This window comes from Mytilus galloprovincialis, chromosome 7 (genome assembly GCF_965363235.1).
Source record: "Mytilus galloprovincialis chromosome 7, xbMytGall1.hap1.1, whole genome shotgun sequence".
Classification (NCBI taxonomy): Eukaryota; Metazoa; Mollusca; class Bivalvia; order Mytilida; family Mytilidae; genus Mytilus; species Mytilus galloprovincialis.
Genome location: NC_134844.1, coordinates 70,735,772 through 70,807,860, shown reverse-complemented (window position 1 = coordinate 70,807,860; position 72,089 = coordinate 70,735,772). Strand labels below are relative to the sequence as shown.

At 32.4% G+C, this 72,089-nt stretch overlaps 1 protein-coding gene and 2 long non-coding RNA genes across 5 annotated transcripts; 1 reads left to right on the top strand and 2 right to left on the bottom strand.

Moving 5' to 3' along the window:
• Window positions 1–28,152: 28,152 nt before the first annotated feature.
• On the top strand, window positions 28,153–34,035 carry LOC143083584 (uncharacterized). The gene is made up of 2 exons (XR_012980793.1): window positions 28,153–28,362; window positions 29,350–34,035. It is a non-coding gene; the product is annotated as an uncharacterized LOC143083584 (long non-coding RNA).
• Window positions 34,036–40,509: 6,474 nt separating this feature from the next.
• Window positions 40,510–63,296, bottom strand: LOC143083585 (WD repeat-containing protein 76-like). 3 transcript variants are annotated; one of them, XM_076259845.1, is made up of 15 exons: window positions 63,118–63,296; window positions 61,569–61,751; window positions 61,014–61,094; window positions 58,177–58,253; window positions 54,388–54,505; window positions 50,721–50,813; window positions 50,302–50,450; window positions 49,809–49,962; window positions 48,771–48,935; window positions 47,799–47,929; window positions 46,647–46,748; window positions 45,904–46,056; window positions 45,352–45,402; window positions 44,900–45,002; window positions 40,510–44,309 (listed from the first exon to the last, which is right to left on the bottom strand). In XM_076259845.1, exons 1-15 carry the CDS (start codon window positions 63,199–63,201, stop codon window positions 44,160–44,162), a joined length of 1,794 nt encoding a protein of 597 aa, XP_076115960.1. In that variant the 5' UTR covers window positions 63,202–63,296; the 3' UTR covers window positions 40,510–44,159. The 3 variants fall into 3 exon arrangements, with proteins under 3 accessions (XP_076115960.1, XP_076115961.1, XP_076115962.1); XM_076259846.1 differs by having other exon boundaries at window positions 47,799–47,915; window positions 48,772–48,935; XM_076259847.1 differs by lacking the exon at window positions 50,721–50,813 and having other exon boundaries at window positions 63,118–63,295.
• Window positions 63,297–65,301: 2,005 nt separating this feature from the next.
• Window positions 65,302–69,362, bottom strand: LOC143083582 (uncharacterized). Its single transcript, XR_012980789.1, has 3 exons — window positions 69,246–69,362; window positions 67,066–67,264; window positions 65,302–65,685 (listed from the first exon to the last, which is right to left on the bottom strand). It is a non-coding gene; the product is annotated as an uncharacterized LOC143083582 (long non-coding RNA).
• Between the last annotated feature and the right edge of the window lie 2,727 nt (window positions 69,363–72,089).

Sequence of the window (72,089 nt, the reverse complement as noted above, 5' to 3'; positions counted from 1 at the left end):
AAAATAAAAATATTTCAAACTTGATAACAAATCTCTATTTATTTGGCTAATGGGAAATGAAGATAAAAACATTTTGATAATAATTTTTCAATTACTAGAGGTTTTAAATATAAACAGAAATACAATTTTAAATTAGATTTCTCTATATTAAGATATACAAATGATATGTATGATCAAATATACATTTACATTAGTTATTTCTTTTACATTTGATAGATTATTAGTGTTCTATGAGGTGTGCTGTCCAATACAGGGACCAGAATAACAGACAATTGGTCATATTATATTATATATTTTTATTATTATTACAAATTGCCTACTTCATTTGCTTTAATATTTTATATCAATCAATTAAATCAAAATCAATCATATTATGTACTGTGTTTAACCTTTTTTTAATTTACTTTACGTTATGTCTGAAAATTATATTGTAATTATTCTGCTCATTTTAGGCGCGGTGATTGGCAAATAAAATATTTGTTTGTTTGTTTGTTTGTTCCTTTGGGTGTCGCTAAACGGCGGAAATAGAAAACGGAACGGAAACAGAAAGGAAACGGAAACAGAAAGAATTAACATCTTTTCTTTTTGGTTATTTTATCTACATAGTCATGTTTTATCATTTATCACACATGGTCACAAGATCACCCCCCCCCCCCCCCCCCCCCGAGAAATGAATTTAAAATGAAAGATTTTAAAGTATAAAGTATTGAAATAACTACCAAGAGATATTGAGACTATATTTTTGAAATATTTGAGAAGGTCATGTCATTGTGTATGTCGTTCATGAGATTCAGGATAGTCTGTTCGACTTTTCTTTAAAAAAAGATTGAGATCAATGTCAATAAGATAGCAACCCAACAACACAAAAAAATCTCTTTAGACCCATACAAGATTGACATCGGCATCAATTCTATAAATAGGTTGTGAAGTAATAAACGTTTGGGGAAATCCTTTGCATTATTTTTCTTCTTTGATTCTTTTTTAATTGCCTTGAATGGACACTGATATCCGATATGGAAACCAGGAAACTACAATAGAAACTTGTATAAACTTTATCACCCTTTTATACTACTCAAGTATTTGTATAGTAAATCCTTGCAATACTGATGTTTCCTGTTTGGTATTTACATGGGAAAAGCATTATATCTCCTAGAATGTAAGTCAATTAATACGAATTAATGTGCAAAATCAGCCTGCATAGATATATACGATTTGCACAGTGCCCTCGCTCGCCAAATTGGTCATAGTCATGTCCTAAGGTTTTCAAAAGCAAATTGTTCATGCTGCTTTCATTCCTCTCAAGTAGCCGTGATTTGTTTCATAATATTACAATTGGAATAGTGTCACCTATTCAGTATGCTGTTTTACTATAGTAGAAAACATAGAAAGATAGGCGAAAAATATCGAAGGGTTATTCAAACTCAGAAGTAAAAAACAAACCATCAACGCCATGCCTAAAAAAGAAAAAAAACCAAAAGACAAACAATTGTACACAAAACACAACAAATAAACTAAAGGCTGAGCAACACGAACCCTACTAAAAACTTGGGGTGATCTCAGCTGCTCAGGAAGAACCCGTTAATCATGTATTTATTTTCATTCACACAAATGGAATATTGAAATTTGAAAGTTACTTTTTATTTCTACTGGTAGTCTTTAATGATTTTAGTGCTATGTCAAGACAACTGAAAACTCAGTGTGCACTGTTCTTTTTTTATGACGGAAATGATACTTTATTTCACACTACGTATCGGATCGTTTGGATGTTTCTTCTGGCCATACACCTGAATTTCCAAGATATCACTGATATCGTTTACTAACTAACACCTGAACAAGAACAATTCTTTGAGATACCCCAAAATCAACTGCCTGTTGGACCTGTGTGGTGGTGTTCAATTTACCACGACTCTTTGCTTGCGGAAGCATAGAAATGAGTAAATCCAACATTTAAGTTTGATTTAATATATAGTTTTCAAAATATGAAATAAATATATCTGTAAGGTGTCCTTAACGATTTTTTGGCGCAATCCTTGGGGACAGCACATAGTTGCAACTGCGACATTTACGTAAACATATAAAAGGAAGATGTGGAATGATTGCCAATGAGACAACTCTCCACATGAGACAAAAAAGACACAGAAATCAACAACTATAGGTCACCGTACGGCCTTCAACAATCAGCAAAGCCCATACCGCATAGTCAGCTATAAAAGGCCCCGAAATGACAGTGTAAAACAATTCAAACGAGAAAACTAACGGCCTTAATTATGTACAAAAAAGCAAATATGTAACACATAAATAAACAACAACCATAAAGTACAGGCTCCTGACTTGGGACAGGCACATACACACAGAATATGGTGGGGTTAAACATGTTAACCTGGGACAGTGGTATACCACTACAACATAAGAACAAACTATAAATATTAGTTGAAAAGGCTTAACTCATCAGATGGACACAAATACAAGTAGACGTGACCGGATACTTATACATCCCAACAACAAATAGACACTAGGTACATATATAAGAGTTCTCGCAGTTATCTGACAGCATGTTCAAAGCCACTAACAACTAACAAAAAATCATGCATCTGAGACGTAAAGCATTGATGATACTATAATAATATAGACAGTAACGCAATATGTTGAAGCATACTATATGTTGCAGCATCTTGCAGTGAATGCATGTTTGAAATACTTAATAAGCGGAAAGCCCACAAGTTTCCTGTTGTCTATTCTTCAGGTATCAAGCTGGTATTGATGATTGTTGAAAAAATTGTAAATAATATGACAGCTGCTAATGCATTTTATATTTTTTTTACATTCTATGGCATATTTTTTCTGGCCATCCGATACTTTTTATGTATTCAATCCATATTCAAATTTTGTTCTCGCCCAAACTTAAGTTATTATGTCATGTCTTTCCATTTTGGAAGTAACGTTTAATTTAATAGTACATATTATGTTGATACAATTATTAAGTATAGTGTTTATATATCTCAACTTACACGATTCGCTCGTGTACGTAACAATGATTTAGATTTTAACGAGAGACATTTATGTATTACTGAAAAAGTATTACACCAGGGTTTTCGATATCACAACCTAGTCAAAACATTTACTAACTTTTATCATAGGTATAAGGACATCATTCGTAAATATAGCTCAACATGCGGACTTCTCATACGTTCAGGTATTTCACATCCATTTTTTTATTGAAATATTCTTTATAAAGCACAAAAATGTCAGTATTCACCTCAGAAGCTAACAAAACCTTTACATAGACTTATTAAGAGATATAGTTACGATACTGTTGTTATGTCATTAAAGATTGCATGTGTTGGCGTTAATATTGATTCACTTATAGGGTCTTTGCAGAGAAACTAAATACATTTATTTAAAAACCAGTTGTTGGCATGACACGGGTTATGTTCTTCTGATATATTTATGATGGTATGATACTAAACACCTAACGGGAAAGATTGTGCCTGATATTCATATGATGTAGACATAATATTTCAATCAGTGTAATTAAATTCTGGAGCTGGCATGTCAGTTAACTGCTAGTAGCCTGTTGTTATTTATGTATTATTGTCATTTTGTTTATTTTCTTTGGTTACATCTTCTGCCATCAGACTCGGACTTTTTTTGAACTGAATTATTGTGCGTATTTTTATGCGTTTACTTTTCTACATTGGCTACAGGTAAAGGGGAGGGTTGAGATCTTATAAACATGTTTAACCCGCCACATTTTTGCGCCTGTCCCAAGTCAGGAGCCTCTGGCCTTTGTTAGTCTTGTATTATTTTTAATTTTAGTTTCTTGTGTACAATTTGGAGTTTAGTATGGCTTTCATTATCACTGAACTAGTACATAAATTTGTTTAGGGGCCAGCTGAAGGACGCCTCCGGTGCAGGAATTTCTCGCTGCATTAAAGACCTGTTGGTGACCTTCTGCTGTTGTCTGTTCTATGGTCGGATTGTTGTCTCTTTGACACATTCCCCATTTCCATTCTAAATTTGTTCATTCAATGTTTTGCTCTTTCATGGTCGTTTTCTGCTGGTACTAAGACCTGCTTTAGTCTTTAGTGGTATACTTTGAGTTAAAATTTAAAAAAAGGAGTAATAAGCATATTACACGGACAAAACTAACAAAAAAACTTCTTATCATAATCTAAGCCCCAATATTCAAATATTTTCTAACATTTATGTAACTTTAACACATATTTGAAAACACAGCGGACGTATTTTAGAACCAAGACGGGCATGTCTAACAGAAACATGCATTTCGTCTTAGATGCATGAATTTTTTTATTACTGTGGATTCATTTATTTTTCGTGGGTATCAATTTTCGTGGATAGAGAAAAAAAGACGTTTCGTGGTATACGTAAATTCGTGGATCGCTGATTACAACAACAAAAAATTAGATACGTAATTCGTGGATTTCTTTTTGATTTAGGAGATCATATAACCTCCTTGGTTCAATCAATAATAAAACAAAACAAAAAAGAAGGAATTCACTGAAAAAGTTTTGAATTGTCAAAATCATCGCTTGGTCATTCTAGGTTAAAGTGTTCATTGATAACTTCGATAAAATAACGGACAGAGACAACTAATTATTTGTTTGTTTAACAATTTATAAATTCTTGTCTGAATTCTATAAGGCATTCAAAACTTTATGATTGAAAGCTCATTTCCCTAATCACGATATAATAAACAATGATATAAGTATAAGGTGTGAAAATAAATGTTCCTGTCATAAACAATATTCCCTACTGGCAATATCCCCGTACGTAATCCTATTGCTTTTTAATCACTGGTAAACCAAACTATGACACGGTAATTAACAACTTGCAGTTATTTTCCATGAACAGTTTTAATTAATTTTTAAAAGTAAATTATCACTGATATTCAATATATTTATTATAGATTTAATGAAAATACTTGTATCTTCTTTCAATAAAAAACGTGTTATGTTACAATGTTTATCGCTAGTCAACACTAAAATTAAAACTGCATGACATAATCGGAAATAAACATCCGACTCCATACACATTTCTCGGGATATTTCTTCGTTGAATTCTTAAATTCGTGGTTCGCCGTGACCCACGTAGCATATGTATATACTGTTGTCCCCCGCTTAACACGGGTAGGTGGAAGAAGGCCTACACTTTTTCCTTGACCTGGCCCATAGTTCTTTAGCCTGTCTTTCGGGCATCTGCCACATGGTTGTGCTCGTTCTGTGTTTTGACAATAGTTAGACCATCAGAATCCGTGGTGACTCTGGCTTTACAAGATTTTATGGTACATAAGTAAGAAATGTTGTAATGTTTCTTGGCACTGATGACCTTTTGTTATGTATGGCCGACGATGATTAAAAAATTTACTCCTCGGCTCCTTTCAGTGTGCAATATGTCCATCATGTTATAATGAAGTTCCAGAACAATATCAATCAGAACTAACTTATAATAAATGACCAACATTTAAAACCAGATTTTACCAATGGTATAGTACATGTACAAGTATTAACTTGCATGTAAATTTAATTAGTAGCAAATATAAAATCGGCGCAAATGAAGAAATGAAATCGGCGCGAATGAAAATTTTGAAAATCGGCGCAAATGTCATACGCCCCTTTCTCCATAACGTATGATGTGAAGCCTTTTTTAAGTTGTGCATTTCATTTGGTCTGTCACGAACTGTTTTCGATAAATTGGTTAAAATGGCTTCCTTTAATGGCTCTATGGACATGATACAAATGTAATCTTGGACATATTTTTGGTATTTCTGGTAGAAGATATTTCATGCATCAATAGTACAATGTCTTTGATGGGTATTAATTTAGAATTTGTTGTACCTGTCAAATGTGGAAAGATTTTATTAAATTTTTCAACTTTTTTTTCTGGTGCTCCTATGTGCCGTTTTTCAGATTTAGTTGGCAATAAAGATGTGTAGTTATGGTAACTGCATACCCTCGGGATTCTTTATTCTGACATTACTTGAACTTCCATTTTTTTCAGCACCGGCCTTCTCGGGCTACTTGCATTGGGTGTTGAGGTCATCAAACTGCAAATGTAATCATATTTTTAAATGCAAAGCTGAAAGGTGTTTATCATACACATATATTTCATAATAAAAATAATGACTCGCCTAAATAGTCATATATATATACATCTTACAATCGATATCATACCATGTAACACATATAGTTGGTTTTAGTTTCTGGGATGCACAATGCATTACAAATATTGAACACGACTTATAAACCCCAAAAAATGGGATTCACATAACGTCTTGTTAACTTTTTAACCCTTTATGCATAGAAAGAATAGTAGTCAGTTCTTTAGAAAGATGTTTAGTCGAACATTTTGAAGACCATGCTGTGTATCGTTCTTTATATATGGAGTTTTGTGTAATTTAGGTATCCAGTTTAATGAAGGTAAATTTTCTTCGTTTTCTTTGATGTTGATACCAAAAGAAAGGACAGATTTATGGTTTTGTAAAATTTCGTCCTTGGTAAATGATGTTAAAGCATATGTAGGGTTACCAGTAGTTTTATTTATTCCAAACTGTTGTGAGACATTGCAAATAATGTTTTCTACATATGAAGACAATATTATTAGATGCTTTATCACCTGGAACAACGACATATTTGTCATGCAAAGAGGTTAAAGCATCCACAACATCCGGATTCTTGAAAGGGTTAGTAACACTTGTACTCATATTACATCGTAATTTTTGTATGCGCTTCTGAATGCATGATCGAATAGCTTTGATCCACTCAGACAAAGTGTCCAGTTCTGGTTCGTCTGGTTCGCGCTGTACCCATTTTCTTGCATAGTCCTCAACTGCATCCATCAGTTACTTGAAATTCTTTTTCCAGTTGATGGGCTGGGGGTTTCTATATTGTGGTCCCTTGGCTAACAACTCTCTTAGTTGTTCATTGGTAACGATGCCAAGGTCACCAGTAATAACATGACCAGCTGGACTATAATTGTATTGTGACGATGCACATGAGCAATCCGGAGGCTTGGATTTCTATCTTTGATGTTAAAGGCCTCTAAAACTCTCTTGTTGTTGAAAATCTTGGATGCAATAGACTTGGTGTAAGTATAAGAAATAACAGGTGTAGCTTTATTTTTAAAGTTTTCAGGTATGGTTTTTTGTAGATTTTTGATGGAAAATATTGCTAATATTTACAGCATCTAAACCTTTCTTGGCGAATTCTACCTTAAAAAAATAACGTTTTTCCTCATTATTGGATGTAGTCGATACAGACTTTAATAGTCTATGGTTGCAATGTCCATGATTATTGCAACTAGTCTATACAAAACAGAACGAGAATCAGTAACGGAAGTATTTTGAGCTTCCTGAAATAGTAAAGAAATTTTTGACAATGGAATTGAGTATAATTTAGTTCTGATATGATGAATTCCTAAAGGTTTTTGAACAGACGTTAACAGACTATCAATTGTAACGGTGTGTAGAGCAGGTGGTATATATTTTCTGTGACCATGACTTCTATTTCGTCGAGCAGAAGTTTTAAACAATTGTAATGTATTGACGGTACTACACCTGGGACTAGACAAAATACCTACACCATCAATTTTGACATTGCATTCATGGGGAATGGATGTTCCCAAATCTCTTATCCAAAAGTCTTCTCTTTGTAAACGATATGGTGTACTCTATGTGGGGTCATTAGTTGGATGATATATTTTCTCTATAATCCGGACTTTCATTGAAACAATAGAATGGTCAGGCTGCTTGAAATGTTTATAGAGAAATTTGTTGTTATTAGGATCATTTACATTAGACCGATGATCATTCATTCTAAAATTGAGTCTTTGTCGAGTTTCCCCGACGTAGATCAATCCACAAAGAGTACATTCAATACCGTACACAATATTGGAAGCAATGCAATTCAAATCCTCATGACTATGTGTATTGTAAATTTTGGTGGTTAAATTACTTTGAAAGTTGGTATCAGTTATTATTATATCACAGGTTTTACAATTTTTACGGTTACATTTGGAAATAGAGTAATATTGATGGGTGTCATTGAAATCTAAAATATCTGAAAGTTGAATAGTACAGGGCCGAATATATTCAAACTTGTCTGAATTTTTATAGTAAAATAAGGATTCAGAAGACTGAATACTCAAACTATAGAATGAGTAAAACGTAAATTGCAGTAGTACAATTGAAGTGAAGAGTTGAAGAAATAAGAATAATTATTATCTATAAATGTGCTAAATATTATCAAATAGGATGGTGTTTTAAAATCTTCACTTGAAATATGACCTACTTATGATAATATCTTCGTCAATTGGTAACTGGTGAATAGTTCTGTCAATGACCATCATTCCACATCTTCTTGTACATATATACTTAAACACAGATCTAAAATCTTTAAAAATAATTCCCTGCTTTATCTTCCAATATTTAAAATATAATACTTCTGCTACTGAAGATGTCCTTCTCTTTTCTTCAGAGGATTATGATGTCTGGCCTTATCTTTACACTTTGATAATGTTATCAAAACTGCAGTACGTTATAAAAACTCGCATATGTATGTCCCATACAACTATACTCTAGACTGATCATCCATTTCGATCGTTTAATCTTGTATATAAGGCTCCATTCGGAATTAAAGTTCCATGAATATATCCCCAGAACAAGAAATTAAAGAAACAACAGACACGGTTTCCTCCGCATTATTTTAAAAATTATATCTCGAATTTGACATACACAGTCATCTCAGTACCAAAATCCATGACAAACGAGACGATGTTAATTGTGAAATTATAAATTTCCCCCACCTTAGTAGCAATAAACAAACTTCACCTGCATATGGAATATACATTTCCCAACTTATTCGATATTCAAGAGCTTGCAGCTCCTACTCAGACTTTGTAAAACGTCACCAGCGACTCGTCCTTTTCCAAAAAAAAATTCATCGGAAGGTACCAAGACCTTCTTGATAAATATTCCGTATCAACTTCACAAATAATACATGATGGTCTCAATTTATAGATTCTGCGTACTGACGTTGTTTATTACTTAACAACGTGTTATATTGTTCTTACGTTAGTCTTTGTATATTTATTAATATTAATTTTACTGTTTGGATTGTTTTCTATGATATCCTTCTGATGTGGCTTGGGACTTATGCAACCCGTGGTTGTATTATCTTTCATTTTTGTTGGTGTGTTTTGTATATGCGACTTTTTGTGTTTCTTTGGTTCTTATAGCGTGACTCTGTACTTTGAAAGATCCCGTCATTATGGTATTCTTCTATGAAATGTTATGATCAATTATACTGTTGTGAGTAAATGATATTTGATTTTTACTTTATTTATACACATGCATGCATCAGAAGTCTTTCAGTTTTTTATATAATACCCATTTGAAATATTATGTGGAAATGCAGAGAAGGTTGAAATCCATAATGATTACCAAGTCAGATATATGACAGTTGTTGCCCAAATGTTTGATGTGTTAGGGCTTATGATTTTGCCATTTGTTTACCCCCAAAACCATAGTCAGGTGATGATTGTGGGGATATTGTAAAATCCCGACTACTGAAAAATAAATAAAAGATAATAAAAATAATTAAGATTCTGAAGATTGACCGGTCATTTCAGTTGCAATCGAAAAAGTTTTCTGGTAAAGCGGTTGCAGACAAAAAAAGATTAGTAACCAACTTCGCGAATAATACATGATGGCCTTGATGTATAGATTTAGCGTACTGACGTTGTTATATTGTTCTTTCGTTTGTCTTTGTTCTATTATAAATGTTATTTTTATTGTTTGGATTGTTTTCTGTGATATCCATTTGACGTGGCTCGGTACTTATACATCCCGTCAATGTGTTTGTATATTATCTTTCATTTTTGCTGGTGTGTTTTTGTATATGCGACTTTTTGTGTTTTTTTTTTTTGGTTCTTATAACGTGACTCGGTAGTTTAAAAGATCCCGTCATTATGTTATTCTATTAAATGCCATTATGTTATAGTTCTATTTTAAGTTAGAAAATACGTTGAACGACAAACGTCAAAATTATTTTAATCGAGTAGCGGTATTATAACCATTTTCGGATTCTTAGAAATTCTACAGAACTTCTGCACAGTCTGTTTTTGAAATTAATTCTAACGTACTTTTGATTTTTAACCCTGCATGCCAACATCCCCCTTGTGAAATTATAAAATTGTTTGGTGTAAACATGGCATGACAATAGTTATCAAAGGTACCAGGATTATCATTTAGTACGCCAGACGCGCGTTTCGTCTACATAAAACTCATCAGTGACGCTCATATCAAAATATTTATAAAGCCACAAGTGCAAAGTTTAAGAGCATTGAGGATCCAAAATTCAAAAAAATGTTGTGCCAAATACTGCTAGGGTAACCTATGACTGGGATAAGAAAATCCTTATTTTTTGGAACAAATTATGTTTTTAATTTGATAGATGCTTGTGTGTTCTTTTGAATAATTGTATTTAAGATTGTAACAGTGATGACTGCTGTACCCATATTTTGACTATTTTATTTATTATACTAGTATACCCCCGCTTTAAAAAAAAAAATGGGGTATACTGTTTAAACTCTGTCTGTCCATCCATCAATCCTTCCGTCAGTACGTCCGTTCCATGAATATATTTTGTCGCATTTCTATCAGGAACTACAATACAAGGATTTCTGATATTTGGTTTGAGGGTTTGTATAAATCGGCTGTATGATTTTGATAGCGAAGTTGAAAATTTTCGTCACATTTTTCTCAGGAACTACTCTACAAGGATTTCTGAAATTTGGTTTATAAGTCAGCTATACTGTGTTTTAGATTCATCACTCAACAAATTCATGTTTACAGAACACTTGCATATTTTTACAGTATTAATATTATTCACTTGCGGCGGGGGTATCATCAGTGAGCAGTAGCTTGCAAATTCACTTGTGTCTATTTTGTTCACGTATCGTTGTAACTATAACGGAATTTGATGAGACTGTCGTAAAAGTGAGTTGTTAAGCGCTATAAATAAACTCATCATAGATACCAGGACTTACCAGGTTCAATCCACCCTTTTCTACATTTAAAAATGCCTGTACAAAGTCAGGAACATGACAGTTGTTGCCTATTCGTTTGAAGTGTTTTGTCATTTGATTTTGCTATGTGATTAGGAATTTTCCTCGGAGTTCAGTATTTTGTGATTTTACTTTTTGTAATGGCTAAAAGCAAGGCATGTAGTTAACATGTAAACAAGTTGTACACATATTTCCTTTAACATGCAATTACATAAAAAAAAATATATTTATAGATACCATTACAATAGACTTAATCAACCGTCAACTTCGAACAACACGTATCAACTGCATGAACTGAGTGATGTAATTTACGGGAAAAAGCTTCATACAACATGTAGGTTCTGAATATCTACAATACTTTCAATATTTATGATAATTGATACTGTTGTGAGTAAATGATATTTGATTTTTACTTTATTTATATGCATGCATCAGAAGTCTTTCAAATACCCATTTGAAATATTATGCGGAAATGCAGAGAAGGTTGAATTCCATAATGATAAGATTACCAAGTCAGAAATTTGAAAGTTGTTGCCAAACTGTTTGATGTGTTAGGGCTTATGATTTTGCCATTTTTTACCCCCAAAAAATAGCCAGGTGATGATTGAGGGGATATTGTAAAATTCTGACTACAGAGATAATATAAAAAAAATGTAGATTCCGAAAATTGACAGGTCATTTCAAAAAGCACACGTTAAATAATAGAACATAGCGATAATTACTTAATTATGGTATAGATATGAAAATGAAGATCGTGTAAACTTTTTTTTTGTAAAGCGGTTTCAGACAAAAAGATTGATAACATGTCACCCAAGCTTACCCCATCTCTCTCGTAGGTTGGTTCCCTCCGTAAAAAATATAAACAGTAGAATTTACTTCGGTGCTTACTAATACCATAACATTAAAACAGCTGTTAATCACTAAAGTTTGCAATTTGCATTTAGAAGATGGCAGTCCCTATATTTAATTACAAAATAGTAAAGATCATTTATCTTTAAAGTCACATTTGTCTTTTGAGTATAAAAATAGACAGATGTAGAACAACCTTACCCAATACTCTCTTTAAATACGTATGTCTGAAGCAAATATCAGCTTTTGTTAAAACAAAACAAAAAGAGTAAAAAGCATATTACACGGAAAAACTAACAAAAGTGTGAACTTCTTATCATAATCTAAGCCCCAATACTTATATATTTTCTAACAATCATGTTACTTCAACACATTTTTTAAAACACAGCGGACGTATTTTAGAATCAAGACGGGTATGTGTAACAGATGTAATAATACCACCATTGATTTTCCCCGAAAAGTCTTTGTTAAATTTGCACTATTCAAAAAAATGTGCAGAATTTATCTTTGTTTCAAATAAAGAAAACTTGGCAAAAATTCACATAACATTTCATTGCATAAAAGAAAATAACCATCATTGGAAGTTAACCAATCAAATTTCTCCCCTTATTTTATCTGTGTACAAGGTTTAGTCACCATGTAACCTCAAGATTACAAAATTTTCTCTAGACATGCCAAGCCATATGTTTATGACACAGAAATGTTTTTACTGCAATAAAATGTAGGATGGATTAATTCCCTACAACTGTCATATTTTTTTTAAACCTACTTTCATACAACCAGATGTGACGTATCATGATTTGGTGGTATTACACCTAACAGAAACATGCATTAAGTCTAAGATGCATGATTTTTTTATGAGTTGTTAGAGGCTTCGAACTAGTTGTCATTTAACTGCGAGTACTCTCAGATCTGTACCTAACAACTTGTTGGGATGTACAACTACCCATCCACGTCCACTTGTTGGTTTTTTTTTTATCTATCTGAGGAGTTAAGCCTTTTATAACTGTTTTTTTATAGTTCGTTCTTATGTTGTACTGTTCAAGGTAAGGGAGATGTTTGGGATCCCGCTATCATGTTCAACCCTCCACATTCTGTATGCATGTGCCTGTCCCTAGTCAAGAGCCTGTTATTCAGTGGTTGTCGTGTGTATATGTGTTACATATTTGTGTTTCGTTCATTTTTTTTTTTTTTTTTGTACTTAAATTGGGCCGTAGTTTTCGTTTGAATTGTTTTACATTGTCATTTCGGGATCTTTCCTAGCTGACTATGCGGTATGGGCTTTCCTCATTGTTAAAGGCCATACGGTGACCTAAAGTTGTTAATATCTGTGTCATTTTGGTCTATTGTGGAGAGTTGTCTCATAGGTAATCATACCACATCTTCTTTTTTTATGTTGTAATTATTGAAAAGTATTAAACACTAAATATTGACGATATTAAAACTTTAGTCGCAAAAGTTACCAGCCATACACATATTAATGACTCTTTGTATTTGGCTTACGCCATGGTACCTTGACTGCAAATTAGTTCGCAAAAGTTACCAGCCATACACATATTAATGACTCTTTGTATTTGGCTTACGCCATGGTACCTTGACTGCAAATTAACTCATGGTACCTAGACTTCAAAACCATGCCATGTTTCATTTCTAGCCTGGGAAGAATATTTGCTTGAGCATTGTCTGAAGACTTTTTCTTTTGGCAGCATTATACAAATCAACATTTGCAATAATTCAGGGGGTTTCTTCTTCGCTTCTTCAATCACCTATTTAATAATAAGCTCTTCTAGCGACTCTTGATCTTTCTCCATAAGGTATGATGTGAAGCCTTTTAAATTGCGCATTTCTTTTGGTCTGTCACGAACTGTGTTCGATAAATTGGTTAAAACTGCTACCTTTAACGGCTCTATGGACAAAATAATCTTGGACATAAGTTGGTATTTCTTATAGAAGACATTTCATACCTCAACAGTACAGTGTCTTTGGTGGGTATTCATTTAGAATTTGTTGTACCTGTCAAATGTTGAATAATTTTATCAAATTTTCAACTTAAAAATTACCTTGAGAATACTTGGTCAATATCCTCGTGAGTATGGCCAACCATTGAAAATGACACCTTCACTTTTTCAAAAATTCCCAAGTTCAACCAGGAGGCATAAAAAAAACTAATACAAATCTGTAAATAGATGAAAAGGAATTTTGATATTTATTAAATGTGTAATATGAGATATGAAATGAATCTAAAAAATAGTCTTATCTCATGACTAATGTATATCATGGTTTAACTAATATACGGTCTGATGATGGACTTATTTATATGCATTCATTTGACATTTGTGGTCAACGATTAGGGTCATAAAACAACACTTGGCTATATATCAAAGTAATATGTCGAAGAAAATATAATAGAATTGTTAGACACAGGTCAAAATTAAATTAAACCCTGAATAAGAAAATATATCGGCAGTATGATAACAACAATAGTTAGAGGTGGATGTACATGATGTACTAGTAATTAGGAGGGGCATGATTAAGAACGAATATGCGTTTATCTAATATTTGCATACCTATTTTTATTTTGTCCTGCACAAGTGTCTTTTTGGAGATATAAGCTTGATGGTAGTGACTCTATCACATGCAGGTGTGTATCAGAACACTTACGGTTAAGTTGCTACCATGGGACCATTGGCAGGTATAAAAAAAAAAAAAAAAAAAAAAAAAAAAAACATATATGTCAACGCCATGTACAATGACACCCTAAATTTTCTTTCAGCTTCCTTATTCCAGAACATACTTTCCTACATATAAAAAATATGGAGGCATGGTCTTATTTTGATTCATAGCGTCAATTATGATGGACATGTATCTTCCTCGGTTTTTATTTTGGTCTTTGAACAATGTTTATAGTATTTGCTCCTTTCATCTCTACAAGTAAAATTGACATCATCGTTACATGTGTAATAAGACAACAAAACAAAAAGTTCTTTAAATACAAGTCTAGCTATTTATGAAAACATATTGAGCACCCTTTAAATTATAGAATGAGTAAAACGTAAATTGTAGTAAAGAGTTGAAGAAATAAGTATAATTATTATCAGTTAATGTGCTAAATATTATCAAATAGGATGGTGTTTTAAAATCTTCACTTGAAATATGACCTATTTATGGAAATATCTTCGTCAATTGGTATCTGGTGAATAGTTCTGTCATTTGCGATCACATTGGCCATATATATTTCAACACAGATCTAAAATCTTTAAAAATAATTCCATGCTTTATCTTCCAATATTTAAAATATCATGCTTCTGCTACTGAAGATGTCCTTCACTTTTCTTCAGAAGATAATGATGTCTGGCCTTATCTTTACCACCTTGACAGTTCTATTTTTTATAAGTGTACATTTGTCTGATTTGCTAAATATTGACTTCTATAATTGAATAATAACTATAAATTGAGATAATGTAAGTTCAGTGATTTTGAAACTTTTCCATGGTAACATCTTACATTTTCTTACATGAACAAATCGAATTTTATTTTAAAGCCAGTATATATCTTCGTGATTCATTCATTATACATTTTGTAGGGTTAAGTGTCTTTTTAGAGGAATTTATCTGCACTCATTCTCAAGTTACGGTGGCTAAGGCATATGCTTAAATACATTGTAATAAAGGTTACAAAAATACATTAAAACCTTTCATACATTATACCTAAATAAACCTGTTAACCAAAACTGCAATTCTTTTCTACTCACAAACATGGATAAAAAAAATTACCAGTTCTTAGTTTTGAAGCCTTTTATGTCCAATTTTTTGACAAAATATTTACGTGATCTGCAACTGACTGTTTTAAACATATTAAATAAAGCTAATGCTCATCAATATACTTCAAAATATTGAGTTATCTAAATAGACCAACAGTTTTGACTTTCAAATTCACTTCTGGTTACCATGGTCCGAAATTCATATGACCGAATCAGCCTAATCAAAACTGGGTCCGTTTTTAAACTGTAGCTGTTCCTTTTACTCTATAAAATCACTTTCTTTGATTTAATTTTTTTTCTGTTCAATGCATTGTAAGTAAACAATTTATGGCTGATACCTTTTTTGAATAATTGCAATGAAATATGATAAAGGTTTCCCCAAAGAAATGTTTACATGGTAGATATTTTAACCTTTTCATAGACCTGTGTAAATGTAACGTAAATATCAATAATCTGACTTATAAAATTTTAAACCGAAATTCTGACTTTAAACATTGAAAGTGTTTTATATTGAATGTACAACGAATTTATCAACTCAGACATTTGTCTACCATCAAATAAGAGACAAAAATTTCAAATTTTTAATTGGTAACGTAAATATCAAAATGCAAAGATTATGCATCAAACATGTTAAACGATTCAACAATATGTTTCATTTATTTGTGTTCATTTCATGAGCTTCAAAGTTGTTCTCAATTCTAGTTCTGTCCTCTGGGCTTATTTTCCAAAAGCGTTTACTCTTGCCGGAAGGCTCTAGATGATCAAGCTTATAGAAGACGTCTGATTTTTTGCACCATATCGTGTCAGGTGAAGTTGGCCACCTAAACATAGCTTTCGCTCTTTCGAGAAAGGTAACCTGTATATCTTCGTCGTCCATATCTAAAATTTTCCCAATGTACCACTGACCTTCATAAACACATGCAATAAAGTCATCCACTGACACTTCTACTATTATTATTTCATGAAAATCTTCATTTTGGATCTCATTACTTTCTTGCAATTCGTTTTGATTGACTGTTTCTTTTGTGTGACTGGTATCATTTGAGTGACCGTCATATGTCTGTCGACTCCATGATTCACAAAATTTCCCCTTCAAGCATATGCCACAATAGCATGAAGTTTCTCTCGTGCAAAGTTCGGCCGTCTGTAAGTCATAGGCTACAGCATGAAACTTCATTGTTCCTTTAATTGGCCTCAGCTTTATTTTATTCAGTTGGTCGAGCTTCTTTTTGCATTCTTCTTTTTTTACAAACAAAAATTTTACTTCTTTCATGTTTGAAGTTGTTGACCAATCGAAAAATTCTTTTGGATCTTGAATAACAACTGCTCCTCTCTTCACTGCTTCGTCAGCCATTCTTTTAATTGTTCCACCAAGACCGTCGCAAGGTCCCTTGCCATGCCCAGCCTCAAAATAATTCCAACGGGCCTGAATTCCATAAACTGATGAATGATTTGCTATGAGGTCAAAAATGGTTTTATTGCGGTATTGGCTTGATGGACTATCCGTATAGTAGTGAACAAACTCGACATTTGGACAGATTTCCTTCAAGACTGGAACTAAAGAATCAAGAAATGTGCACACTGTACTGGTACAATGAGAAAGTTCATCAGAAATTATTGCGATGCTTTTGTGTTCTAATTTTGATTGGCCTCGGAAATATACAACTACTGGGTGTATGGTGACTGGGGTCTGGTTCCAATAGGCACTCTGTACCTCTGCAAGGGACTTACACGAATAGTTCTCTGCAAAGTCCATTTGGACTAAAACTTCTTTCTCTTTAAGGCTATCTTTAAGTGTTTTGATTTCTCTATATTGACACCGTACTCTGTCAACGTGACTTGCAAACTGATTCATTTCAACTTTCATCATCTCTATAAATTCATTTTTCTCTACTGTATTTTCTATAATCTTCATTTCCTTTTTATCTTCCACAACGACTTGTTTCCATACTCGATAAGCCACTCGATTTTCTAGCAGCTGGTCCATAGAACGCTCTATTTCAAGACTTTGACCAATTAAGTGTTCTGGATTTTCTCTTACGAAAATGTTGTATTTCTTAAGTGTCTGACACTTGAGGGTCATATTCTGATGTTTTATACATAGACAGGATGTTCGGGATATGAACTTTGCTGTTAAGATATGGCGTGGACGTAAACGACAAAAGGTTGCCAACGAAATTTTCACTTGAGGGTTTTCTGCAGAAAATTTCTTATGTAGATCAGCAAGATAATTTGTTAGAATAATTGTTTGCTTCTTTTCTCCTTTCGAAATCTTAATTGCATCCCCTTTTCCTGGTTGCATGCGACTATTATCTTCTCTGCTCATGAAATCTTCGACATCTAGAGCAAGCTGTTTGACTGCACAAATACGTCTGTCTGGTCTAACCCGCTTTGTGGAAACTTTTGTCAAAGTCTTTCTACATATACCAGTTCCTTTACTTATAGCAAGATTGAGTGTATTTCTTTGACAACTTTCCAGAAACTAGTATAGCTATGGACTGTCTCTCATACATGGACGAAGTTGACGCTCTTGCTTCTGAAATTTCGTGCAACACCACATTCTTCAACATTAACTTTCGCTTTACCCTCTCCCTTCTTTTGGGTGTCAAATTTTATTCTCTCAGTTCTAATTCAGTTTTGCTGTTAGGTGTACAAGGTTCCGATGGCCTTCTAGTTCCGGTATTAATCTTAGTGCTGAGCCTTTTCAGTTGTCTGGACTTTGCTTTTAATTTTTTCAGAAGCTTTTCCTTTTCTACTTTCAAACGCTTCATTGCACCATGGGCTCTAGCTAAAGCTCTTGTATTTTTCTTTTTTCCTCTTTTCCTCCTTCCAACAAGTGGCAACTTTACCACCAATGGACTACCTATACTTTCATAACCACTGCTTTCTGTAACAGATTTATTCAAAACCAACGCTGCAGCATTTCTTTTGCGTCTATGTGTTTGGTTGTGGACCTTTGCTCTTGCGTTTCTTTTTTTTCTTTCCTTAGTTGGCAATTCAGCTGCTGGAACATAGTATTTAATCACCCTGGCTGATTCTTTCTTTAAATAATTCTTTCCATTTTTCAATTTCTTTCTTTCTCTATACTCTTTTTGGATTTGACTTCGTGACTTGGCCATGTATACCTGAAAAAGGAGTACATGTTGCATCAAATTGAACTATAATGTTCTAGTTTTATGTTAATTTAGTGAAATCAAAATATGAACAATATTAGCAAACACTTTGTTTTGAACGAAGATATGAATAATAAGAAGGTCTAGTTAGGTAAACATAATGTATGTTATAATTATGTAATAAAAAATTTACCTTTAAGCAATAATAAAATTTTGATATTTACGTTACAATTAGACCCAAAAGCAGATTAGGTGTAGTAATTGGTAAACTTGTATGTAATGTTTTTTGTTCATTTTGTTATCTTGATATAGCATATTATAAATGTTGAGATGCATTTTTTGCACGTTTTATTGATTTGACTGCTTAACTAATGGTGAAATTTCACGACAATTCTAGCATTACTACGCATCTTTTTAACGAAGCTACAGTAGAAAAACATTCATTTCTATTAAGTTTAACTACTGAAACTAGCATCATATATCTATAAACCAACTTTAAAATCACAAAGACAACTTGTTTTTTATTGTATTCACTTTATAATTCAGTTATAATTTGTAAAATATTTACGTTACCCAATCGTAACGTAAATACTTTCCTCATTCAATTAACTTGTGTAAATGATCAGTACAAAAAGTGTATTTGAAAATGACAAGAACTAAGCATGGAACACAATTAAACTTCTACTTCATCAGTTTATATCAAAACGTAAGAAAAAATAAATATCAAACATTGTCATAGTTACCTTGCTCTTCTATTTGCTTTTATCTCTCTACTGTCATGTATGGATATATATGTAACGCCATAAAATCTTGTAAACAACGTGTTAAACAATGACGTCATAGACGCTGTTTTTGAAAAGTGCTAAAATGATGATCAGTACCTGGGTCCGTTCCAAAGGTATATTTTGTATCGTAAATATCGGTAACGTAAATATTTTTGGCTGGATAGTCATTCGTTGTTAATACTTACTGTTTATGTAGAAGACAGTACAGATGTAAAAATTGTACATATACTTCCACCTTTCTAATAACTAAGAGCTGTTGACATTTGGGATGTGTGTTGTTATTGTGTCGTGCAACACGTAAATATCTCCTGTTTTTATAACCATGATCCTTGGTATGGAAAAAAATGCAAAATCAAAGTGAACTGAACAATTTTGTTATATTTGATATTTGTCAGCTTAAACAATATGTCTAAGGAATAAAACAAATAAGTTTTGTTTACTATAACTACATTGAATGCAGTGCTAACTTCGTTTAAGAAACACAATATTCAAATAGTTTGGTCTTGGTGACACATGAAATTTAGAGTTCGTTTCAATCTTATTTTTAAAATGTGTTATATGTATGCATTATACAAGTATTAGTTGAAAAGTATGATCATTCTTCAAAGAACTGCAGAGTTTTTTGTGCACAAATAACTCAAATAACACGAGACTGAGATTTTAATAATTTGATACCTTGCCGTGGACAGTAACGTAAATACTGTTTTTGACGTTCATAAAGCTGAATTTTTTTTAATTGTGAGAGTTACATGTGGAAAACAATTATTTCTATCTCCGCACCGGTATTCCCTATCCGACTATATATAGAAATGTACAAATCTCTGGTTGAATATGTCTTTTACACTGCGGTACATAGAATTGCGACCCTAAATTGAGAATGAATGATTGGTGTATAAACTGGAGCAAGTTACTCACTTACTAATAAAAGTCCTTACATGATATGTTTGTGAGTGACTCAGTGATGAGTCTTTTGTAGACGAAACGCGCGTCTGGCGTATATACTTAATTTAGTCCTGGTATCTATGGTGAGTTTATTTGGTACAGTTTATACACCAATACATTCCTTATAACATGTATAACAGCTGTTTTGCTATATTATAAAAAAAATCTTTGTGTGAAAGTGATTGCTAAGTAACTCCAATATTTAATTGAGATGCATTTGTATTTTAAGAAAAATCCAATGCTTGTAAAATATTTTGAACAAACTACAGATATAATTCCCTTAATTATACAAAATCTCGGATACCATATTGGTCATTATAATCAAAGAGTTATTACAATTAAATCAGGAAGTTATATAATTTACTTTATACAAAGATTGTACCTTCAGATACAATATCAACTTCCATGTTTTGTCTTCAGTTATTCATAAAATTATGATTCCATTGTCCACACTTGGTGTGCTTATGACGTCTTTAATGATAATTTATGATGTCGGTTTAGACCAAGTCGAATACTTACTAAGAAAACTATTTTGTACAGCATAAAAGGTGCTCTTTGGAATTCCAAGAACCATTACCCAAGCTCCAAGGCATACTTTGGTTGTACCAATTATGAAAGTATACACCATTTTTCCATTAGTTTACTAACTATAATCGTTTAGATGAATAGTAAGTGTCTTTGTTTGATAGTGTTTAAAAACTAAATAAATGAATTTTGTTTGCGCTTTCTCACTCGTGACACTCTTTCCCCTCTTTTTAAAAGTTAAATGGCTGCTCCCTTGGTCATATTTATTATTATGCCACAGGGACGCTTGATAAATGCCAACACAAATCAAGCACACCTTGCTAACCTGCATGCTTTCAAATTACCGCCAAAAACTTATCCTTCTCGTCTATACTTACCAATATTTTGTCTTCTTGCGTTTGATCCTGTAGATGTAGTTTTAGATGAATTTATTAGTTGAGATACTTTAAACACCTTAATCATATTAATTTTACATTTGAAATTTCATAGATTTAGTCTATAAAATGAGGTAGTTATTTGTCAACCAAACAAAATTGTTTATGCGTTTGTTGGTTCCATTGATGGTTTCTTAAATATTTCTTCCAAGTCAATAACGTTTATTGATTAACCATGACTGCAGTAGGAAAGTGTTGTAGTAAAGGCTGTCCGGATGAAGGAATGCGAGGCTATATTGAAAAGAGACAGACTTTTACCTCATAACGGGACACCTACATATCCACAGACGGTTAAACGTCCTTATTCAGGTCGAAAGTGGCTGCGTACTTGTACATCCCAAAAAGTGGAACCAACACCCAAAGTTTGGCAAGAGTTTTACTGACAGTCGGAAGAATGTAGTCAGCCTTCGAGATTCTGTCTATGTATATTTAGAATGGCAAATAAAATACGATAATGTTCTCTTTATCTCGATACAAGAAGATATGGTGTGAGTGGCAATGAAAAAACTATCCATTCAATTAACAATTTCTAAAAGTAAACCATTATAAGTCAAGATACGGTCTTCAACACGAAACCTTGGCTCACACCAAACAGCAAGCTAAACATTTTTAAAATGTTCTTACTTTGTTATTCTCTCAATGTATCTGCTTTTTACAAAGACTGCGTGTTGACTATGTCTGGTTTTGTCTATGACATTGGGTAACTGTCTCACGGTCTTCAACACGAAACCTTGGCTCACACCAAACAGCAAGCTAAACATTTTTCAAATGTTCTTACTTTGTTATTCTCTCAATGTATCTGCTTTTTACAAAGACTGCGTGTTGACTATGTCTGGTTTTGTCTGTGACATCGGGTTACTGTCTCATCAGAGTAAACCCATTATCTCCTCAAAGTGTCGAATAGGGTAAAGAAACGTTGTCATCCTTTGACCTCTCCTGTTCGACAATAATTTCGTCGGAAAGTTTGTTGTACAATGCCCGTCTGTCGTATACACTGTAAATCCTTGTATATACGACGACGTCCAGGAATTTACTAGTTTCTAAACCTTAGTGAACTCCCTGGTTGTGTTAGTTTATGGATATTTTAATATAAAGAAGATACAGTATCCCAAAGATACATGAATAGATGCCTTGTTATGTAAGTCATGCATGGGCTTTTATTAGCTCATTTATGAAGGCCTTACGCTGACCTTAAGTTGTTAATTTCTGTATCATTTGGTCTCTTGTGAAGATTTCTCTCATTGTCATTCATACCAAATCTCTTCTTTTTTTTTTATGTGTGAACCATTTCTTATTAATCACAAACAAGATTTAACTCTGCATTATTACTGGTAATTCTACACTAATATCTTTTGTTTATCATGTAATTATTTGTTTGTTCATATCTTATTATTTTGATCATCCCATTGTACTTCCTCTACACACATAAGGCCATAAAAAAGAATAGGTTTGTTTGCCCAAACGCTACCTACCCAGAAAAAAGCTGCCTACTCAAATTCTTTTATTGTCCTGATTTGAAGATGTTTTTTTTTAATAAGATAGGCATGAAGACTAATAAACACCCGATACTTCAATTTCTTTTTTTGGAAAAAAAAAAGAAAATGCCTACCTACCTACCCACTGTCTCAACCTTTGGGTAGGGTTTGGGCAAACCTTAATTGTGGCCTAAGCAACTCGATTCTCAAGTAAAAGGGCAACTTATACAATGTAAACAGAACAATATACTACATCAACTACCCGTCTTTTTTATGCTGATGTCGAGCATAAGAGTTTAAATACAACTGCATTATGCGGGTCTTATATGTAACGCTATATATATTTTATTTTTATCATTTACTGTTTCTTGCATCTTAATAATTTTGTGTGAAGATAATTTAATAAATCTTAAAATGCCGCTAAAGCCAAAATGTATAGCTGCAAAATTCCGGCTTTAGTCGATGATCGATCACAAGTCTATGGAATCTGAGATCAAAACACAGAGAACTTATATATACTTTAAAGATAAAAACCGTATGGTCATGCAGTTACTATTTTAAGAAGAATGGGTTAATGTCATAGTGAATAGAATTCATCAGAGTATATTCCTGTAAAATATGTGAAATACACCACATCATAAAATCATGCATTTCTTACAGACGAGAATTCCTTTCAGGAGGACTCTTATTACATGACCGACCGTTTGTTATTACTTGTTCTTTGAACATGCATTACAAATTTGTTACTGCATGTTAAACAACCATCAGTCAATCAACGATATAAAAAGAAAATCAGCTGTTGATTGAAAATAAGCTGTTTATCAAAGTAAAATCACAAAAAAAACTAAACTCCGAGGAAAATTCAAAACAGGAAGAAGTCCCTTATCAATTGGAAAAATCACAATTCAGACACATCAAACGAATGGATAACAACTGTCATATAGCTGACTTGGTACATGCATTTATTTATGGATTTATAGCTATTTAAACCTCTCACTTGTATCACAGTTGTATCAAATTTCATCACATTGACAACGATGTGAAAGCAAAACAAACAAATATAATAGGAAAAAATGTTAGAAATTAACGGTCAATATTTTGTTACAATCCAAGTCACTACAAACACAAACAAATATGAAAAAAGAAGCACAAAATGGCATATAGACCAAGTACATTAGTAAAAATCGAAGACAAGACACAAATTTATCATAGTACAATAACACAATGACAGGATACTTAAGTACTGAGCCACGTTATATATGTCACAAAGCACAGCAAAAACGAAAGACAAGCAACAAACATGTTTTACAATAGCACAATAACGGGATGAACAAGCACAGAGCCACGTCATATGTATTGAAGTGGCACCAAAAAACACATAGACAATATATAAAGGATGTTCATAAACAATAATATCAGGATGAACAAGTACCATATGTATCTAAATCATAATAAATTAACCACATATTTAACAAACAAGTACAAACAGGTTATATCAAAATTAATAACCTCATACATTGCTGCTTTAGTTTCAAATTGTATTTATCTTTGTGTTAAAAGTAAAATCACAAAAATACTGAACTCCGAGAAAAATTAAGAAATGGAAAGTCCCTAATCAAGGCAAAATGAAAAGCTCAAACACATCATAAACGGGTTTGCAGCGTTTTAGCTGCAAAATTTAATGTACAAAAATATTAAATTTACTGGTTATTTTATCATGATAATTATAATATACATGATGAAAAGTTTGGTATTATCATATCTATTCCGTTCTGATTGATATATACGTTTAACTTAATTAATAGTACATATTGACGTTCCTTCATTAAAAAAAATAGGCACGTAAACACTGATACTACTATATAATAGAACTATCCTTTTGGCTAGACATCAACCATCAATCTTTTGAATCTTAAACCTTCACCCTAGCCACACAAACACAAACAGACATAGTCGATGCCTAGCAAAATTCAAGAAATTCGTATTTCTTTATATCCTCTACTGTAAAATCCCTACCTGCTTAGGAATTTTGAATAATTGGGGCCATTACACGCAGATTTGATTTGAGAGTACTTAAAATTACTGGAAGTCAGTTGATGGATTTATTTTTTTACATCCAGTGTCAAATATTTATGCAAGTTCAGGACCGTTGAATTTTTTTTTTTTTACAATAAATACTACTTGGAGCTAGGTCCTGTAATAGGTGTCGTCCAGGACGAAGGTCTGGAAATTTAAAAATGCCATGCATTGGAAAATGAGGGACTATTGGATAGGAGCAGAAATTTTGCCTTTCAGTAGACCAATTACGAACTCCTCAAAGAGTTGCAGTCTCTCTACATAGGCATAGGATTTTATGTCCCCATTCTGACCAGACGTGACTGTGTATTTGTACATCCTGCACAGCCAAACGGACGACCAACATTGGCAAGTCGGGTGAGGACAAAGTGGAAAGCTAGTTGAAAACTAATTAAAAAACTCATGTGTCTAGGTTGTTGAACCAAAGTTCTAGTTTATAGTTTCTATATAAGGTAAAATCGTAAAAACATTCAATTCTATCCAATACTCTTTACACTAAGGACGAGAGACTAGTGTACACATGACATTCGATAATTAAAGAGTTTTGACAACTTCACCAGCTTTCATCTACAGATAACGTTGTTTATTAATTTTTTTAATAAAAAGAAATATTTGTGAAAAAAAATATGTGAAGGCACGTGGCTTAAGTGCCTAACAGCAACTACGCTTAAGTTTGAATAGTTGCATTCATGTCCGTTTTTCTTTTGTAAGTCACAATCCATTGACATTAGCTGTTGGCATTTCATTTTTCGATGCATGGTAAATTATGTTGAATAGAATAACATTTTGTCACCATTTAGTAGCGTGAAGTGCGTGTCTGAATCTGTTTCAATCATATCATCACTCACAATATCAGAGTCAGTTTTGGTAATAGGGTATTTTTTATTGATAATGTCATTGTTAAGCCATTAACGCACTCGACAGCGACTATAAGAGTTTAGAACGCATAGTTTGACATATGATTGCGTTTTGCTCTGATTGAGGCCTAGGGTTGAGAACGCATAGTTTGACATATAATTGCGTTTTTCTCTGCATGAATTGGGTTTTTGAACGCTGCAATAGTCAATTGCATTGGGTTTTCCATTGTTTTAATTGCGCAACTTATATGGAGGCCTGGTATCGGGTTATTAAAAGTCAAACTTTGACAGGAATACTCACAAACAGGTCTAATAATACCAAGGGAGAAACTTCAATTCATCGTATTATATAAACGTAAATTTGTAGGGTACTATATATATAAGTCCTTCAAACATAAACTTTCAAACTACCGCTTAACCAGCTAATCGGTCGAACAATTATCCGAGTAACCGGTTAGTTAAAAACTGTGCACTACTAAAAATACATCTTTGAACCATAGTTCATCAAGCATATCACACATAAAAACACGTTCTTGATAAGACCAAAACTGTGTTAATTGGGGCATCAAAAGAACAAAAGGACTGAGCCGATATTATGGTCTTTCCTGTTGCAACACACATTGGAGGCATTACGTTTCCTTCAGCAGTATTGTTACATTTTCCCGCGAATTGCTTGTTCGGCCTATGACATTTCGGGTACATTAACGAGCACAAACATTTGTTTGTAGTCCTTAAATTGTTTGCCTGTTTCGTCCATCTTCCATATGTGAGCAGCTTTCAGATTTTTATCAGTTATGACCTTTTCAAGATCCTCAAAATATTTTGTAACTATAACCCGATTCAGCAGCATTGAGCGGGAAGTGCTAAGCTTTTCGGGTTTTCTCAAAGCTATTTTATGATGGCGAGATCTAAAACCTCGCCACAAGTCATCTCCCGATATTCCCCTCTTAAAATGTGTCTCAATCTTTTGAACTTTGGATAATCTAGAAATTTTCATTTGCAGTTGTTTTTCGTGATCCCGAAACCTTTATTGGCAGCATCAACCACACTTCGTGCTATAACATTCTCCATTTCAATTGGAATAACCGGTTTCCTCACAGTTTTTGCGTTCAAGTCAATCCGTCCACTAACATTGTCAATATTTGTAGTTTTTGAAACCCCAAGTATCTAACTGGCATTTCTGTAACTATGTAAACTCCATCTTTTATAGATTTGGTGGCCTTTTAGAGATTTTCTTTATCATATTTCATGTACAATTTTATTTATTTTTTTGCTTTTCTGGGCATCTTTTTTTTTTTTTTTTTTTTTTTAAATTGATACTTGTTTATTCCAAATATTTCCTCAGTTGCCCAGGATGCAAACTGTGGATTCCCGTTTACATTTAAACCAACTGTCCGGGAAGCAGAAGGCTGAAAAGTGCACTGTATTATCAGAAAAAAATAGTATATATTCTGGGCATCTTTAATTATCTGAAAATAACAAGAAAGCCAATAATAATAATAATATTCGATGAAATCAAGAATAGAAAAAAATACATAATATATTCATTGTCTTCATCATGTTCATAGAAAGCAGACGATTTAATGTATTTTACACATTCTGACATCTCAGGATAGTTAATGTCTATATAGGATTGAAGACGTGACGCTGTGTAAACAATACTAATAAATGTAATACTAGCTGTATTTCCTCACACCCATGTCCTTTTATTCTTTCTGTAACTTTTACATGTTTTAGAGCGATGTTATGGCTTGTACACAATTCACACAAAATTGTATAGTTTGAACATATCACTGTGTTCAGAATATCATTCGTGGTCAAATTGGTCCTTCAAACTACGTAACGCTAGCCATTGTACATTTACCAATTCACTAAATTATTTTTCTGATTACTCATTTATTAATCATTTCAAAAACTTACAAATTGTTACATTATATACTTTATAAATATTTTTAGGTGACCCGAGTACTATTTTAAGGAGTGACTTCGTGAACGTTATGTTTCACCACCGATTGAAAATTCGCATGTAAAAGATGTAACATACACAATTCAGGATACAAGTGACCCGAGTGACGTTTAAGTACAGGTAAATTAATTAGAGAGGTGTGAAAAGTGATAATTTTGTTTTTATATCTACATGATATAATTGGACACCCAAACATCAGGTCGTCTACTGTTTATAACAATCTCCTTAGTCCTTATTTTGTTGCCCAGATACTACTCATTTCAGGGGCGAAATTGCATAAATTTAAAAGCTGTTTTGATTTATAAATGTGTAAATATGATTAATCAATAATAGATGTATACCCGCACTAAAAATAGAATGGATTTTCCGTACGCTTTATTTATAAATAGTACTACACATGATTGCTAGCAATGGTGAAATCGACTACCTGTAAATATTGACATTTATCACTGACATGATTATGGTCTGTAATCCATAAAGCACAAACAGTTTCAAACAGCAAGTACACTTTTTGTAAAGTAATATCTTGAAGCAAATGTTTTAACACTGACTTTCAACTATATGTAGATATATACATGTAGTCTGTATGCATATTTAAAAGGATAAATACACTCCGGACCCGCACGAGATAACCTCGAGTCGACAGTAATTGTGTGTTATAAAGTTATATACATTTCTCATCATTCATACTGTATTTTGATTTCAGCGGGATCGCAACATTTACATTATTCATCAGCGTACATCCTGTGGCAAATATTTCATATATATTAAATAGTAAATATATAATTTAAAGTTTCTGCAAGGCACGAGGACCGGATGATTTGAATTTCCCTAGATGCATGTAGAGTAAAAAGAAAGTATATTTATAGATAGAGATAGTTATTCTTATGTATAATGTAACGAGAAGAGATAGTGTCAAACTCCTTACAAAATTGGATATCAAGTCCCCTCTGCCGATCGGACGTTGCTGTGTATTTATTACATCCAATATAGCCTTATAAACGCCAAATCTTTAAAAGGGTTAATCAATGCTTGATCCAGAAATATTCAAAAAGGGGGGCACTGCTTACCTAAGAAGGGGTCCGCTCAGGTCATGCTTCAGTGATTCCCTATATAATCAACCAATTTTTTCCCACAAAAGGGGGGCCCGGGTCCCCTCTAATGCGCCTTTGGTTTTATTACCAAGCCAGAGATAAATCCAGTGATGCGACCCTAGTCAATCCGTTGGGTAACCTGCCAGACAGAAATCCAGTGATGACTAGTCAATCCGTGGGTAACCTTTTTGTACAAAATAAAACTATAAATGTTAAACACAGGACAAGTGAAAATATGAAAATCGACATACAAATTGACTTCTCAATCTAATTACTACAAGCGAGTATAACGAAATCAGAGATCAATATTTTAATAAGTTTGATTGACTGTTTTATGACTACTTAATTTGCAGTGTCCTATTTCATAACGTTTAATTACTTGTATTTTCAGAGCGAGAGATAAATGGCCGATGCGGGAACGAAACAGAAAGTTATATTGTGTTTAGGTGGTGCCTTTAATCCTCCGCACAGTAGACATGTTATGGCCATGGTATTGGGAAAACAGTGGCTTGAATCAAATACCAACTACCAAGTTGTGGCTGGAAGACTAGCCGTAGCGCCGGATGGATATGTACAAACAAAATCAAGGAAAACAGGAGCTAAATGCATGAAAGCAAAACACAGAATAACACTTTGCGAGCTAGCTTGCTGTGAACAAAGAGATTGGTTAGCACCATATCACCGACCAGTTGGTTCCGCTGAGGAATGTGGTGAAAAGACAATATTAGAAATGAAAAGCCAATCTCGGGATTTAGATTATCTGCATGTTGCTGTTATAGTCGGAGCAGATAGAGCAATGAACAAATCTGGACATGCTAAATGGCACAAAGAATTCAAGCACATAACTGTGTGTATAGGGAGGAAGGGAGAAACAGCCAGAATTCTCGAAAGATATGAAAAAGATAAAGATTCGGGCAATATAAAACATAAACAGTTTTGCCTTATACCAGACGAACTTGACAATGTTAGTTCTACCGCCGTAAGACAAGTTCTTGCTAAGATGGAAGGATCAGAAAGTGATAAGGAACAAGTGATGGATACCTTAATAAATGATGGATGGCTTCTTAAAAGCCAAATACTTTATATATTAGAAAATGAATCGGATCTTTATTTTTGATACTTTAAAAACATTAACTTATTAGTGGGAGATATTATGGAGATAATTGTGCAAATCGTGATACAAGCATGAAATTTGGTATAAAGGTTGACTAAATGATACTAAAAAAAAATCCGCTGCTGGCCAGAAAAAAAAAATCATTTTTTCAAGATGGCCACCACACATTTCGGAAATGGCGTCATTACAAATTGACAATAATTCGTTAATCCTTTTATAAAAGGTGTGTTATATGTAAAATCCAATGTTAGATTTGATAAAAAGTAAATGACAGTTCCTAAATTACGACTAGACAATACATTAATGAAACTAAAGGTGACTTCCGGTTTCAAAATGCCGGCAAAAAGTCAAAAAGGTCAATTTTTTATACTTTCAAGCAACTTCACAAGGGATGTATAATCCAATGTAAGTTATGATAAAACGTTAAAAAAAGTTCCTAAGTACGACGAAACAACACATAAATGAAGTTAAATAGTGACATTCCGGTTCCAAAATGGCGGCAAATACGTAAAAAAATATTTATATATTTTCCATCAACTTTACAAGTGTTAACACTCTTTGTTAAGTTTAAATGCCTAGTTTGGTTTGAAAGACAGTTTGCTTATTTTATAATTATCTGATAGTTGCCTATACAACAACCCGTACAAGGAAGGCCAGAACGGTAGCAGATACAGTTACAAACACAGCTCGCGTTTCGGCTCCGTATTTAAAAATTTTCTGACACGAGGATGTAACGGCAGTCAAAGGAGTCCATTTTGGTTTGCAACTGTCATTGATTCTTTCTTTCATCCAACCAAAATGTTCATGACTTGGAACACGTACCTGTCGAATACATGAATCATGCTCAGCCCAAGCAACTCCTCCTTGATATACTTCTCTTTTGATGTGCTCTGGAAAAGAACCTCTTGTAGGCGGAATTGCATCACAATGCCGCTGCTTCCTGGCAAACAATTCACATCGTGCCTCGCTCCATACTTAACCCTAAATAAAAACATCCTTCACATCTGGAAAACCTTCCAGTGTTAGCCAAGCTGACCTTTTGCCTTTCTCATGAATTCGACAAAGTGCCACATCCACTAAATGCATGGACGAAAGGAAAAGCAGCTACACAAGGACCGAACACATTTGATATGTCACGTGCAGGAAGCCATCAAAAGTCGTTATTCCTTCCATAACCTATCCGCAATTTGTTCTACCTAATTTTGCGATTGCTACAATTCTTGATACTATTACATCTGTGTCAGTACTACCTAAAATTACATTTTACAACACTTTTCATAATCAGGCCGAACATGGACAAACATTCATGTATCTGCTTTTTCATGATAACAAGGGGATAGATAGCAAGTATCTTTATTGAAATTGCAAAGAATATTTTCACAATGAGTAACATACACATTTGTATTAGTCTCTAAAGAAGCAATTTTGTCAGCAAGAAACTTGAACAATTTCGTTTTGCTGTCATCTTCACAAAGAAAACTACTCCATACCCTTGGTGTTCTACCAGAACTAACACCTTTCCATCTGGCACAAGAACCTTGCCTTTGTCTTGTCACAGCCTTTAAATTATTCATTTAGTAAACATCAAATACAATGTCTACTTTTGAATACTTATCGATGCAAGATTTTACATAAGGCGGTATGACATCATTAGCATAATCATCAAATATTTTTGCCCAACTTTGTGACCTGGAATTAACCATTGCTGCCCCACCAACGATAAATGCGTCCGAATTCGGATCAGCAAATCGCAGAATGTTTCAAGTAAACCCATTTGCAGCGATTTAATACTACTATTTCAAGTGACATCCTGAGATAAAGACGGAGGAGCAGTTTGGTTTCTATGGATAAAGAAATATTCCAAGTAAAATTGTCTACTGTGACAAGAAATGAAAAGTCAAGAAAAGATATCTTAATAACTTTTAAGGTTCTCTAGCTTTGTTTTTGACAAAGACGTTTCCAGTTTCATTTTGCGGCCAAAATAGGAAGTTGTCCTTTTTTATTTGGTTATAAAAAGCAGGTTTTCCTTCGTTTTGCATTTGCTTCAAAAGATCTTTGAATTGTTTGAACCAATATCTTGGAGTTTATTTACATATATTACCTGTTTCCTGAAGTATTTTTTTTTACAAATCTGACGACTCTTCTAGAAATGAATTTCCAAACTCGTTCATACTTGCATAGCCTTTAAAGTTGTTTAAAGAAATCTTTTTGTGTTTTCGTAGAGTCTTCATTATGTCGTTCGTCTGTTTTAGAATGACCCAAACCACTAGATCTTTCAAATTAATCTTCTAGTATACTGACTCCTGGTCCAGCTACCATCCATTTAGGATCTTCGGTTAATCCTATGGCACCAATATGGCTCTTCATAATTGCATTATTCTGTTTTTGTGCCTGATCAATTGTGTTACAAGAAAGAAATTTACTGGTCTTACGTACAGTGAAATTATCATTTTCAAATTCCATTGCCACCTGTTGGTGATGTTTGGGAAGGGAAGTCATATATCGGAGATGAGTCGGTAACGATCGAGCATAATTTACACGATCAAGACCTAAAACAATACGCTATCATGCTTTATATGGACTGTCTAACTCATGAAATGAGCATATAATACCAAAATCAGAAGAAGTTCTTAATTTATAATTGAACGCCAGGAATTAAACTGTGGTCGAGATGACCCTATTTCCTTACACCAGTCTTTTAAATCATTGAACGTCACAGAGTCATGACATAATTATATATTCTGAGTTTAGCTTTCATAATCTGAAGGTAACAATTTTTAAGCAAAATACATGCAGTTGTATGATGCGCCTGTCTAGTCCTAGGTACATTTGAACATACATAAAAAGAATCTGCCGTTCTTGGTGTTGCAATATTGGCTTCAGTAAGACAACTTGTCTATCCCCTATAACGCAATATACTACCCAGAGTTTAATAACGAGTCATTTCAATGTGCAATCCACCAAACATGGCGATACACTTATATTTTCCTTACAAATCAGGCCGTTCCCACTGAATTTGCTTAGGCATTTCCAAAAGCGGCTGATCTGCAGTTACATTTGATGTTTCTCCAGATTAACTACATTTTCGCCTTAACCATCGAATACCTGAGAATTGCCTGCATACAAATCGCTCTTGATGTCAATAAAGAGTTTGCACATGCGCAAAAGTGTGAAACACATGTGTATCATAACCTTGAAAAATGATATTAAACCAATTCATGATATCATTAGAAATCCAAAAGCACTAAATATGTAGTAAATAGTTCAAATCTTTTTGAAAGAATTTTGTTACATTTTCGCGCATGCACAAATACTGGATATGTCAAATATTCATTTTTGATAAATAGGTGATGTAAGGAAGGTAGCCACCAAACCTGGTAATTAGCTTTTACTAAAAGAAGTTCAAAGAAAAGTTTTCCAGAAAAATCAGTATTTTCAAACTAAAGAAAACAGCCATTTTAGAAAATGGCAGTGGCCATCTTGAAAACAATATTTTTTTTACTGGCCAGCAGTTATTTCTTACAAAATATATAATAATGATGCTTTGTGGTAAATTTCATGCTTGTATCATCATTTGCACAATTCCCTCGATTTTGCTTGCTAATATCTTCCACTATATCATTCGGATATCTGTTTTACGACTACAAACCTATGAACAATATACTTTCGCACAAAAAGGAACTGGTGTTTTCTCCTTTAAAGTATTTTACGGCTTGAATCATTAATGCTCTGATTGTTTCCTCGTCTACGGGAATATGTTTCAAGTTTGTAAAATAATGCGTGGAATAATATAAGTCACATAAAATTGTGTAGAATATTTGAAAAATTATAAATGACAAAAAGATATGTGTATACATTCCTGCCTTTAAAGGCTTTGGTTTAACTTTTGAGAATTCCTGATAAGGAGTAAACCAGGAAAAGTGCTTCGGCAGCATAATGATTTAATAAAAATTATCACCAGTACAGATTTTGATAATTTGATCTCGTCTAAGCTTGGAATATTCATTAATAATGTAAAAAATATATAGATCTCTGACTTCGCTGGCTTTATTTGAGTACGAGCGGGCAAGTTGATATAGACTCTGAACTTTAATCAAATTGGTTCTACTAAAGGAAACTAACGATTAAAAGTTCGCAAGAAAACTTTCTGGGAAATAATGATAAAAATTTGTAAGGGTTCCGCGGAACCCAGTGTCTCGCCTACTAAAATTTTTCCTCTTGATACTATCTTTTGATTGTCACTTCTGTCCAAGTTTGGTAAAAATCCAGGAAACTTTATGAATCTAATATGTTTTAAAAAATTTAACTGCAGACTGTATGTAATTTTAACTGGAAGAAAGTCCGTTATAAGTAAAATACGGATACACAGGTCAAAATTTTAACAAAATGTCCTTCTAGATATAATCTTTTGATCATAAACAAGCTTCTGTCCAAGTTTGACACAAATCCAAAATAGTATAAGAAAGTTATTAAATTTTTTAAAACTTTAACCACAGAGTGAATTTTTTGCTTCCTATCAGAAAATCTAAGTCCATATAAAAGTAAAATACGGAAAAAATGGAATTTTATTTTTACAAAATTTACTGCTGGATACTATGTTATGATCATATTAAACAAGCTTCTGTCCAAGTTTGGTAGAAATCCAGTATATATGTATTTGTGATATAAAATATACATTTAACGCCGGTTCTGCTAGTCTGCACGGTCAAATGCATTGCTTTGTGTTGGTTATTATTGTAGTGAAGTTAAGACCCCCAAATATTTTGTGTGCTTCGTGTTTCTGAAATCTTTAGTTTTCTGTACTGTTGTCTTGATTATCGTCGTTTTTATGTCTCCGCCGTAGGCGGGGCACAACAAAACAAGAGTGCACACACTGAAATGTCTCGCCTTCTATACTAATCATTGATATTATGTTGATAGTCCTTAGTATAAAGCTAAGCTTTATTACAACTGTCACATAAACTTAACATTAACCAAGATAACTAAACAAGGACCAATGAACCTTGAAAATGAGGTCAAGGTCAGATGAACCATGCCAGGCAGACATGTACAGCTAACAATGCTTCTTTACAACATATATAGTTGACCCATTACTTATAGTTTAAGAAAAATAGCCCAAAACACAAAAACTTAACACTGTGCAATGAACCGTGAAAATGAGGTCAAGGTCAAATAAAACCTGGGCGACTGACATAAAGATCATAAAATACTTCCATACACCAAATATAGTTGACCTATTGCATATAGTATTAGATAAAAAGACCAAAACTCAAAAACTTAACTTTGACCACTGAACCATGAAAATGAGGTCAAGGTCAGATGACATCTGCCCGCTAGACATGTACACCTTACAATCATTCCATACAACAAATATAGTAGACCTATTGCATATAGTATGAGAAAAACAGACCAAAACACAATTTAACTATAACCACTGAACCATGAAAATGAGGTCAAGGTCAGATGACACCTGCCAGTTAGACATGTACACCTTACAGTCCTTCCATACACCGAATATACTAGCCTTATTGCTTATAGTATCTGAGATATGGACTTGACCACCAAAACTTAACCTTGTTCACTGATCCATGAAATGAGGTCGAGGTCAATAGAAAACTGTCTGACAGACATAAGGACCTTACAAGGTACGCACATATCAAATATAGTTATCCTATTACTTATAATAAGAGAGAATTCAACATTACAAAAAATTTGAACTTTTTTTCCAAGTGGTCACTGAACCATGAAAATGAGGTCAATGACATTGGACATGTGACTGACGGAAACTTTGTAACATGAAGCATCCAGGTCTTCCACCTTCTAAAATATAAAGCTTTTAAGAAGTGAGCTAACGCCGCCGTAGCCGCCGCCGCCGGATCACTATCCCTATGTCTGCCTTAAAAACGTTATTTTTTTTTTACCGCTATGATTTAAATCATTTGTCCAAGAAATTACATTAAATTACAGTCTCGATCATCCAGCCGCTTTATTTTTCAAAGTAGAGCTATATTTAAATATGCGTCTGGGTAAATGAGACTAGAATGTAACGTGAAATATAAACGGAAATTGTCGATAACATTGGGATTTCGTTTAGAAAGAGTGGAGAGTATGAAAAATTATATTTTTAAATTGTATTTATTTAATAATAATTCAATTTTGGATGTAACGCGTCTTCTGATTGGCTGACGTTATTTTGTTATGAGCCCATAGACATAATTTTTCACGTTTATTCCCAATCCGATGGGCATTTTATTATAAAACCGGATGTGGGTACGCGTAGCCTACGAACGGCAATTTTACTATTCGTACCCGTATGAGGGTACGCGCAGACACTGCCTAAATTTAATGTATTATAATTAGAAAATGTGGTATGATTACCAGTGATACAATGTTATCAGAAGAACTAGAATTAACACAAATAAAGGGCATCATAAGGCCTAAAACAATGAGCTAAACTCATAAGTAATAGTGAGACATAAAAGGCACAAGGAAAACAAAATGTTACACAATTAAAAAAAAACAAGAGGGCACACACTGACATGTCTAGCAATCTTTACTGACCATTAATGTTGTGTTTAACGTCTTAAGAACAATTAAGATTTGATATTACAAGTATCGCATAAACTTAACCCTTTTTTAATATCCATAACCAGGGAAATCCTGTTAGACAGATATGTGCACTATTTCATACAACAAGCATAATTAGCTTTATTGCTTTAATATGGTGATTGAAAAGCGGACATAAACACAACAAATACAATTAAGCAATGACTACTTGAGTTAGGTCAAATTATAGATGTCAGAAAAAAATTGTTCCCCTGACAATCATTCCATACATCAAATATAATTGACCAACTGCTTATAATGATATTTAAACAACCACCATATCAGAAATTTCATATTGACCATGGACATGATCAGGTCAAGGTCGGATTATACATGCCAGACAGACATGAACACCTTACAATCATTCCATACATCAAATATATTAGATCCATTGATTATAGTACTTGAACAGAACAAAACAAATAAATAGGGAATGTGTTCACGGGACACAGATGATACCCCCACTTGAATATAACGTTATAAAGGGCAATCACTCAAGAATGATAAAAGTAACGCTACCATAATTAAAAACCAATTGTTCAGAGAACAATTGAAGGTTTTTCCACCAGTTAATATCTATTTTGATATTAAAATATATAAAATCAGTCTAAAATGTCAGTTCATATGGCTTTATGATGTATAGATATGAATTTAAAGCAAAGGTCAAAATCTAGAACGTCAAATTAACCTATGACCTTGACCTCAATTTCAAGGTCACAAACTGAGGATTTCAAATCAAAAGACCCTAGTCTCTAATATGTATGGTTAATAAGTTATATCACTTTAAACATAATTTAAGATATAATAGGGGCTAAAACTCCCATTCATTGTTTACGCACCCTTTCAACTAAAATTATTTAGTTACAACATATCGCAACTAACAATTTATACAAAATAATTTGTCGATATCTTATAAGGTTAATAAAAATGAGTGAAAATAAGACAAATTCAAAAATTAGAATATGACCTTGACCTTTGACCTTGACCTAATTTTCATTTTTTTGGACCAAGGACCTCAAATCAAAAGATCCTAGGTCTCTATCACTTATGGTGTTCCAGTTTAAAATACATTTTAAAATTTCAAATACAAAAAGGGAAATAACTCTCATATGGAGCGTTCATATTGTTTCGGTCGCAATTGGACAAATCATGCGAAGGATATAACGAGCAATTTTATAAAATAAATTTGTCGTAATCTTTTACGGTTGCGAAGGAGATGTGAGCACAAAGAAAACAGTGTTTGGGGAGATAACTCCTACAAAGAAAAGTATTCGGTTACGCAGGGTAAATTTCAAAAGCGCATAAACTGTTCGATATCATATACCAAATATCTAAGCGACATATTGCGAAACAAATGTTTATCGCAAGAACAAAATTTGGCGGAAGAAAAAAAAAAATAATCAGAAGAAAAACAATAGGTCTTTCCACAGAAAAGTGGAAAGACCTAATTAATATAGTCAATCCGAGGTTTGTGGTAATAAGCATTGTGTATAAGTTTCATGAATTTGCTTGAGGCAAACTTATGTTAGAGAATGAAACGAAAAATTCGCCTTTTTTCCATTTGTAAAGGAGAAGAACTAAATAAACGTGAAATTGATGCCACCAAAATTCAATTTTGATCTGTTTTTTATGGTAATCAGTATTGTTTATAAGATTCATAACATTGGGTTAAGACAAACTTTAACATATGTTGATGGGGTTCATGTTGCTTAGTCTGCAGTTTTCTATGTTGGGTATTGTATTGTAACAAAAAATAGATTTATATTCGTGTTGTCGATGTTGTGTGGTAGTATGTTGGTCTGCAGAGTAAGTTGTTCTTCGTAGACTCATACTCTCAACAGAAGAATGACTCTGTGAGAGTTGGTACTTGATTTTTACATGTTGCGGGGGAAACTAGCCGTGAACAATGCCTTTGATGGTGTTTGGTATTGCTACCGCTGTATAGGCTGGCCGGACGTAGTTTCCGATGTAGAGGAAGTCCGGGATCGACTGAAACCTTTAAGTTTCAAAATTCAAACTTTTTAATAAAACAAATAAAATCAAAACGAATACAAAACAGTTACAATCAACATTAAAGTAAAACAAATATTTTCAATTATTTCCCTAACAGAAAACAATAAATATTTTGAATAAACTTTATTTATGGTTACTATTTTAACTTTATTCTAGTTACTCATCTTTATTAAATATTCATTAAATATTTTACTTTAAATCTTAATACTTTGCAGTAAAATCATGACTTACCTATAAGTTTCAAATTCAAACTTTGACGTCTCAAAGCAGAATTTCTACTTATATAGCAATCACTTAATTAATGTTATGCCAACATGGTTTTCTTTGTCGCTATTTATTTAGAAAATATCTACTATGGTTACTGTCCGAAATAAGGTAAAAATGTTGCATGAGTAAATGTTCCATATATAATAGAGAGGTCACTTTGACTTTGGTGATAATAAATAATCTTTAAATGACCGGAGAACTGTTTGCATTATCCCAGTGATTAACAAAATCATTACCTTTCTTATTTTAATAAAATTTAATTGATAATTGTAACGTCAGCTATGTCCAAAATGCACATGTATGTCAAATATCTGTCACAATAATTGTGTACTAATGTTTGTCTGTTGGTCATTTTCCTTTTCAACCATGACGTCATGGGTTAATTTGACTTTTGAGTTTGAATATCCCTCTGGTATCTTTCGCCTCTCTTTAAGTTAGAGAATGAAAACAAATTCAGGAATATTTCCATTTGTAACCAAAACCGTAAAAGAGAAAACATAAAAATTTGAGCTTGATCTGTTTTGTGGTTATAATAAAATTGAGAATGGAAATGGGGAATGTGTCAAAGAGACAACAACCCGACCATAGAACAGACCACAGTAGAAGGTCACCAACAGGTCTTCAATGTATATGCATTGTGTATCAGTTTTATAACATTTTGGTTGATACAAACTAAAGATTGAGAAGTTTTGGGACATTCAGACAGACCAGACAAGAGTAAAACTGAATGTCCCCACTGCTAAAGTGGGGCATACAAACTTAACACTGACAAACGAACAATGAGAATGAGGTCAAGGTCAGATGAAATGATGACTGAAGTACCACTTATAATTATTCCATACAACACATATGGTTGACCAACTGCTTAGACATGTTGTGTCTGAGAAACGAACCTTTTCTTGTAACTATAATCACTTATCCATGAAATGAAATGGGGGTCAGGTAAACTCTCTCCCTGATACTGACAGATGTTTTGAAAACATCCATAATTTTAATGGAAGGAATTATAAAATTCCTTTAATTGAAATATTATAAGAACAATTTTCAGAAGGTCAATTTTTTTCTAGTTATCAATTTTACTACAAATTAATTCACAGCCAATCCTTTATATTTTTTTCTAGTTTGATTGATTGATGCGAGTTTCTTAAATTCTGGTGGCAAATATTTCATGCATGTACTAAGAGGAGTTATTTCAAACTTGCATTGTTTTGTAACCAGTCTGAGAGCTTTGTCTCCACCATGACTGAAGACCCTTGGAACTATGTGTTACGAAGCAGTGTGTAGTTGGACGGAGCTAAAGAAGTTTTTCCCTAGCTTAACTTCTTACGGCTGGCTAAGAATCTACTACATATATCAATGGAAGCAATCCAGTCACACCTCTTTGTAGAACTCTTCTGATATTACTAGTCAAATGAGACCTTCATTCAAATCATAATGCTGTCCTCTTATTTACGCAGTTAGTTAGCATCTATCATTGTCTATCAAGACATTTTTGAAAAGAAAAGCATATTTTGGAATATCATGTGCAAAGAAATAATAATGAAGTCAGTATGATGTTGGAATGTTTTTTTCTTCTTATAACTGTTAATACATCATACTATCACTACTTATTATCAACATATACATTGATCAGATCTATAATAATAACATGTTGTACATCAAAACTTAAAATACCATTGAAATTAATAGTTTGTTTTCAGTTCTACAAGACTTAGTGTAGTTGTGCTTACAATCATATTGAACAAGTTTCCATACATTTCTATTGATCTTCACACACCCTCTGGCCAAGTTCGGATGGATATCTAGAGTAGATTGAATTGACATGGTCATATATAACACCTGTTATGATTGGATAAAGCTTTCTCGCCATTAACACTCGAGAAACCCTGGGTTGTGGCAGGGTTCCTAGAGATTGACTCGATATCCCGGATGTTATGACGTCAATCCAATCAAATTTGAATGTAAACATATTCAGAGTAGGGGCCTTGTACTTCCGGTAATCTAGAGACCTTACTCTTCAAGATTATTTACCGTTCATATGGAACTCTAGTCAGAACTCTAGTTCCATCCGAACTTGGCCTCTAATAATCAAATAAAATAACCCTTAGCTTTCTAAATATAAATCAATTAGAGAAAACAAAAAATAAAGAATCAGCTGTTTAATTTAGTTACCCATATTTTACTTATACATTCACAAAGTACTTTCAATTGTGTTTTCAAATGCAGTGTATATTACCGACACTACATATAATTTCACATCAAAAGTCACAAATTGAAACATGAACTTTATGTAACAAACATCTTTGCAAAGATAGTTAAAAAAAATCTGTTTAAACATTTTTTAACCTCAATTATTCTCAAAAGACTCATTCTAAACTTTATGACTTGGCATTGATTATATTTTCTTATACCATTTATTAACTTTTAGAGTTTTCTACCTCCGTACTGAATAATTATCTCTTTGCATCTTGGCTCTCTTTTATAGCAATATACACATAAAACAAAATAAAAATATTCACATATAAAATTTTCCCTGAGAAAATGAAACCTCTTGTAATGAAATATGTATAGACATGTACAATACAATATATATCTCAATTCTGCCAAAATAATGTATCAATATTATATGTTTATGAGAATTTATCATATATATATTGCTCAAAAAGGTGTAACACTTTCATACACAAAAAACCAACAGGCGGTATGAATTACTCTCACAACTTATTTCAGAATTTACAGAATGATTATCAACCAATAAAAAATACTGGATTTGAAGTTTACAGACCGAGTTTTGTTGTCCGAACACAAGCCATAGGCCCTTAATTTGCTTGTTATCAAAATAAAACAATCAAAAGGATTAAAATTGATGTAAAACATAATAAAAATGTACATAGCACCTTTTCAACAGAATAATCTTTTCTGTTTTAATATGAACACATTATATACACTAACATTTACATATAAAAATTGACAAGACAATGATGTTTATCTACACATAATATAATATAACTGGCTTATTTTTATTAACTACACATGATTCTGTTACATTACCAAAGTCCTACTCATACCATATAAAAGGGGTTCAAATTAGTGTCTAGCTGAGGTCAGGGGCCTGTTTTTTCTAGGAGAGAAATTTTCATTATTTACACTACTTAAAGTGGCACTAGCTACGAGTTAAATAAACTAGATGTGTCAAAGCGACACAAATGGCCTTGTCCTCAAAAGTTGAAAAATCTGCAATTTCAATAATACATGAGGACACAAACATGATGGTAGTCTCATATATATAAAATCAGCAAAAAATCTGGGGGCGTATAGAAAAAAAATCTGTATAACTGTGATTTTCAATAATTTATCAAAGCTCGTAATTTCAGCAAAAATTAGCAGAGCGAAACAAAACATAAACTTGATCTGTAACTCATCATGATTAACTCACATACCAAAAATCAGCCAAAAATCTGAAGGCATTTAGAAAAAAAGTCTGTATTACTGTGATTTTCAACATTTTCTAAAAGTCCAAAGCCTGTAATTTCGGCAAAAATTAGTGGAGCGGAACGAAACTTAAACTTGATCTGTAACTCATCATGGTTAACTCACATACATGCGGAATGACAGAATTACTGAATTTAGGACAAGGGTAAAACTATATGGCATTGACAACTTTGTTGCGGGGCCATAAAAAAATATAAAGTATGATTTTTTTTTATTCAATCAATAATGAATGTGAATAAGTCGACCTTATTAAATTCGTATTCATGTGAACTTCAATTTAACCCCCTAGCTAGAGATTGACAACGCATGCACTGTACGTGTACTGGTTATTTAAAGAAAAAGAATGTCAACAATGAAAGTGAAACTACAGTAAATCATTTGATTACTGATTAGATAGATATAAAATCATTCTTATACGGTTAAAAACTATGAGAAACATATATTTTTAATCTATAAAAAAAATCAAACAGACCTATAAAATCCAATTGCACGTGTTGGTTTAATCTATTCATATCTTTATTTATGTTTACATCGCTTATATGGTCATCTGAGGTCAAATCGATAGTAAATTAGATGGTGTCTGGACCAAAAAACACACGAAACAAACCTACATATTATCAACCCCATGCTCTGTAAACTGTTTATTTTAGACTTTTGATAGTTTGGATAAATGTTTTACATTGTTATAAATCATATATGAGAATTTGAGTCAAATCGGTGACCAAGAATTTGACCGCTAGTGCCCCTTTAATGCTTTATACCAGGCAATTGGTCTCTATTGGAGGACCTTTCACTAAAAATTTTATATGGTCTTTCATTATATAATGCAAATTTAAACCCCTGTGCAATATTTTTTTTTATTCTATAACAGTGAATATGTAACTGCTTTGATAACCCAAAAATTCTACCAATACAATATTTTTATTTCTTATATCTAAATGGTTAATATAATCCATGTTTTGATTACCAAAAACAATAAGAACAATGTTTGAAACATGCAATGATAATGATACTCTTCATTCAAAAACCATGTTGCATGATATGAAAACATCAATAAAAGCCAAATTTCCACTTTCTAAATGAAATATTCATTTAAGAAAATACAACTTTCTTGAACACGAAGGTATATAAAATAACAATGTAATGTAATAATTAAATTATAATCAATGTCTGGAACTATTATATAATAGTCCCAGTCTATGTATATCACTATAAAGTTGATTCTACTCTTTATAATTTCTGACAGGGGAGGTAATTCAACTGGTTGAACAAACTGGTTTACTATTAATGTTATCCTACCAGAGGAAAAAAGTAACATTGTGCAAAATCTTTAAAAAGTAAATTTGAGGAGAAACTGGCATGCATTTATCATAATTATCACCCTGAAGTATAATCTTTCATAGTATATACCAAGAACTGTAGGATTATCAATATTCTTTGTTTTAAGTGAATCCTACATAAAAACTGCTACTTTCAGTTTAAAAAAAAACCGTTATATTAAAATAACTGCTTCCCATCAGAAATTTTTTGAAGCAGTAAACCAGTTTGTTGAACAGGTTGAGTTATTTTTCCTGTTAAAAAGACTTATAAATTTAAAATCATCTTCAGTAATATGCATTATGTATTAAACAGATTGTAGAACTTGTAAAATATAACTTGTGTATATTAAAAATAACAATTAACCCGTGTAATTAAACATGCTTTCATCATTATTTAAATACATGTAACTTTCCACTGGAGTTAGCTCCAACCATAACATCCTGGTTACGTCCAAGTACAGTTAATGAACACACAGATCCAAGGTATTCTTCGTCTTTCATAGCTAACACCTTTCTGCCATTTACACCATATACATCAATCTACAAAATAAATATTAATTTAAAATGAAATTCACTGAACCAAAATTTGTATAATTCATCATGTGTTTGTGGATAACTTTTCATTAATCATTAAAAAAAAAAGACATTGTGGTTCCATGTTTTAATTACACTTATTATGCTTTGTCATCTGATAAAGTCTTGTTCTTGTTAATTGTTAGGTGCATCAAAACCCTTCTGTTTGAATCTGTCTTGGTTTTTTTACTGCAGAGGTACTTAAAATGGAGACATGTAACAAATACTATTGTTATTGGTATCAGTATCAGATTCAACCCCAACTTTAAATTTGTAATTCATAAATATTATTTATGTGGAAAACAAAAGGGCGTGACAGGCTGTCATTTTTAAGAACACCATTGTCCTTCTAAGGTGTAGATACAGTTGAATTCTTTAATTCTTCATTTTGACATCATGCTGGCTTGCACATTGAACCATATTATCTTAGTAGTGTAAATGAAGAAAAACCTTTACAGTATTTTCCAAATGATACTCAACATTGTTGTAATGTAGGTTCTCTATGTTTCCTTTCTGTGAATAATGCTGCAGACTTAACAATTTTTTTTATTTTCTACCTGTCTTGGTCTTGACATGCTGCCCACAGTAAACAGGTCTTCTCTTGTAGGATGCCAATTAGCTCTAAAACCTGTCAGCCATCTGCCTGTATGATTATCATGTCTGCAATGTAACATTAAGGATTCTTAAACATTTACAGTCTAATACACTCCTGTTCTTTTTTAAATTTCCTTGTTATACAAGGTCTATACTGGGTTTTTTCCCTCTCTATCTTAAATTATGTCATTACAAATTGATGATTCGAATTAAGCATAATTCTTTAAAAGGATGAAAATATAACATCATGTGCCTGAAACTTTTTAAATCACACAAAATCTTACACCAAAGAATATTTATAAGTCGAACATCATGTACAGTATATCTCTTAAATCAAGTTTAATGGAAAAAGTTGTTTGGTTAATAAAAGCTTTTGTATATCTAAAGACAACACATCCAAGTATAACAAACTTACACAATGCTGTGTTCTTTTTTACAATTGGAGAGATTTTCACTGTTAAATATTCTGAAATGTACAAAAATAGTTCTGATTAATTGTTGATGCCATAAAAAAATTCTACTACTATTGACCTTCATTTGAGAATGTAAAATGATAATAGATTATAATTCAACACGGAAAAAAAATATCACCCAACAACGATTTATAAATGGAGTAGAATCCTCATCTAGACAACAATTTATTTATGGAGTTCAGTTTTAACAGACTTCAACATTCAAATTCTAGAATTGCAATTCGTTAAACCCCAGGTTGTGGAGCAGAACCGAGTTAATAGGAGACAGACAGAACTAAGACTCGGTTGTTAATTAAGATCCAAAACATGAAGTACTGCGCACTATTTTGTTGTTTTTTGGTTTTAAGACCTACATATCTTTTAGAAGGAAAAAATGTAGTCAGTTGGGTTCTAAATTAGATGTCTGAGGCCTAAGGATCCCTGGGAACCATTAAAAACAATGATAACAATAAGATCAATAATACTTTCATAGTTTGATACTAGTATTTACATACCTTATTCTGTCATCAAGAGATGTTGATAGAATGTACTTTCCTGTCACTGGTGAGAAGTACGCACTGTTTATTGATTTATCATGACTTAATTCATCTAAAGATTGGCTTTTTCCTTTCTCTTTCAGCTTCCTCAAATCCCATATACAAACAGTGCTAAAAATATACCATGAAATTTAGTTTAACAACAATATACAATACATTTGTATCTTTGTGTTTGACTTTATTAAGAAAATAAAAAGTTTTCCCATGGTTTCTTTTTGTTTTTTTTTTAAATATATTTGAAATCATAGACCAAAAAGCTGTTTGGGTTCTATGATAAACATGATAAATGTTCTATTCATCTACCAGCAAAATAGGTTTTTATCAAACTAGTTAGTGAAGGGGTAAAGGTAGGAATAACTAACAAATTGCATATAAAACTAGCACAGTTATAATGTAGATTTGATTATTTGTTGCCTGATAAAGGATTTTTTAAGCATAATTACAAACATTTATTTTTTGTACATAAATAAGGCCATAAGTTTTCTCGTTCGAATACTTTTACCTTGTCATTTTTCTGGGCCTTTTATAGCCGACTATGCGGTACGGCCTTTGCTCATTGTTGAAGGCCGTTCAATGACCTTAAGTTGTTATTTTTTGTGCCATTTTGATCTATTGTGGAGAGTTGTCTCATTGGCAATCATACCACATCTTCTTTTTTTAAATTTAAGTAATTTTCACCCATAATTATTAAGTATACTTACGTGTCTGTACTACTGGTACAAAATATGCTATCCTGGACAGGATGTACACTGACAGAACGCAGAGACTTCTGGTGCAATTGGTACAAGTTTTCTGCAGTTCTTCTAAAATTAATAAATAATTCAGAGTGAAGAAATTTCTATTTTATATGTAGTAAAATAAAAGTTACTTTACACAGCTAGTAACCAATTATTTATTCCCGACAAGGAAAAACATGCAGAGTGTATTATAAACTCAAAGGAGTCCATATGCATGGAACATAAATGAAAAATAATGTGAAGATTGTTTTAAATTTGAAATCTCAAATCACAAATTAAGAAAATAGTGTGAATTGAATTATTTCCCTTTGTAAAATGGTAGGTAGAACAGACTGATTCAAACATGTCCTGCATCTTCTGTTATTTTCAATACAATAATTTTCTTGAGTCAGAGAAGTACATGTATGGTACAACATGCACACCAATTTGTAAAAAGAAAATCAGAGTATATCATTCTATAATAATAATATTGTTTAACATATACATAAAATAGGATCTAACAAATTTTTAATTCACAACTTTTGAAAGATTTCTATTTATTTAAGGTGGTACCTAACACTACAGGGAGATAACTCTGTAAAATCATCAGAATGTTTTAATGACATTGTGTTGTTAAGGGAATATTAAGCTTTTCAATGATCAAAATAAGTGTTTGCCAAACTGTTATATAACCAGTGTAATTTTTCTGTTTAAACGGTTGGTGCAAATTTTCAGAAATTTTTATATTTTTATCAAAGGGTCAAAGTAAATATTTTGTCAAGATTTTAAGAAAATTAAACGAGCCAAATTAATTTTAGTTTAGGTGTTGGGTACCACCTTAAATATGTGGTATGAATTCAATTTCAGACTATCAAGAACCTTTCGTAGACAAAAGGGTGTACTTAGACCTATAATGGTTTACTTTTACAAACTGTGACTTGGATGAAGAGTTGTCTCATTGGCCCTCATACCACATCTTATATCAGTAAAAAATAAAGAAATAAACAAAATTTGGTCACATAATATTGTTATTTTTTTAAACAGGGAAGGAGAAACAAATGCTGGAAGAAATACCATTATGTAGAAATATCGTTACATAATTTCAGTACGATTAATAATTTTTATATTTGTATTTACCTAGAAGTCCTGGTGTCTACCAAAGCAATACAACCATCTTGTTGGGCCACTAGTAATGTATCTGCCGTCATAAAGTCAAAACTCTTCAACAGTACCTCATCAGGTGTGGAATAAATCATCGTTCTGAGCCCCTAAATATTTGAACATGTTCATTACAACTCTGTTAAGAAAACATAGATTAATCCAATATATGGACCTGTGTCACACAGTGTAATTGCCTGAGGTTGAATGTATGCTGAAGTATTTATATTGATCATTCTACTTCATTGAAGGCAAGACAACTTTGACATGAATTTTCGATGTACAATTTCTAACTCACAGCACACTGCAGGAAACGGCTGCACAGTGAATGTAAAAATTGCTAACTTGCTACCACTGAACATCATCAAGCTGCAGATGAACAACAATTTACAAACAGGAAGTGGCTTCATGGCCAATGTAAAAATTTCTTACTCCCTACAACATACGGATGGACTGAGTTATCTTTAGGATAAAAACTTCAGACTGAGCAACACTAACCTCACCAAAATCACTAAAACAATCACAACCTATCAGAAAATTCTGGTATCAGTCTTGAGTAAAGTCCTATTTAATTTTTAGTGAAAAACCATTCTTTATCAATATATACTAGTTCAGCAAAATATTTCTCAAAATACTTTGGTGCTATGATACATAAAAAAGAATAAAATAATATCTGACTAGGCTGTATGGGCTTTGCTCATTGTTGAAGGCTATAAGGTGACCTATAACTGTTAATTTCTGTGCCATTTGGTCTCTTGTGGAGAGTTTTCTCATTGGTAATCATACCATGCATACCACATCTTCTTTTTTATACATAAGGTGTTTAAAAATAAAATTGTACAAATTATTAAAAAAACAAAGTTCTATGTATAATAGGCAAGAAAATTACTAGAAATATATAATTTCAAAACATGACAAGATTTTTCCATCTTCTTTTTAAAAAGAACAAACCTCCTCAAAGACCCCTTTCTGTAGATCACAACATCTTACTGTTCCGTCATAACTACAGGAATACAACTGATTTGGTTTATGTAGTGAGAATTTGAGACAATTGATTGGTCGAGAATGTGGTGCATACACAACAACGCCATCTGTCTGGAACTCTCTTCCTGCTGTCTGAAAATACAAAATAAGTTGGATTATAATCAGTTTCAGTAGTTAAATATTCAATAGATACAAGAACCTGAGTTGCTTAATTTCCTTTCTTGCATTTAAGAAGTAATCACACAAGGTTGGGTGTTTGGTGTCTGATGTGGTCTCATGAACATGTATTGCCTTAGGATTTGCAAGATTAATTTTAATCCTTTTTGATTCTCTAATGTAGAGTTTTTTGAATTCGTGGTTAACCTGTACCCACAAAACTCTTTTTTTAGCACAAAATGAAAATGGTCAAAATAAGAATAAAACAGATATGATTAGATATATACATCTGATTATGCCTTTGGCTGAATAGCCTCCCTGTGATGTTCAGGTTTTGTTGGTTTTTTAATTATGTGTTGTAAGGTTGCTGCAATCTTGTTCTGCAAGACTGCTAATAACTACTGTAGAGTTGCTATCTCCATGAATTATTGTGGGTTCATTATTTTTCATTTATTTCAAAGATGTCATATGGGTTTAGATACCAGGACTAAATTTAGTATATACGCCAGACGTGCGTTTCGTCTACAAAAGACTCATCAGTGACGCTCAATTCCAAATAGGTTAAAAAGGCCAAATAAAGTACGAAGTTGAAGAGCATTGAGGACCAAAATTCCTAAAAGTTTTGCCAAATACAGCTAAAGTAATCTATGCCTGAGGTAGAAAAGCCTTAGTATTACTAAATTTTATAACATTAAACAAAGTTGACAATTTTCATGAACTTGGATGCAGACTTTTGCAAGACCATGAAATCAAATATCTACGGAAATACAATTTTTCCTAAATCCAAAGTTATTACCATTAAAAATAAATGAATCCACAGTATACCTAATGTTAATCATATGAACTCACCACATCCCAGATTCCTAAGAAACCCCACTTGTCACCTGCTGCTGTTATTAGTTTGGAGTTGGTGGGATGGATGTCAAGTGAGAATACTCTGTTTGGCACAACCTTTGCCACTCTTTCCATGTTTATCTTCAGTTTACTCAAGTTCTTCACATAACTGAAAATAAAATAGCTTTATAAATTCAAATGATATTCACTAAACTTCTATTAAACATATCTTTCCAAAAGACATTCTTTTTTAAATAGCCACTACATATTTATTTGAAGAAGTTTATTTGTTGACTATATATTTATATGGTGTTTTCTTTTTAGAGATCTTTTTTTGTATATTTAATCATGATAATATGTATGACTTACTTTCTTTCTATAATTTTGATATAAAAAAAAACCTTTCACAGATCTTTGTCTAATAATTAAAAATGTTTTGAGCAGCATTCTATAACATGTTTAGCAGTTGATAAGTAATGGTACAATTGTAATATATCCCTGTTCTTACCTATCAAATGATGTTTTGTCCTCTGTTGATTTCTCAATCTTACATTTAAAACAGCCTTTCATTTTAGACAGCAAGTCATCATGTTCTGAATCAGAACTATTAAATCCAAGATATTCTGCCATTTCTAGTGTTCCTGATGGTTTTCTTGGCTGGAAAACAAATTCTTATGAAATTATTTGTTTAATCTACACATGCTAAAAGTCAAAATATTTCTTCCAGTGTTTTTCTTGACAAAACATTGTGCTACTCTAGTCTTTCTTATTTTCATAATACATGTATAATTAAGATGAAAATGTGTTTTCTTTCTAAATATTTGATAGGTAATTAAAAAATATTGAAGTCCATTTTTTTTTATTTTTGCATATTTACTTTTCATTGCCATGATCATGATGATTGCCTTTTATAAAAGTTTTACATACCCTATCAAAATAATTAATTTTCTCTTCTTTACTTTCTTTTGTTTTCTCTAGTGGCAATATTTTTTTCTTTATGCCATGTCTCCATACTTTGAACTACAAGCATGACAAGTCAAGATACACATTTTTTTCACATTTCCCTCTTAACACTAGAGTAGCACAGTCATGACAGTGTTTTGTCATTGAAGAAAAACACAGAAATGAATATTTTCTCTGTCAAGCATAGTTTATGAAAGTTAATGAAATTTTAAAAACTGTAACCACAGAGTGAATGTAATGTTAACTAGTGGAAAAACTAAGTCCATTTATAAGTAAAATACGTATAAATAGGATTACTTTTTTGTAATTTACTTCTGGATACTATTTTATGATCATAAACAAGCTTCTGTCCAAGTTTGGATAATCAAGAATATTTTAAGAAAGTTATTAAAATTTCAAAGAGCTCCAACCACAGAGAGAATATGTGTGGCTGCTGCCATGGCTGACCGAATGTAGGATCCCTATGTCTTGTTTTTGCGACAAAAGTTGCAAGCTTGATGACAAGAGTAGTGAACTTCCTATAACCGGAGAGCATGAAACAAATTGTTTTTGAACATATCTAATTCAAATCATAGAGGTTTATAAAAAGAAATGTCTCCCTTCTTCAATCTTTTATTCTGCAATTATAGTGATTGATTTGATTTGTATTTTTATGTGTTTTAGACGCTTTTTGGGGCTATCTCATGGCAGCCAGTTTTTATTGGTGGATGTACAGTACGGGTAGGGACTTATTTTTATGGATGTCTTAATCCGTCTAGTCGGATATGAATAATCCGACATTTTTATGGTAGGTAGTATGGTCATTAATCAACAGATCCAGGTGTGAATGGTCCTTTCATCTTAATCCATGTTGCTAGAATTACGGTTCACTGATTTCAGAATCAGGTTACCTGTAATTTTAATCTCTCAGTCACTTTATTGATTATATTAGTTCTACATCGTATTTGACATAAAATAGTTTTACAGGTGTCAGAAGTACTGGAAAACTTTGTTTTAATAAAAATAGCCTATTTTTGTTAATTATGGTTTTTATATTTCAACTGCTATTTATTTTCTTTGTTCCTAAAAATTATTTTTATTTATGTTCCTTTTCGTTTTTTTGTTGTTTTTTTTTGTATCTTTTTCTTATTTGTTTGAATAATTTTTTAAACATATATATTTTTACATGTATTCTATTTCTTGAAGCTTACGGTTATTTTTGTTTTACTGATTTATTTTCCACGTAAATCCATTGATTAGCAGAATACTGTCTCAAGTGCTGCTGCATACGTTTTAGTTTGACGCGATCACATGCAAAATATTTCTATAATTTGTATTTAATACTCAGTCTGTGTTGGGTCAGTTCCGAGATAAAAATAATTACAGTGAGCAATACTTGTATATTATTACAAATGTATTAGTAGCTTGATGATTCTTTGTAGTTTTTACTTTTGACTGTAAACAAATATTGTCCGAAAGTTGGAGATGTATAACTAAAATAGAACGCAAATAATAAAACTACAAGAAAATATTGATTCTTCCCGGGCATAAGTTTATTTTAAGATTTCCGTGTTTGTCCATTATGCTAAATTAATATAATTGATCTGCATTTGGGGGTATGGGGTAAAACGGGTCCGGATCTCGAAATCCCGGGCTTAAAACACGAAGTCCCAAGGTCCCGAATTTAAATAAATTTAAATCCCGACATCGCGAAAAAAGAATTCCCAGATCCCGAAATCCCGAACTTAATTGCATATTATTAATTTACGCACAATCCATGTAAAAAAGGAAACTTGTATGTTATATTTTTTATAGCAATCTAAAAGAAAAAATTGCTGTGAAAAGACAATTTCATGATACACATATCAGTGATCAACAGCGTGTGCACGTGGTTGAACTTTAACTTGACTCCACTCACATTGAATGCTAATAAAAGATATTAAAGCAGATCGATTTTGTCCACTGCACGAGAATTTTATATGGCGGGAAATGTCGTAACAGTAAACACAGGTGACCTTACTGAACAACCGTGTGAAAATCCATTCATGATTAAATTTGATGTGGAATGATTGACAGTATTGTGCTTTAGTTTTGAGGCTCTAGATCGATTTACCAGAATAGAAAGTTCATCAATTTGCATACATGTATAATCAAAACAAGATTTAGTCTTCTTTAACTATTTTTTGTTTTATTTTTATCAGTAATTTCCCGGATTCCCATTTAAATAATTTATTTGGAGACTTCAAACTTCGGAAATAATACAACATCGATTTAAAAAAATCATACTGACTGCGCGAGCTTTTATAGTATGACTAGAAGTACGACGAAAAAGTAAAGACAGCTGATCACGACTAGTACGACTAGCCTTCAACCCCTTTGGGCCCTTTGGGGTATAAATGTGCATTTATTCAATAAACTATATAAGGTTAAACTTTGATTTTCGTGTATCGATTTGATACAATTTGTTAAATATATTTATAACACCGTCGATTTTCATAAAAAATTTCAGACATGAAAATAGAAAGGCATTATCTCGAGTGTCGACAATTTAAAAAAAATAATTAAAAATAGGAATCGAAATATGATCTCGGCGTTATAAAATATTGTATTAAAAGAAACCAATTGTTTGACTTTCAAAGAGATTAACGGGAAATATGTCAAAATAGAAAGCACGAGTGATCTGTCGGACCAAAATGTTTCACTTGCGAGAAATGATTGACAGGTGTGAATAGATGTAGAAGCTCCTACGGGGAAAGTTGCATCAAAAGGAAATGCCTATACATATTTTATAAATACGATATGTTGGCCTTATACTTAAAATTGAGTTTCTAATAATAACATATAAAGGAACAGGACGTTAAAAGGGGGAAATAATATAACAATCAACGAAAACTCGTATAATTTACGGGATTGAAGTCTCAACAATTTGATTTAAACTTCTATTGAAAACAGTCTTGGTTGTTATTAGGCTTATTATTTTAAATTAGATGAAATATTTACGTTTTACAAATACAAATACAAAATAGTTTATTGGCACAAAACTATTGAAATAATTGGCAACACAATATATTTTGTTAAAAATCGTCTTTATTTCTTTTTCAAATTATAAAAAAAATAAAATTATATTTAATTTTAATTTTCATTCTTATATTTAATTTTAATTTTAATTCTTATATTTAATTTTAATTTTAATTCTTATATTTAATTTTAATTTTTATTCTTTCTCTTTGAATACAAAACAATATTTTACATTTATCTATCCTCCATAAATACTAATATATCTGAACAGGTAAAATTTAATTCTAATCAAGCTGGTACAGATTGATTTACGACCTTCCACTTGGATATTGCACAGCAGGTGTTTATTACACTGGGACAACTGTCCGACCAGTCTGACATCTAGACGGATTAAGGCATCCATAAAAATAAGTCCCTACCCGTACTGTAGCTGGAGTGCCCAGAGAAAGCCACAACCTTGGATAGGAAAACTTACAATCCTTGTCAATTAAGATTAGAGTAGAGTGCACTAGCACAAGCGTGATTCGAACTCAAAACCTCAGTTCTGCAGTAGTGTTATACATGTTTATTCATTAAATCACTTAATTAAAGTTTGTCATGTGTGAAACAGTGAAAACGTGACTGATATAATTACATGTTCTTCCACAGGTTCAAATGGTTGTTTAAAAAAATCCTCTGGCAAAGGAGCACCATCTGGATCCATTTTGGCTATTCTTAAACTAGCCCTTCTTGTCTCTGGTGGAGCTTTTGTCCTAAAACAAAAAAATAATCATTACAAATTTAAATTTTTCATTGTTATTCTACATTTTTCTTCAGCTAATCAACATTCATAAACAGTAAGGTACTCCACTAAAAGAATTGGTGCAAATTTAGAAAAATTACATAAACATAACTTGCGATCCCATATAGCGTTTTTTTTCAGTTCCTTCCGTGCAATACATTATATGGTACTAAGAATTCTAAAAAAGAAATTTTGATACTTGAACTTACTTTGATAATTTTCTACACTATGAAATTGCCACCCTGTTTCAAACATAGCCGACACCCCCCATGTGGCGTTCTACACGATGTGTATTAATTTCGTTTTTTATTTTGATATTACTTTTTTTTCTCCTATTAGTTCAACAGAAAAAAATACCTTTATAAAAATGCATGCTTCTTTGGAAGGCAGATTGTAAGCTTAAATGATTTGTGACCCCATATTTCTATTTAATTTTTCTATTAAGTATGGGATAAAGTTTATTTATAGAAAAAAATGGCTAATTCCTATATTTAACCAGATGCTCCGCAGGGCGTAGCTTTATACGACCGCAGAGGTTGAACCCTGAACGGTTGGGGTATGGACACAACATTCAAGCTGGATTCAGCTCTAAATTTGGATTGTGATTAAATAGTTGACACAGCATAGGTTTCTGACACAGAATGAATGTGTTCTAATGAACTTAAAATTTTTGTTTTCTCTTAGAGCAATTCACTATGCTGTTGAATATTAATCCTCTCAAAAAAATGTTTGAAGAAATTTTCTTTTTTATTTATGAAATTTCAAATGAGAAAAATTGAACCCAATTTTTTTAATCACATCCCCCTTTCCCTTATTCCAAAACTAATCTCAATTAAAATTTCTAATGGAGTTTGCAACAATAACTACTCATTTAAATACATCATAAAATATTAAGATGTAAAAAAACTGCTTGTTATCACTGAATGGTAAAGATTATTTTAATTTATCAGTTGGTAGTAAAAAGTGAATATACATTGTATATTGTATATAACAAAGATTTAAGTTGATTCTGGACAAAGAAAGATAACTCCAATTAAAAAAAATTCTTGCTATTGCACAATATTTTGCAATTAGATATTCTTGCTTACTATTCTGGACAAAGAAAGATAACTAATTAAAAAAAATTTGCTATTTCACAATATTGTGCAATTAGATATTTCTTGCCATTGCGCAATACTGTGCAATTGAAAAGACTTGCTATTGCACAATACTTAATATAATAATTTTAGATCCTGATTTGGACCAACTTGAAAACTGGGCCCATAATAAAAAATCTAAGTACATTTTTGGATTCAGCCTATCAAAGAACCCCAAGATTTCAATTTTTGTTAAAATCAGACTAAGTTTAATTTTGGACCCTTTGGACTTTAGTGTAGACCAATTTGAAAACAGGACCAAAAATGAAGAATCTACATACACAGTTAGATTTGGTATATCAAAGAACCCCATTTATTCAATTTTTGATGAAATCAAACAAAGTTTAATTTTGGACCCCGATTTGGACCAACTTGAAAACTGGGCCAATAATCAAGAATCTAAGTACATTTTTAGATTCAGCATATCAAAGAACCTAACTGATTCATTTTTTGTCAAAATCAAACTAAGTTTAATTTTGGACCCTTTGGACCTTAATGTAGACCAATTTGAAAACGGGACCAAAAGTTAAGAATCTACATACACAGTTAGATTCGGCATATCAAAGAACCCCAATTATTCAATTTTGATGAAATCAAACAAAGTTTAATTTTGGACCCTTTGGGCCCCTTATTCTGTTGGGACCAAAACTCCCAAAATCAATACCAACCTTCCTTTTATGGTCATAAACCTCGTGTTTAAATATCATAGATTTCTATTTACTTATACTAACGTTATGGTGCGAAAACCAAGAAAAATGCTTATTTGGGTCCCTTTTTGGCCCCTAATTCCTAAACTGTTGGGACCTAAACTCCCAAAATCAATACCAACCTTCCTTTTGTAGTCATTAACATTGTGTTTAAATTTCATTGATTTCTATTTACTTAAACTAAAGTTATTGTGTGAAAACCAAGAATAATGCTTATTTGGGCCCTTTTTTGGCCCCTAATTCCTAAACTGTTGAAACCAAAACTCCCAAAATCAATCCCAACCATTCTTTTGTGGTCATAAACCTTGTGTCAAAATTTCATAGATTTCTATTAACTTAAACTAAAGTTATAGTGCAAAAACCAAGAAAATGCTTATTTGGGCCCTTTTTGGCCCCTAATTCCTAAAATGTTGGGACCAAAACTCCCAAAATCAATACCAACCTTCCTTTTGTGGTCATAAACCTTGTGTTAAAATTTCATAGATTTCCATTCACTTTTACTAAAGTTAGAGTGCGAAAACTAAAAGTATTCGGACGACGACGACGACGCCAACGTGATAGCAATATACGACGAAATTTTTTCAAATTTTGCGGTCGTATAAAAAAAAATGATTTAGACCCGCGATTAACACAACATTATTTTTTCATGTTTTGCTGATAATCTAGCTACATGTACCATCTTATCTAAAAATTAAGATAACAATAAATTGCTTCACTGAGCGCAGCCTGATACGACCGCAACAGTCGAATCCTGAACAGTTTGGGCAAATTTGGACACAATAATCAAGCTTGATATACTGTCTGAATTTTGATTGTGATCAATTCATTGACATAATATAGGTTTCTGATCGTAGATCTTACAAAACTATTGTGCAATACTGTGCAAGTGAAGGTTTCTTCTTTCTTCTTGAAACTTTTTAAATGTTTGAAAATTTTGAGAAAAAAAATATGAACCTCTTAAAAAAATTGGGAAAAATACCCCCCCCCCCCCCATTTCTAACTTCTTGAATCCCTCCTTGGAGCAATGACCCCAAACTCAATTCAAGCCTTAGTAGTATGCATGGAACCTTGTAGTACAATTTCAAAGAGATCCATTCACTTAAACACAAGTTATTGTCTGGAAACTAGAAAAATGCTTGTTTTTGGCCCTTTTTGGCCCCTTATTCCTGCATGTTTGGGGCAATTACCCCCAAACTTAATCCCAGACTTCCCTTTGCGATATGGAACCTTATGGTACAATATCAGACAGATCCATACACTCACACACAAGAAATTGTCCAGAAACTACAAAAATGCTTGTTTTGGCTCTTAATTCCATAACTGTTGGCACCATAACCCCAAAATGAATCCCAACCATTCTTCCTTTGATACTAAACATTGTGGTATGATTGCAGAGCAATCAAAATACTTATACACAAGTTATTATCCTGGAACTAGAAAAATGCTCGTTTTTTGTCCATTTTGGGCCCCTATTTCCTACATGGTTGGGACCATCATCCCTAAAATCATTCCCAACCTACCTTGTGTGGTATTGAACCTTCTTAAAAAAATTTCAGAGATCCATTCACTTAAGTAAAGTTATTGTCTGGAAACCAAATGTGTCTTCGGATGACGACCATACGACGACATCATACCATTATACGATCCTAAATTTTTTTGGCGGTCGTATAACACGAATCATGAAAAAATAAAATAAAATTTTCATGTACATCATGTATGTAAATTAAATGCTGAGCTATGTTATTGGTCATTCATACTACATATCGCCATGTCAGATTAATATAAATTATAAATCATACTTTTCCTTTTTCACTGGCTTAGATTTAAGCTGAGTTGTTTTAGAGGGCTTCAGTGACTGTTTTATATCTGTTTTCATCTACAACAAAAAAAAGTTAACTATATACATGTATAGAAAATTCATTACACATGTACAGATATCCGGATCCATTAAATGAAGACATTCTAACTGTTAGGAATAGTATGAATAAATATATATTTCATTAGCCATATTATATAATTTGGCTATGTAGCAATCTAACGCACGTTTATTCATCCTGTAAAATAAATGTAACATTTTTGGTGGGGTTTATGTTACTTATTCTTTAGTTTTCTATGTTGTGTCATGTGTACTATTGTTTGTCTGTTTGTCTTTTTCATTTTTAGCCATGGCATTGTCAGTTTATTTTTTTGATTTATGAATTTGACGTATATTTCGTCCCTCTTTTGCGTCTGGATTATAAGCAATCAATCTAGTACTATAAACATTGTCTTTAACATGTTTAATGTTTGAAGCATTTCATTTTGCCATTACATAATTTCCATTTTCATAATTTTTATGATAGACAGAATTTTTCGTTTTCAAATTCACAATGTATTATTTAATACCATTGTTGTAAACTATAAAAATGCATGTAGAGATTGCAAATATTATTGATTTGAAATTGAGTGGAGAAACAGGTTTCAGTATACAAATTGAAGCCGAAGGCATCATCCTATGCCCTAGATTAGATAAATATTATTCTGACTAGTAAATTTAATTTCAATTTTGCAACACTTTGGTTGGAAACATAACATGCATAAAGCCTCAGTCACACCTTAACAGATAGCTCAAACGGATGCTGAAGGGATAACTTTTTCCTTTTTCATGTCCGTTAGACGTCAGTCCATATCTGTTTCATGTCCGTTTAGCGTACGTTTTATCCGTCGACATCCGTTCAACAAATTTTGAGCATGTTCAAAACCTTGAACAGACGTCCAACGGATGAAGTGTCCGTTGAACGTTCGGTAGGCCTCTGTTTAGTTTCCATTTTATATCTGTTACTTGTTCTTATACATCGGCTGGAGGTCTGGTAGACAAATTCTACTGGACGTTTAAAGGATATAAAACAGATGTTAAACCAGAGCTCGACATTACCGTTTGTCCGATTGTCCGGGACAAGTGGAAATAGGTGTCGTGCAAGTAAATTCATCATACTACTTGTCCAATGGGACAAGTGAAAAAATCGATGTCAGATGTTAATAGATTAAATTCAGGACTTATATATTCCCAAACATATGAATGATTGTTTTATTGATCATACAAAATGAAATAAATATTCATTGGTTGAACCAGAGACATATTATACTTGTATTATATTTCTCTGATTGAACGTATTTGAACATGCTGGCAGCCATTGACCAGGGGGAAATAAGTAAGGGGAAGGAACCCAATGTTAATGTTTCTTCTTAGTATAAGCCTTCTTGAATTAGGAGCACCTCCATATGCATGATATGGAGTTTTACCTTAACTAAAAAAAATTAAATTAAAGTTTGTATCATTTAATTTTGCTTTAAGGCATAACAATACATTACAAAAGGTTTTATTGAATAAGATCTATATGTTAAAATAAAAAGTTAAGATGTAAAAATTAAATATAATCTAAAAAGGCAGAATTTTTACTAAAATGTTTTATGTACTTCATGGACATATATTAATGTATGTAAAAATCAAAATAAATTTTAAAATCTTGTTTGACACCATTAATAAATCAAAAAGGTTTATTTATAAACAAGGTGCTTTTTTTGGTTTAAACCATACCACTACTTCAGAATGAATATAGGTCCATGAATAGGAGAACCTAGTGGTATGGGAAGAGATATGATTTAATGATCAACACATGATAGTGACAATGAGTCAGAGAGCTCAGTCTTGCAAATAATCTTTCAGTCTGAAATAATAAAATGAATTTTGATGTGGTATTCATATAACATAACCAAAAGCTCCCTTTATTGATCTTTATTAGGTACAATCAAAGTGCAAGTGTTATTATTGCATATAACATGTATAATCAATATGGAGGATTTTCAATTATAAATTCGGACAAGTGAGTTAAGAGTTCGGACAAGTTGATTTTCTTGCAACTTGTCCGAGGGACAAGTTAGAAAAAATGATAATGTAGAGGCCTGTAAACAAATGTGAAACGGACTTCTACTAGACGTATAACGAATAAAACAGATGATGAACAGATCTGAAACGGATAAATGCCAATGAAAATTTTGCGACAGAAATGCAAATTATTGGTATGTCAGATTTCTTGTGTGTCATGAATTCTTATTTTTCATAACTGATCTTAGAGTAAGGGCACATCTTCACTATCAAGCAGCTCTTATTCAAGCCAGTCACTACCCTTTGGCGGCATTTTGGAGAACAAACCAAAACCCCATTCGGGGGGGGGGGGTCCCTCATGCATTTGTTACGCATCCGTTTTTTTGGTCAGCACATCAACAGACTGTCAACGGACATTTTTTTCTATCCTTTAGGCGTCCATTTGTGCTATCCGGTAAGGTGTGACCACAGCTTAAGGAAAATGTCTGAGTATTGGTCTTTTTGACTTTTGGAAAAGATTTTGGTGCAGACTAGGGAAGTCTACATGTATGTTTAGAATATGGGCTGTGTTAGTTTGTATGTTCATGACAAAGAAAGAATGTTGGTGGTCGGGATCTCCTCGTATCCTCTCATATTAAAATCATAAATTGATGGAAGTCCATAAAAAAACATAGATCTTTTATCATCAGATTAATATATCATGCATGTTTATACATTTTATACAGAAAATATTAAGAAATTAGTTTGCTTAGAAAACTGTTTTAGATATACCTCTGTTATACCCAATTTGGCAAAAAAGTCAGCATTATCCTGTAGATTTTTCAATCGAAGTTGTTCATAACTGCTTACTCCCTAAAATCAATATAGAAAATAATAGTCTATCCTTAAAAAAAAAAAGAACAAAGAAAAAGTCATTGCATGTTAAATTTTTTTGTATGAAAACATAATTTACATGTACATGTTTATGAACTACAATTTTCTTCAAATTTTTCCAAGAGCACATGGGGATTCAAATAGCAATGCTTCTTAAAAATTATATAAATCATGTAAATTATGAAATTACAACTTTTGAACTGTCATGACTGTACATGTGTTAAACTACTGTTACTGAATGACTTATGTTTCCAAGATACTGATTAACAAATAAAATGTGGAGATATATACATTTATTCAGATAAAGACCATCTAAAACAATGCAGATTTGCTATATATATATATAAAGTAAGTTCATAAGTACATATCATGCATACAGTTTATACAATGTATTTGAATATGGTTAATTAATATCAAAGATCCCCTTTCAGTTGTAGATTTAGTCTAACTTACATTATCAATGCCATTTTCACCAGCATGGACAGCTAATGGAGCTGGAATCTCAGAAATATTTTCTTCCTTCACTGAGATTTTCTCTTCTGTTTTCACATCCAAAATTTTAGTGGTTCTAGGAATAAGTCTCTTTCTATAATCTTTTGGTTCCAGCTTCTTTGGTTTTGTGGCATCTTCTTCTGTCTGCAATATCAAGTATAGCTATTGTAATACGTGTATATCATGTATATTAAAATATCTTTTATTAGAAAATAAGATACACAACAATTTGACTTCCAATAAGAATTACAACCATTTGACATCATCCACAAGAGATTTAACAGACCCAAATTTCCAGATAATGGAAATTGAGGTCCATCAAAATTTACTGACTTTAATATTTTATACTCTTCGGAAGTGACATAGTTTTTGGTAGTTCTGGGAAATCATTTTGAGACATATTAAATATTTGCCCACCTTAAATGGAATTGTATTTTATTTAATTATTTCTTTTGAATATTTCTGGAAATATTTTGCACCAATAAGCACAAAAAAGGTAGGACTTTGTAACTACGTAATTTTTTTAGCCAGTATTTTGACCCCCCTGGGGTATATTAAACCCCCTACTCTAGACTTAGATAATAATGTTATAAGGAAATGAATATTCAAACATAAATAGGTACGTCATATCCTAGAAAAATATCTAACGAAACGAACTAGAGTTATTGACAAGCTTTGCATGGATTATAGGCCTACTTCGATTCAACCAACTGGGTTATCCAGAGTTACTCAAGTTGCAATTGAAGTATCCCAGTTTTATAAATTTACAACCCTCGAGTTAACTTGATATCAAACCTGCCCCTGACCAGGTTTAGTCGATTCGAGTTAAACGGCATGTTGGCGACACAAGAGACAAGAGTGCTTTTCGAAAATATTTTTTACGATTTAAACGGATTTAAGCCATTTTATGTGATGAATTAGAAGTTTATTGTTCAATTACAATAGTCACATTAAAACACCACAATATATATCTATTGTATTACATCAATGTCCATCAATTGTGAATATTCCCTAAAATATACACATGTGTACCTTCGTTATACTTTTCAGAAAGGGGGCAAAGTGATGTTTGACTGTTCTTGAGTTCTGGGCCATTTTAATCATTATTATCAGCTGTTGTGAATATTTTTTTTAGCTGTTAACCAGAGGCAGATTTAGGGGGGGGGGCAGGGGGCCCGGGCCCCCCCTTTTGGGGAAAAAAATTGGTTGCTTATATAGGGAATCATTGAAGCGTGACTGGAGCGGGCCCCCTCTTAGGTCAGTCAGTGGGCCCCCACTTGTGTAAATTTCTGGATCCGCCACTGTTAACGGTTATTGTCAAAATCAGTTCACTGTTCTGCTCTCATTAGGACCCTCTTTGTTATAAACAAGTACTGAAGCAGGTATTTTCACAAAAGTTACCAACCATAATAAAATAAGCAATTTTTTAAAAATAAAATGCAAAATTACTAGTACAACCACAGGGACTTAAGCCCTGTGCCTGTGGTACAACATGTGATTTTGCGCTCACCTTGCTACGCTTTGACGTAACGACGGGAGGAGATAATGTTGCAGCTTTTCTTTTCTTCATTGAAAAATTCCTAGAGGTTGGCATGTTGTTTGTGTAATTTTTCTCTACAAACCGCGTCAAAAAATTGTTATGAAACAGTTCCCGCCAGTACTTTCGGAATTCATTCGGAACATTATATCGTCTTCTTTCTTTCGTATCAATTTCCCCAGAAAGGAACACCTCACACATCCCCTAACAAGAACATAAAAGCTTAACGATTTGGGCATATAACATGATAACATATGAAAACAAGTTTATAAATTTTAAAGAAAATGACATTGCAAACTAAAAATTGCATATGATCTATAAGAAAAAGATAGATTAATTGGTACTGAAGAAACTGAGGAGAAAATGAACTCCGAGATTTTTTATTGCAAGTATCCAGGTTAAAAATTGATACTCATATTTCTGATATATGTACGGAAGGCAAGCATATCAATTAATTTATGCTTATGATCATTCTTTAGTGTAAAACATGACATGTGTGTTTTCTTTTATTTTTACTCTGTCTTGCTTTGCAAATAGTTATTTGATACATGCTGGGAACTAGTCAATATATATATATATATATATGTTCCTGGGTGATACATGTATACATATATATACCATGTCTGAGCTCTCGTAAGTCGATACAGGGGGTTTTATTATGTATGCATATACATGTATATATATATATGGTGTGTGAATTCTTTTTATTGCACTCAATATATGGGTCATTTTCAAAAAATGTCGAATTTTCAGTACACCTATGCTAAAATTTTTATTTCTAATGGAAATTTTAGTTGTAATGGTTTAAATGAAAGTTTGTCGGATTTGTGATGTAGAACATTAATAATAAACACACCTTACATCTATTTTGATAAGATTAAACTGCATTTAAGTCCGATTTTGGGGGTATTTGTGTGCGTACCCGGTTTCAGAAAAACACATTTCAAATAATTGTTTTCCGATTTTCTTATCGCCTTGATATCTGTAAAGGGGACTTTTTAATAACATTAGATATTACTCTAACGAAAAATCATAGCTTCTTTATCATTGTATGTAACATATAATCTACAAACTAAATTGAATCAGCGTACGGGAGGTTCATGTCTATCCTGTTACCGCTACTTAAATCAGCCGTTAAATTTTTATCCCTTTGAATATTGAATCAGTCAGTGTTGATTTCAAAAGTACAAAGTAATCTTTACATTTAAAATGCCTCGTTTCTTGAACAACAGTGTAGAGAAAAGAAATTTCAAGACATTTAGTGAAAAAAATAGAGTGTACTTTTTTTCACGTCTATGCTGTTACCAACAATTTTGATTAATTACACCAACAGTATGTTTGTAAAAAGTGCAATAACGTGTGGGAAACTAAATTCACAATAGAAAACCATAATCACTTCACCAAAGGGAGTAGTTATTTCACAGCAGCAATCACAAACGAAGAAATTTGTCTATCCTGTTACTAAGGTTGCTATGGTTACAGTAACAGGATAGACAATTGTAGACAAAAACGTCGTTAATTTTTTTATCTTAACATATAGGTGCAAAACGAATGAAATATTTCGTTATTTGAACTCATCTTAAGGTTATAACACTGGACACTTTTAATTTGCAAAACACTCATTTGCAAATCCGCCGCCGCCTCAAACAAGAGCTACAATATCATGCATATAACCAAAATGTGCAGAATTACATGGGATTCAATAATTTCATTGGTTTTCTACAGTTACTTTCATATTTATTTTGCAATTTGAATTATAAAAACATGGGATTTTCAATATCCCATGGGACAGGGCAAAATCCCATGGGATTTACCATTATCCCATGGGATTTTGGTTAAATCCCATGGGATTTTTTTTTGTCCCATGGGATTATTGTAGTCCCATGGGATATTTGTTGTCCCATGGGACAAAAAAAATCCCATGGGATTTTTAATGTCCCATGGGACAAATTAAAATCCTATGGGATTCTAATTGTAAATATATAGATATAAATAAACAGTAATGTGTATGTTACAATGTTTTCTATTTGGTAGTAAATTATTATAAGATGAATCTTTTTAATTGAATATCTTTTTTTCTTGGGAAATGTTAATTTAGCATATTGTTCTTTAACTGTTCAAAACTAAACTTTTAAACAACAAAGCAGATAATGTACGTATCAATATATGTTTATTCATGAATTATAGAATACTTTCTTGAAACACAATTATTTGCCATTTGAAATCAATAAAAACTCTATTGTTAGGCTTAACATACTAGTAGCTATTTAAGTAAATCTATTTTTTTCACAATATCCCTCAACACAAAACATTAATAGTTTCTTATCATCCAGCATTGTTTGATGGTATAGTCCACTTTTTGGACATTCAGCACAGAACTTTGACATTATTGTGGTTTCAATATTTTTTTGAATTTAAAAGAACTTCAAATCATTGACTGAGTGATGAAAATAATAACTGATCCAACTTTTGTCTTTGAATTGATTCTGGTCTTGTTTCTATGTTTTCTCCATTTATTCTAGGTGGTGAATTTCAATCCTTCTGAAAAAGAACCAATAAAATGTAAAGTAATGGATTATACAAAATTGTTTTCATACATGTAGCAATAATATGATTTTCAATAAAAATAGCTATGCGATATGGATTTTACTGATTGTTAAAGCTTGTCCAGTGTCATCAGTTGCTAACGGCCTACATCCTTTGGTCTCTGATGGAGGGTTGTCAAATTAGCAATATACCACATCTTCCTATTCTAATACCATATAACAATCAATTAATTTATTCTTCTTTATAACATTTGGGTATTTTCCCAAGTTATATACATAATATATATATATACTGTAAATTCGGAATTAATGCGAGTTTTTTTTTTATTGCGAAAAATGCAACGGAGTTGTAAACGCAATAATTTAAACTCGCATTATGAAATATTTTATATGGATTAAACAGGATTTTTCTCAAAATCGTAAAATTTAAAATCGCATTTAAGTCTAAAATGACAGAATCGCAATAATAAATGCACGCAATAATTTATGAATCTACAGTATAAAGATCAATGTTAAAACTTTAGACAACTATAATAACATTCCATTATTCACAAGAATTTGCAATATATTATACAAAATGCAGACAACAGAAACAATATTTCTTTAAGCTTTTGAAGTTCAGACAGATTTCAATTTGTGTTTTATTTCAATGAAAAAATACCTTGAACATATTGGAAATTATAACATTGATACAAAAAAAATATGTATGTTTTATCCTTATTTTTTGTGTTGTTGGCTTGCTGTCTCATTTTAATATACATTTAAACATACATCAATAATCTTCTTCTTTATTAAAAGTAAAAATGGGATATTTTTGATTTTGATATCCCAAAACATTATAGTTCTATCAAACACCAATGTGTTTGATATTAATTTTAAGACATGTATAAATGTTCCAGACCATATCAGTATTCGGATGTTACTTTTACGGTCCAGAACTTACAGTCCCACCATATGTGTACAGTCAGACCATTTAAGTATATTTGTACTGTCTGGTACCAGCTCGACCAAACCTGTGTTTTTATTTTAACTGCAATTAAACTTTTTGTATTAATCTATTAAAGATTTCAGTTATGTTGATCTGTACTGTACATTTGTTTGTAATAAACTTGACCAACTTCTTAAAATTGGGCAAACTGTATGCGTACAGTCCAAATACTTGTTTGTTCTGGAACATAAACATGATTAACAAGCATTTGGCAGGATGTCATGCTGAAATCCCATTAATATTAGTACTAAATTTTGAGTATATACATGTAAATCCACAAGTTACTTACTGAAATTCATGGTGAACACTCACCAAAAACTTACAATTTAGAGGAAAGACTGGAAAGATGAATGCACTAACACTATCAAAACAGAGCATAAAACTTACCGAAAAACAAGATGTTTTACATTTATCCAGGAGCAGGATAATTGAAAAGTTGTTTTTTTCTTTCTCTGCTGTCCATCATATAACCTTTGATTTCATTCATGCAAAATATGAAAATCTGCAAAGGTAAGACCTAGAACCTCAACTTATCCACATTTTGAATTTTGAACTGCATACTTGTCCTTTTCATCTTGCTGACAACCTAAACATAAAAAAATGATAAAAACATAATTCTAGATTGACTTTGTGTTTTTATTTTTGTTGGTACATGTACAAACAATTTTCCCAACTTTAAAACGAAAACATCATCACCAAAGAGGAGGTCATACTAACCTCCGAAATATTTAAACAAACCGAAATTATTACTTGATTAAGATCTTGTCGTAAATTAATGGCATAGATACTCTTATTTTTGAAAACTTGATGTCTATTGCATACTTATATTCCTTTGTACGAGAGTATGCATATTAAGATGGACTCCATGGACTTTAATGTAAGCATGATTAATTTTACAGTCGCTGACAGTTTTTCAGCTCTATGTGTACATTTTGAGAGAATCTTGCAATACTGTATATTCTGATATTCAGAACTTATTGTGAGGTTTTTATTAATACAACTGAAAGCTGTATCTCGTTTTCATTTCTGATACATATTTATGAGCTGAAGACCAGTGCCGAATTTTTCTCACTGCATTGAAGACCCATAGGTGACCTTGGGCCGTTGTCTGCTCTTTGATTGGGTTGTTGTCTCTTTGTCAAATTCCCAGTTTCCACTTCCCATTTTATATCATGTATGCTGATTTTTCTTAAATTACAATATTCAATCATGCAATTTTGTCCATTATTGAAAATACGATAAGCAAAAATAAATGCACAAAAAATTTAACATTGTTATATATGTAAAAGACTTTTTTTTAAATTCAAAACAGTTGCCTACACTGTTAATTTCCTTGTTTGATTTCATATTTTTAAAGCCTTTATAGCTAGCTAGATGGTATGCCGGGGCGGATCCAGCCATTTTAAAAAGGGGGGTTCCCAACCCAAGACAAAGGGGATGATCCTATATTCATTTGATTTGTTTTATTGTCTCATACAAGAATATATATGGTTTGACGGTGGGGATCAGGGATTCACCTAACCACTGGATGACAGGGGATCTCAACCATTTAAAAGTTTCTCAAACATGTGGGGGTGGGGGTGAACCCCATGGACTCTCCCTATATTTCCTTTTATTTGTTTTATTGTTCTATACAAGAATATATAAATATGGTTTAGGGGTGGGGATCTTGACCGTTTACAAGTTTTCAAACTAGAGGGGGTGGGACTTCACTTTTATTTTATTTCATTATTAATTTTATTGTCCCTGACAAGAATATATATGGTTTAGGGGTGGGGATCTGGATCGTTCACAAGATAATAGCACATTCTCAAATTGAACAGAGTGGTGAAACCCCCAAAGACCTCCTTTTAATTTCATTTGATTTGTTTTATCGTCCCATTCAAGAATATATATGGTTTAGGGATGGGGATCTGGACCGTTTACAAGATAATAGCATATTCTCAAATTGAAAGGGGTGGGGATTACCTCCCATGGACTCCCCTCCCTTCTTTCTTCCGCCCCGAAATACCTTTTAATAAGCCCCAATGCACAGATAGTTCACAGTATTTTCCCTTGATTTACACTAAAGAATATACACTATACAGGTGTAATTTTTTTTTAAAAAGATAATACAACTGAAGACCACCATGACCACAGTGGTGGATCCAGAATTTTTCATAAGTGGGGCCCACCGACTGCCTAAGAGGGGCCTGCTCCTGCCATGACTCAGTGATTCCATATATAATCAACCAATTCTTTTCCCAAACAGGGGGCCCTGAACTCCTGATCCCCCTTTTTTTTCCTCATTTCAATCACCCTGATATAAATTTAGTTTTATCACTTACAATAGGAATGGTTTGAATTCCCCAATAATTCTTATATACCATTAATATCAACATATTTCATTTTTGATAAATGAAAGGCAAAAGTTTTCTATGGGTAGAAATGGATAGTGGAAAGCTTTCAGATTCACACCATGCCGGTGGCTGTGTTCAAAGTGCTGGGTTTTTATTACCCTCGTTGTTTGCGGACTAACTATTTAGGCCAGTGGTGGATAATAGTGTGCGTGCATTAATCTTCTATACCTTCTTAATCAATATATTCAAATACTGACGGCAAGTGTTGTAATGATGTATCAATGTCTTTTTGAAAATCACCGTGCTATTTACATGTGGGATCGAGAATGCAGGGGAAGGAAACTTGCCAATTATGTTTATTTCTAAGCCAAAATAAAATGAGCCGCCGTAAAATTAACCTTGGGTAATAACAGTGCATGTAAGGCTCGTCTCGGAGGGGTGTCTTTTTTTCTGTCTTCTTTTTTTAGTTATATTTTTAATAACTTACACTTTTTTCCATTATTCTCTTTCTTTCGCTATTCTTTATTCCTTTTTTTTCTTTGTCCTTTGTTCTCTATTCTGTTAATTCACATCCATACCCTCTTATGTGTATGTGGACTTACTGTAGTTTATTTTTTAGTTCTGGCAGAGATATTAGATACAATATATATGTCTCTGGTTCTGGTATTATGCGATAAGTCAATTTCTTTTTCATGCAGTGTCATGAAATATAATGGTTTTATGCATATCAGCCAAGATTGTGCGCAACATTTTAATAAACAATTCAACACTATATACACGTTTAATGTGAATTTTATTAAAATCGATGAAGAACATGAATTTGGCAGCTAGTGCCCCTTAAACAGGTAAAGTTCAATTAACAAATTCTGATCTACTGGCATTCAACACCAAATTACTTACTTGCTGTATATTGATAAATGTGATTGTATATTGTCAATACCTCAACATCGAGAATACGTCATGTGATGTGTTGGTCGCTACGTTTGATACGGGGTCAAAGGTTGCGGCTTCGAGACAGAGAAAAACATCCAGGTAAAAAGTGTAGAATTTTGTTTTTGAAAATTTGAGTTGTAAATTTTCCTAAAAAGTACTTAATTCCGTTCATCTAGTTGTAAATTTTCCTAAAAAAAGTACTTATTTCCGTTCATCTATTAAGGGTATAAACTAAACTGAACAAGAAAAGTATTAGTAAACAGACAGAAAGTCTGACGTTGAATTAATTATTTTACAATTAATTGTTTAAATATATGAGAGAATGTTTTAGGCGAATTTTTATATGAGAGAATGTTTTAGGCGAATTTTCTTTAATTACAGATAAATGTATTTTAGGTTCAGGAAATGATTTATTCTTCGGGTACGTCTAAACAACCGCTCAGGACCTCCTGAGTGCACTCAGGACATACAAAGTGCACTCAGGACCCATTACCGTAATCATATCTGCACACATGATGGATGTTTATATTCGTTATACGCTTCATATTTTAGAGTTAAATTTTGGTAGAAGTTGAAATCGCAGGGGCGGATCCAGCCATTTTAAAAAAAGGGGGGGGGTCCTAACCCAGGGCAAAAAAAGGGGGGGTTCAACTGCATGTCCCCATTCAAATGCATTGATCGGCCAAAAAAAGGGGGGTTCCAACCCCCCCCCCCCCCGGAACCCCCTCCCCCCTCTGGATCCGCGCCTGAATCGAACTTAGATAGATATGTTATTTCTTATAAAATAATGAGGGCACGTGTCACTGATTACACAACTACTGAGCCATGAATTATCCAATCAACAAAATTGATTGGATTATCCAAGGATTTGTATAGTATACAAATCCTTGGATTATCTTTATAATTGTTTTTTAGGAATTGTATTGTTTAGTTCAGTTTTACCTTTAACATGAATTTGCATATAGAAAAAATAAAATATATATCTCATTCAATGTGCTTTTTCAGTTTATTTTTCATGATGACGGGTAAATTAATTTGTTGTGTTTTGCAGTTCACGAATAAAGAAAATTATTTTATAGTTGGGTTTTTTTTCTGTAACAAGTTCGATTTTTGTTTTTCAGTGTGATTCTTTTCTCTCTCTCTATCTAAATCAAGTTTTTAAACAAACACAATGTTGACTGAATATCAAATTTTATGACATTTGTATATCTTTATTCTCAACAAACCATTATACAAGAGAAGACAATTATGTACAATATTCAGTTCAACCTTAACGGAAATCTGGGCACGAAGACTTAGTCGTGGTTTGAACGGATTTCGTGTCAATAAACTGTCTTCGAAATAGTCTTTCTTTGTTAATGTTTGTGTCATTTTGGTCTTTTGTGGATAGTTGTCTCATTAGCAATCATACCACATCTTCTTTTTTATAATTTCTCGCTACTACAATCTAACTTACATATTTTTTTAGAAATAATTATACCCAAAATATCATAATTTAAAAAAAAAACGGAGACGAAAACGGAGACAAGTTCATTTTCAGAATTTATTTTCGCATTGAAATTCGTTTCAGGCTTGTGAAACTGGACAAAACGACTTTAATTAGAGAAAAAAAACTTAATAAAAACGGATTTCTTAAAATATTCGTATAACTCAAAAATAAAATTCCTGGACAAGTTCGATAAAAATGAGAAATAACATCTAACTACATGTATATGAGTTTGATTGTTTGAAAAGTACGGCTTTTACCGTTTAGAACGGATTCCATATACAAAACTTTAATTAATATAAATTCTTTTAAAGTATGAACATTTATTTCCCTTTTCAAACTCGTGCAAAGAATTAATTACTGGTCCAGGACATGATAATAAAATTAAGAATAAAACTTAAAAATTTATGGAACGAAATTTTAATAAAAGACGAAAATCTTAAAACATCGTGATATTCATTCTAGACGTCACAATATTACTTCCCGCATGGTCACACTGTACTAACAACACAATGTATAAAACAACAATAAAGATAATCCAATTAATTTTGTTGATTGGATAATTCATGGCTCAGTAGTTGTGTAATCAGTGACACGTGCCCTTATTATTTTCTGTGAATTACAAATGTAACATATCTATCTAAGTTCGATTT

Coding starts and splice junctions, on each gene's coding strand:
- LOC143083585 (XM_076259845.1), bottom strand. CDS start 63,201: ATGCCAACCTCTAGGAATTTTTCAATGAAGAAAAGAAAAGCTGCAACA. Junction 54,506..58,176: donor AAGCCAGTGAAAAAGGAAAA/GTATGATTTATA, acceptor TTTTTGTTTTAG/GACAAAAGCTCCACCAGAGA. Junction 46,749..47,798: donor GTAGACACCAGGACTTCTAG/GTAAATACAAAT, acceptor TATTAATTTTAG/AAGAACTGCAGAAAACTTGT.